The sequence below is a fragment of the Dermacentor andersoni genome, chromosome 2, assembly GCF_023375885.2.
Source record: "Dermacentor andersoni chromosome 2, qqDerAnde1_hic_scaffold, whole genome shotgun sequence".
Lineage (NCBI taxonomy): Eukaryota > Metazoa > Arthropoda > Arachnida > Ixodida > Ixodidae > Dermacentor > Dermacentor andersoni.
This window is the reverse complement of record NC_092815.1, coordinates 90,269,065-90,320,447: the sequence shown is the minus strand read 5'-3', so window position 1 is coordinate 90,320,447 and position 51,383 is coordinate 90,269,065. Positions and strand designations below refer to the sequence as shown.

The 51,383-nt window shown below is 41.8% G+C and overlaps 3 long non-coding RNA genes across 4 annotated transcripts; 2 read left to right on the top strand and 1 right to left on the bottom strand.

Moving 5' to 3' along the window:
• Positions 1 to 3,691: 3,691 nt before the first annotated feature.
• LOC129387613 (uncharacterized) lies at positions 3,692 to 42,395 on the bottom strand. The gene is made up of 2 exons (XR_008614789.2): positions 42,306 to 42,395; positions 3,692 to 10,537 (listed from the first exon to the last, which is right to left on the bottom strand). It is a non-coding gene; the product is annotated as an uncharacterized lncRNA (long non-coding RNA).
• Positions 11,378 to 14,776, top strand: LOC126541647 (uncharacterized). Its single transcript, XR_007601696.2, has 2 exons — positions 11,378 to 11,548; positions 14,610 to 14,776. It is a non-coding gene; the product is annotated as an uncharacterized lncRNA (long non-coding RNA).
• Positions 42,396 to 42,503: 108 nt separating the features above from the next.
• Positions 42,504 to 51,057, top strand: LOC126541648 (uncharacterized). Of its 2 annotated transcripts, XR_011892795.1 has the most exons (3): positions 42,504 to 42,838; positions 49,438 to 49,549; positions 50,935 to 51,057. It is a non-coding gene; the product is annotated as an uncharacterized lncRNA (long non-coding RNA). The 2 variants fall into 2 exon arrangements; XR_008614784.2 differs by lacking the exon at positions 50,935 to 51,057 and having other exon boundaries at positions 42,507 to 42,838; positions 49,438 to 49,562.
• Positions 51,058 to 51,383: the final 326 nt, after the last annotated feature.

The following is a 51,383-nucleotide window of genomic DNA, read 5'->3' as shown; positions in this document are numbered from 1 at the left end:
TGGTAGACCTGCTGATGATAATGTAAGCAGAATGCTGCTGAGACCAATGAGAAAGTGTGAAAAAGAAAATAATTATTACATTGTTCCAGCCATCATTCCCTAAGGTGTCCACCCTGCCCCATCGTAAGCAATCACTTCACATCCCAGCATGCATATCTTGTGCATTTATTTCACTCTTTCTCTATTGTGTAGGACTGGCCATATTAGCTTAAAGCACTAGAAATCAATAACAATGACATCAGCATTGCCGCTGAGGAAAGACTGAAGTTAAAGAAAACAGAATAAAATCATACAAGGAAAGTAAGGAACACACACGAGCACCTATTCACAACTGAAAGTTTATTGGTGAAAAAACAGGTACAACCCAAATTGATAAGGGAAAAAAATGTTCACGGAAAAACTGTACATGTGTAACAGAACCTTGTCGGTGCATAAAGAAAAAAAGACTAAATGTTAACCTCATCACCCAAAGGGTCCCTGAAACTATTTTAGTTGTGTGTTACCTACACGTACACAGTATCTCTTCTCGAATGGTTACTCAAAAAAGCTTCATGTCACTATGCTATATAAAGAGCTGCAAGTGGTTAAAAATTACCCTCCTCTAAAGCCTTTCCTCTCCAATGTCACTTTTATTCTATGTGGCCTTGGCTATGTCCTGCCTCATTGGACACGACATTTACAGTGACAGTAGTGTTGGCTACTTGCAGTTTACTTGAACCTAGTGTGTCCCTGTGTCACTTAGAGATGCAGCTTTTTTTTTTGTTATTGTGGTGATGATGGCCTCAAAACGAAGTTTACATAGAGCGCTTATGTTTTGTACAGTGTGCAGTCGCGGTAACTTACTCTCTGCACTCACCTGCAGTACAAGAATATAAGTGCAATAGGTACAGTGCAAGTTTCTGCCACCATATGTACCCCTCTGCTGCTTTGCTTTGGTTGCTGTCGTCACTGTGCTATTGTTAAACATTATTGCATTCTTTTTCGCTCTTTGCCTGCACATCTACAGCCTGGCACATCTATAGCAAAGCCCTGCTTTTTTGGAGAAACTCTCTAATTCATACTTTCCCTACCACACACATACAAATGTACTATCGACCCAAAAAGTTAACGAATGAAGGGATTTCACAAAAAGCTGAATATCTCCGCAGCCTCAAAACGAAGCCTGGTATTCCCATTTCCAGCCTCTACTAGTATATGCGAACATTGTGATGTACGGTTTTACTGGCTACTTTTAAAGGCTGCTCGGATATTTAGCGTTTTCTGAGATCCCGTGGTCCGTAAACTTTTTTAGTCGATAGTATGTGTGTAGACAACAGTGGCAGACAATCTGCTATCTCAGGCAAGTCTACCACTGGACTCAAGAAACATCTACATGTCTTACATTAGTGTGTTTACTTTTACAGGTACATCAATTACTATGCCTTCATATCCTACTAAAAATAAGCTTAACCCATTAAAGACCAGCGTGACCATATGGTCACGTTAGTCTGCACAGTGGATTTCAATTAATTAAGATTAGCAAAACGGCACCAAAATCGCGTTTGACATGCCGTTAGATTAGGGTTCCCTTTATGGATACCAAGTGGCAGCAGGTGCCCGTCGTTTTGTGGGAGCCCCTCGCAAGGGCGGGAATAAGTGTTGCTGTGCGAGTAGCGTCGCCATGCATCACTCCAAGGGATAATGTTTTTTTTTTTTTTCACTACTTGTTTGAGCAATAGTCGGATATCCTTACCTCCATATTGCTCTTTGAATATGTGAGCTACGATGAGCATTTGTGAAAGATTAATGTTTGATTTATCCATGAACGAGCGTGTTATCTTGCGCGTTGCCATATGGTCACGCTGGGCCTTTAGGCTACCTAACTTCCTTTTTTTTTTTAAACTGCATTCTCATCTCTTGCACGGCTGCTGGCATGTTCCCGCAGTAGTTATTTCTTATTTTATTGTCTGAATAGGTTGATGTTGGAATAAATAGCGAAGATACTCAAAGACGACGATGACGACGTGTCAGTGATTTATATCGACCGCGAGACTCTAGCACCTATTTGGATGAAGAGTCGGCCGATGAAGACTCAGGCGGGCTCATTGACAATCTAATCGGGCGGCAGCTATGAGCCGGCGCTGAAACTGTTTTCTCTGAAGGACGCCGCATTGGTGGATCCGACTCGGACGATGACGACCCAGGCGGGCTAGGTGACGGAACATGAGAGGTTTTTTCTGCTGTAGTTGATGCGGCCATTCCCGCGAAATTAGTCACTGCTTCTAAGTGGACGAACGGTGATCTCCAGAAAAGCCTTGGCATATTTCCCTACCCAAACTTTGCTGCTTACAGGGACTTTTCACCTGTTCAGTTGTTCGAAATCATTTTTGACGAAGCCGTTGTGGAGCTGCTAGACGAACAAACAAGAAAGTATGCGTTATTTTTAAATATGCCCGATCCGGAGGTTACCAAAGAAGAATTAGGTTTTCTTGGAGTGCTCGTTTTGTCCGGCTAAAACCGCTTGCCAGGGAAAAAGTGCCACTGGGACAGCGGCTTGGATATGAGCAACACGGTGGCCTACAAAGCTATGCGAAGAAATCGCTTCGTACAGATAATGCGATGGCACTATTGATGGCACTATTGAAAGCAAGGTTTCTGGAGCACTTTCAACCTGTGCGTCACATGAGCTATGACGAAAGTATGATTGAGTATTATGGTCGTCATGGCTGTAAAGAGTTTATACGCGGAAAGCCTACCCGCTTCGGGTATAAAGTATGGTGCCTAAATGCCAAGAACGGATACCTTGTACACTTCAAAGTGTATCAAGGCAAGCAGGGGATCCCGGAACATCTGAAAAATATGAAAAGAACTTCGGAAAAGCAGCGGCGCCACTTCTTCAAGTGGTGGATGAACTCGCAGCAGAGATGCACGACCTTCCTTTCTTTTTCTATTTGGATAATTTATTCACAGGCATGCCACTACTCAGGCATCTCAAGGCACAGGGCTACGAAGGCACCGGGCACAGTGAAGCAGAACCGTGTTCCCAGAGAGTGCCCTACCGCTCGACCACAATTCGTCAAGCGCCAACCTCGCGGGCACGAAGAGCTCGTGCTGAGCGACAATGGGATAATTGCTGTCCGCTGGATGGGTAATTCTGTAGTAACGATCGTAAGCACCATTCATGGCGTAGAACCAATGTCATCTGCAGACAGGTACTCTCGTGTTCACAAGTAATGCACAAAGTATGACGACGCATGTGTATTCCATGATTTAAACCATATCACACTAAATAAGTGCTCGACTATTCGCAACGTATGTTTTTTTGTGATGTTTCATAGCTTGAAATAAATGTTTTTCAATTCGCGTATTTTGCTGTAGCGTAAGGGCCCAGTGTGACCATATGGTTACGGGCTATATTTCAAAATCTAATAAGGCAAGAGTAATAATTTTTGCAAGTGAATTATTAGTACAAAGGTAAGTTAATATATTAGATTTATTTCAACATAGCAAGAAAAAAAAGAAACCGGTCCCTAATGGGTTAATGAGGAGGCTTGCTTTGTGTATTCTTAATGATGTCATGTGGGAAGCCAATCCACTTCATGAAAAAAGATCACTTGTTCGTTCTACTAGAGGTGGCTCAAAACCTCGGGAGTGGTGCCTCTGTGACATCTAGCAATGGTGATGTTTAATACCTAATAATTACACAAATTGATGCAGAATACCTAAATTTTATTTCATCATTCATCATTAGTACAGAAGGAGGTCCCGAAGTTACAAAAACTGTCAGTGGGACCTATTAGTAGTTTAACAATATAGTAATTAATACATTATGGCAACATAGCAGTGATACACATCAGAATACACGAAGTTAATGAAGCAAGTAATCAAATACAAGGAAGGTGCTTACAAATACAAGCAAATGAAATAGATGCTGCGTATAAATAAATAAAAATGTAGTAATTAGCACGTTATGGAAACATAGGGATGACACATATCAAAGAACACAAGGTTAATGTACGAGAGAATTAGAAACAAAAATATGCTTACAATATGCAAAGTACAAGTGAAATATATACTGTGCGACAAAAAACTTCAAATTTCTAAAAATAAGGAAGGAAAAAATAAAGACAATGGGATATGGAGAATAAAAGCGATACATTAGGCAAATACAGAAGCACTGGAAGTGGTAAAATAAATTTGTATATATGTTCATAGTAATGAGTCTGTAGCCAGTAGTGTCGATAGTAAATATTTCTTCATATCTCTCTTGAATGTTAATGTTGTGCGGCAGGCTTTAATATGGGGTGGTTTAATTTAGTGTTTAATCGCCATAAAAGAGCAGTAAACATTGACAATTAGTGTTTATTTGAGGAAGGAAAGAATTGTTAGAGGAATATCTCGTATTGTTAGTGTTGGTAAGAGCAGATATATTAAATGCTGAACCCTTGATCATCACCAGTAGGTGCGCTACTGACGGTGCACTTGCACAAAACTCAAAATAATTTCAGAGCCCTGGAAACGAAGCTTTTTTTTGCCTACTCGTCCGGTGTTTCACAATCTGCACTGATGGCGTTCTTCTCGAGTAGGGCTGGAGTACATATTTGTGCTGTGCAAATGTTCAAAATGTCAAATGTAAATCAAATAGTTGTTGACCATTTGACTTGTATTCAATTGGAGAACACGCAATTAGAAGTGATCAAATCTTCCTTTCTGTCAATAATTACACATACTGGAATCTTTAGGGAGAAAGTCAGGTGCATGTGGTGACCATTCTCAAAGGGAACTGCAGTTCCTGAGCGGACATATACAGCAGGTACTTTTTTGCTTTGCTTAGTAATTTCTAGTCGCGCAGTAAGGATGCCTCGCCTTTAGGCAGCCAACGGATTTGTTTTCTCAATTGAGGCTGTAAAAATTATCATTTGGACAATGTGAACATGTTCCTGATGTCATCTTGGTACGGCAGATACTATCACCTTTCAGTCACTCTCATTTACAAACTTATCAGTTGGCCAGAAGCCTGGTTTGACTGGCATTACATGTGTCAGACAATCTAAAAAATATCTCTTCTAAAGCTTTCCGTGGTTTCTTTTCCACCTCTCGAGTTTCAAAACCCGCCATAATGCCTTTGGCATTGTGTGCTGCTAATCCCAAGGGCGCGGAATCAAATTCCGACTGCAGCAGCTGCATTTCCACGGGGAAGAAATGCAAGAACACCTGTTTACCATGCATTGAGTGCACATAGAAGAATTCCAGGTGGTCAAAATTAATCTGGAGTCCCCCACTATGGTGTGTCTCATAATCGTGTCGTGGTTTTGCACATAAGACCCCAGACTTACCTCTTGTGTTCCCTTTGGTTACACGCATATAAGGCCATACTGCTCCACTCAAGGCCCATATGTAGTAGGGGTTTTCATATTCTGATATTTCTGGATAGAATTAAATATGGATATTTGACGAAACTGACCTATTGATTATTGAATAACAAATATGTTCACATTTCAGAGAAGTGTGGAATATTTTTGAAAAAAGAAAAACACTTTACATTGCAAGGGTGGACTTTTAACATTGTTGGTACAACATTTTTTTAGTGCTTAGCGCAGACAAGACAAGACAGACGAGAGAAGAGACACACACAATTGGTACTTTCAACGATTTATTGGAAGTTGGATCACGGGTTTATACATGCAAGCATTTGCTAGCATTCTTGATAAACCTGGCCAGATTGATGTTATATTCCTGTATTGCAGACAGAAAAGCATTTGAGCTTGTTTGACACTCTAAAGTAATTGAGAAACTCGAAATCACAAATCTTCTGCCATACTTAATTGGCTGAATCTCTGCATACTTAACTAAGCACAAACAATTCGTCAGCATAAGCGATTGCCCTTCCCATGAAGTGCCAGTTACTTCCAGTGTTCCTCAAAGCAGCATGCTTGGCCTCTTGTCATTTTTAATATATATTAATGATATAGAAGTAGTCAGTCACCCCTTTTAAATAAAGTTGTTTGCTGATGATTGTTTTTTATTTAATGAAATACATTTCTGTGAGCCCAAACTTCTGTTATTTCAATCTCAAGATTGGCCTTCGTCGGATAATTCGAACCTCACTGGTCAGATTCGCCCAAATACAGCTGTGTTATGCGCTGAAGCATATGCAACTTACTGTGGTGAAGCATACCAAGAATGGAAAAGGGCCACTGTCACAGGACATAGCACGCCTTCCTTGATTATACAGGCATGCAGTCTCCTGTCACAGCAGGAGCACCTAGCCACCTAATAAGCATACTGGCAGCCATTCAGAGCTGCTTCTTACGTTTCAGTGGTGATTTGAGTCCTTTTTTCACCTTCCATGCATGTCTCGTATATGAGACCATTAATGAAGCCTAGTACATGTTCTTTAAGTAAATGTGCCATGCACAGAGAAGTGGAAAACAATCATGTTTTGGGAAAGCTAGCAAAAAGGAAGGCAGTAAGTTGAAAAAACTGCGATAAGCCGAGGAAATGTTAAAAGCCAACAAAAGAGGGTGAATATATCAAACTCTGAAGGCCTGCCCATACACCTATTAGGCGTCTTGGTGCTCATACTGTGACTGGAGACTGCACATGTGCATGTACGTAAATTAGGGAACACGTGCTGTCTTGCAACAATGGCACCTTTCCCTGCTTGGTATGGTTCTATGCATAACATGGCTGTATTGCAGTGAAGCTAACATTAAGAAAAATAGTAAACTGGGCGAGTTGGTAGCTGTTGATCGTTGCAGGTGTAGCGCTAAACTGAAATGCGACCAAAGTTAATTTTAAAGGCAAATACTGCAAAGTGAAGCAATGGCATGTTTCAATGTTTTTTTATGCCTTTTGTTTAATTCGACCAGTCTCAATGGTCCCGTCAGGATCGAATTAACGGGCATGCCTCATAATCAGAACTGGTTTTGGCAAGTAAAACCCCAGAAAGATGATCAAATTAATGGAAGTCAACTGTATATATGGCTCATGAGTAGAGCCACACTGTCTAAAACAGGTACAACAAGAAAACACCAAGAAACCTAAATGATCCATTGCAAATGCAGTCAACTTTCATGGCATGCGCAAATAATCTAACTTTCTCACGGACAATGATAGTGATAGTTTGCTGATACATTGGTCAGCGGCCGAGAGGATTTGCCCAGTTTATACTATTATTGTTACACACTTATGCTTATCCCTGTATATAACAGCGGTGTCATTTAGAAGAGGGCGACATGGACATGTATTGCAATGCAAAGCAAGAAAATCGTCACCTGATACACTATATTTCTGTGCTCTCTTAAGTGCTCATTAATGCATCTTCCGGTTTGGGCTATGTAGCATCTACCGCATGACAGTGGAATATGATAGACCACTCCTACAGCGCATCCGACGAACTCATCTTTGCGATTCTACCACAAACCGGCTTTTTTGTCCTTATTGGGTTAGTGGTTTTACACAAGGTGCTTAGCTTATTTGGAGCTGAAAAAACACCCGCACGTTACCTTGGCTTTCTATCTTTTTCATGCTATGTGATATCTGGTGCATATACGGAATCACAGCGGTTTTCACCTGGTCACAGCTGCTAGCTCTTGCATTTGCACGGAGGCATCGTCTCGAACGTTCCTGTTTCAGCAGCCTTTCTGCCACCGACACCAACACGTGGTTAGGATAACCAGCCTCCTTAAGACTTGCAGCCTGTTGCTGGAAACTGGTTTTCATTAGGACGTTTTTAAAACACGTTAGTTACGAAGGGTGTAAGATTGGGTTTGTTGATAAATTATGCTTCAAAGTCAGGTTAACAGCGCAAAGCCACCAGAAGGGATAGAAGAGAGAACGGAGTGCTGAACTTCCAACTGTTTATTTTCTTTTCAGAAAGCATCGCTATTTATACAGTCACACAATAGCCCACCAACCATACTTAGAACGCCACGACAAAGCCACACAAAATTAAACATGGTGATAGCCCGAGGTGTCTGATCTCCTTGTCAGTGAGAGCAATAGAGGGGTGCTGATGCAACCATCCTTTAAACATAGAATTTCTCCCACTTTGATTATCTCACGTGTAACACGGTCTCCGTGTTTTGCAACGATAAAACATTTTTTGAATTTCGGCCTACATCCACATGCGCAGTAGTGGGCAGAAAGCCATCCCTATTAGTTAGTTCTGCCCCTCTTCACCAAATTCAAATGGGCTGAATGAAATTGGAGAAGGGGTTTCTTAGCTCATGGACTGTAAGCCCAGCAAGTCCTACTATCAGTAAAGATGAACTGAAAGTCAAGAAACTGAAACGTATTGCACTTCAAAAGTCACTTCAAGAGGTCTCAAACACTCGCAAGAAATCTTAGACATCAGGACATTTTTCTAGAAAACTATTACTAGGGAAATCCAGAAACACAAAAAAATTGTTGACAAATCTAAAAGCTCGCTGAAAAACTGATAGTCCCGTGAGGTGGTCATATATGTGCCTATCTAATTGTGCTAAATATAGGTTGCTAAAGACGGGAGCCAGACACAACCCTATGCAAATGCCTTTCTTCTGCAGATTCAGCCTATTGTTCCACTGTGCAAAGGTTGACGACATGTAAAAACACCATAATTCTAAATACCCTTCTACTGAAACAACCTACTTCCTGTGAAAACCTTACAGCGCCATATTTGTCAATACAATCCTCGACACATTGGATAAGGTCATTGAGCAGGATAGAATAATATAATTCTTTGACCTTAGCTGAGAAGGCCTTGAAGCCCTTTTTGCCGTGAAACCTAACGAAATCAAGGATTCGTCAGAACCTTTTACAAGAAACTGGTCATCAATCTCTTTAACATTCAGCTTTGAAACCAGGTACAGGGCAGCTTGCTTCTGCCATTCATTTTCATTTTCATTCATTTATTAATACTGTCAGCCTCATTGAGGGGCTATAACAGGAGTGGAAAAAAAACGGAACTGAACAGCAAAATAAGTAGTACAGAACATATTGAAAACCATAGTTATACATTAGTTAAAGGAAGAAAAGATCATCTCGTGAAATGCACACATAAACAAAAACACATCACTCAGAAATCAGAACAGCAATCTTATACAGCAGCAATCTGATCTCATCGCCCTATGCTAGAGCCATAGATGAAATTTTCTAAGTGGCGCAGGAATTCAGCCAATGATGTCGACCGAACAGCAGAATCTGGTAGAGAGTTCCAGTCTCTACAAGTTCGGGGAAAATAACTAAACTTGAAACAATTATTTTTTATAGTCGGTAATGGGATAAACTTACTATGACGATGCCTTGATGTTTCATTAGTTTTGATCTCAAAGTAATCTGATTTATTTATTTTAAGATGATTATTGATAATGAGGTAAAGAGTTTTTAGTCTTTCATATCTGGTTCTGGTTTCTAGCATAGGTAGTTGGGCTTGTTGGCAGAGTTCTGTTGAAGAATGGTTCCGGCGGTATTTATTAAAGATAAACCTTACAGCGAGTCGCTGAATCCTATGAAGCTTGTGACGATTAGTTGCTGTGTGAGGATGCCATATTACTTTAGCATATTCGATTATCGGTCTGACTAGGGTTTTGTAAGCGAGGCACTTTACATCCGGAGTAGCACTGTGCATAGTGCGTCGCAGGTACCATAGTGTTTTAAAAGCTTTGGAAATGACAATGTCAATGTGGGTATTCCATCGTAGATCTGATGTAAATGTTATGCCTAGGTATTTATACTGATCGACTCTTTCAAGCATATAACCGTTGATTTGATAATTGTAATCAAGAACATTTTTCTTTCTAGTTACTGACATGAACACAGACTTCTTAAAGTTTAACTCCATCTGCCAGTCGTTACACCATTTCACTATTCTTTGCAGGTTTAAATTTAATTTAATCTGATCATCAACTGTATTTACGGTACTGTACATCACACAGTCGTCTGCAAAAAGTCTTAATGGAACATCAATGTTACTTTGTAAATCATTAATAAAGATCAAAAATAGGAGTGGGCCTAAGACGCTACCTTGCGGTACACCAGAAGCAACGGGAAGTATGTTCGACTGACAACCTTTAACAGTTACACACTGTTCACGGGAGGTACCCCTTTCGGAAATTATGACCCGAAAAGGAACATCCTCCTTGTGCACTTACTAAAAATTACATCTCTGAGCTTTTCCTTAGTTTATCGAGATTCAACTTTCTGTAAATTTCACTTGGTTTTGCTGCTACTTTCATAAGTGATACATCCTTGCGCTCATTGAACACTGCAGAAATTGCTTGACTGGCTTTTTCCAAGAAACATTTAAAGGAAAAAACTGCAAAACCACCCTCTTTGTCAACTGGTATGACACACAATGAATTACTCTTCAGGTAAGACTACACATTTTACAGGTAACTTAGAAGGTTGGGGGCTTACATCATAACAGGGCATCTAAACCTTCCGAGTTCATCCTCACACCATCTTCTTGCGGGGCTCTTCTGGACACTTTACTTATGACGGACAGGGAAGTTCCGGTTTAGTCCAGCTGGTACCTTGGGCAAATTTTGGACCGAGGCCAAGAACTTTGCACACACTGTTGGGAAGGATGAAACCTTCAGAAACGTAGACATCACTTGTTGCTTTCTGTCAATCCTTGTTCACGTGAGCCCGTAGTAGTCTTATTTGAGGTTGTCAAAGGAACTTGGTGACCTGATCAGCTAAGTGCAGGTGCATCCACAGAAGATTCCTTGCAACGCACAGCTCATACTGATCAAACATCTGCACGCTGAGATAATCTCTGTGGAGACACGCCTGCTGAAGTCGTTTAGCACATACAATCTTCAAAATTCTTTTTCCGTGACCGACATCCGAATGGTGCGAAACCAGTAAACAACGATTTTATATCTTGTGGAAGCTGCTTGTTATGAATACAGAACCTTAGGACACACGTGCTGCTGGCAGCCGTGGCAATGAGGGCAACAGTATGCCCAGAATCCCGAGGAACATATTGAAAAAAACCTGTTGTACTATAAATGAAATCGACAAGGGTGGCAATATGGGCTTGTTGGTCGGTCATCATGGAATGGTATCTGGGTAGTGCAGCAAAACACGGACACAATAAAAGAAAGCTAGAACTACCTGTGAGCACATATGTATGCACAAGTGCATGGTTGAATAAACTCACAAGTGTTTAATTTGTTTTCTTCTGTTGCTACTTTTTCTTGCATTTTGATTGCTACATATATTGTAATTCCCGCAAAAAGCATCAGCTGGTAGTCACCACTGTATTTTGCTATGCAATTTGTATTTTGTTATGCAATCTTAGCATCTCAGCGCGCGCCTGAAGGCGAAATTGTTGCCTAGGCAAACTATCGCCGAAGTGGAACGTTTCAGAATACGTCCCCAAGCTGGCTGAGAGGGTTTGCTTAGGCCGTGTCTGCTGTGCCCGGGGCACAGCAGACAAAAGGTGCCCGAAATGTCTACGTTCACCCATGACGTCACGTCCGCTATAACCCATGATGTCACATCCGCTCATTTCCATGGCGTCTGTCTTGCGGAGCCGGCTGCGCTGCGAAGCGGTTCGTATTCCGTGCCCACTTAGAGCGTGAGTAATTCATCTTTCCACGCTATATGCGTGTAATAAAGGATTGGGGCTGTGAGCTGTTTGATGCGTTACCATTAGGTACCTTGTGCGCATATTTTGCCTCATGGCCGCGTCAAATTGCAGCCGGCATGTGGAATGGGCCGTGGCATCTTATATGGAGCTGCTCATATGTGAGTGGTATTGCCTCCGTCAGGATCGTCAGTGCGTGCACAGAACCATTCAGTAGTCTTTTTCAGGGGAGGGTGCGCGTAAGAACGAGGACGTGAGAAAACACTGGCATGACGAGCTGTTCCGTCAGATCGCGTTACGTCGTGCTTTTTGTCTAAGCTTCATCTCGCTCGAGCGAGAGGATCTTAGAACAGCATTACTACTGCTTTTTTACAGCTTTGCTGCGGCTCATTTAATCATCACCTGCATTCTTTTAATAATACGAATGGCATCGCTCCGCGGAAGAGCGTCTCTTGAAGTTTCCAAACAAGAGCCAATGCCGCCGTGCCTGCTGCATATACGCTTACCTTTCCTAACGCAGTTAAGACGCGGCACCAGCTCTGCTACTGCGTGATACAGGGTCACTATGATAAGAAAATTAAAAAGAACAAACGAAATTAATGCAGAAAATGTCAAACGTTGCCAAGCGTGCTAAACGGACCTGCCTCGCTAGATAAGTTGAATAAATCGGCGTCCTGAAGTCAGCTTCGCCGCAGTAGACTAGTGTTACGCGGTGAAGCATGTCAGAAGTGAAGAGTGACCGCTTTCACCGACATATATAATATGTGTTCCTTAATGATGTACGCGTGCACCTGCCGTCTCCTGTTACATTACGCGCGCCGAGGCGCCTAATAAGTGTACTGGCTGGCCTTCAGCGCTATTTCGGACGTGGCTGTGATGCTTTGAACCTTTGGTTTGTCGGCCTCGTAAGCAATTGAGTTAATGTTTACACAGCCATTTGTTTCTGAACTGTTGATTTCTTCCATAATAGCTACGTAATTTCGTAGTCTCCTGTCTAACTGCTTTGGTCATATGCGAGTCAAGGTGTTTTCTTTAGCCGAGCGCAGTTTTCGAAAGCGAAACGACGCTTTTGCATCGATCAGCATATAGTGCCGTCGCCCATTTACAACACAGTCAATCAATGTCATTTTGTATGTCACTGGGAAACCGCCGAACGCAGGGAACTCACTCGCATGCGGGGAACTGCATAACTAGCCACTGGATTAGCGTGCCTCTTGGGAAGCTGCTTTGCATCAAAGGCCAGGTACCCTTGCTATGATTCACCGCAAAACATTTATCTCTAACTGCTTAATCCATTTGTATTGCGGTGAAGCTAACCTTACGGAACCGAATTTAGCAACGCTTTTTAGACTCCTGTATCTCTGCCAGCCACTACCAAACGCTTGTCGGTACGTCTCTTGGCAAAGGTCCAGCTAAATCTCCCTGTTGGGAATTGGGGGGACTCACGTATATGAAAACTGCCAAGGAAAGCAGTTGCCCTGATGAAGGCACGCTCCCCTGTCGAAACATTTGCACCAGCCTGTTCGACCACCGTTATCACCGCAACATAGTTGTGTGTTGCGGTGAAGCATGCCAATATTGGGAAAGATTTACGTGAATCTGGAATGTATGGTTTCTGTTGGCGACGAACCTAATGTTCTACTCTCAACAAAGCAGATTTTTGCTGCAGGATGCATGGTGTCTTAAGAACTTTTGTTGGCTAAAGCCATACATGCCAGATTAGCTCTTGTCACAATAATACACTTTACCGCAATACACAAGACGCCTCGCTGCAGGACACGCCCGCCGTAGTTAGCCAAAACCTTACGTGACCGTTCACTGCAAAACACCTCCTGTATTGCGGTGAATCGTAATAAAGCACATTTGTCAGTTTAGAATGTAAAGACCCTTGCCCTTCGCTTTTGTAATATTATGACTCAGTTTAATGAGAACATGTATTCACTGCTAAAAACATCCACATTGAACTAGAGATATGAACACTGATGGCAGCCTGTGTGATGTTTTATCTCTTTACTTCTTTTGTGTACCTGTCACGCTGCCATTATTAAATTTTCCTGTACTTTGTAAGGTGCGGACGTACATAACATTACATCGCAAGGAGCCACTGTGTAATTAGTGTTCAAGGACTAGTGTGATGGTTTTTCTCTAGAAAGGTTTGGGTTATTTTGTTGTGAAGGTTTTTTTTTTTAGAGAGGTAGCTTTCTGAGAAGAAATCAGATGTCAGGAAATAGACCTCAGTGGCACAGTAATCTTGGCTGTCTTTTGCTGAAACGTGCCCTAGACATAATTGAGTGATTTGCACTTGCAACTAGACAGCAGCCTTAGCTTGGGAGACCAGTGATATGGCATATTTTATCAAACTAGGCGGCACATTGCATTACCAGTCCGAACAGAGACCTGTTTAAATGTTTGTCACCTTTAACACCTAGATTTTCGACCATGAATTCAGAAAAATCTGTAGCACATTTAGAACCTAGATTTTAAATGCTGTATAAGTTGGCTTCTTGTTCACTGCAGCTGTGCTCGGCTTCTGTCCAAACGGGAGAGCACTTCTGCACAGCTTATTAGGGAACATCCTTATTTACATACCTTCTTTTTATTTATCTTGCCTACAATGACAATCAAATGTTTATAGCACATGAATGTGCTATGCATGAATCTTAACTTACAATGCCATGTTCAACAGCACAGTGCATGTAGCTTGTGTTGGTTCATTCAAGCTAAGCATTGCTATAGCCTTTAACTGTAGGTATCATGGTATGAGAGCAGAGAAATGGATATGCAAAGACAGTTGGGTACATTGAGACAACATCTTTGTTGTGTGTGAAAAGGTGACAGATACACAATATGGGGAGAACGCATGCACTTTCATATTTTCTCGCGCACAAAAAAAGCCGGAGGAATAAGGTTTCTTCACTGTGCCATAGAAACTATATGTTTGCTCTCAAAGGTAATTCTGATTCATTGGATATGTTCCTGTGCTGTGTTTATTTTCTTGAGTGTGCTTTAGTTTTTGCACGTTAATGTTTCAAACTCGTTTTTGTTTTCACAGACTGAACATCCCACGTCTTGGTTTGACTTCCTGGTACGGGATACTTGCACTTAGCATGGAGTGATGAAGCAGAGCAGTGTACTTTTATTAAATGTGCAGATTTTAGCAGTATAACAGCCGTTCATTAAAAAAACATGTGTGCTGAAAATAAAGTGTTCTTACCCACATCCCTCGTTGTCTATTTATTTATTTATTAATACTGTCAACCCTCATAGAGGGTCATAACAGAGAGGACAATCCAATTACATAAATCAAATATGGACAATGTCAATGTACGTAAAGTTGCTTAACACTTGTCAATTCACAGTGAATAAGATGTTCACTTGAATGCTGTTCAGCACACTTCTGACATTTATCAAAATACGTACAATGAATATCAAGTTGCACATATCACTTGGCACTTGAAAACTAAATCGAAAACTCCCATAAATATGCCTCAGCAGCATTTTCAAAGTCGGTGACATCTTTTAGGCTAACAATAGCATTTGGCAATTGGTTCCACATTTCTATCGCATCCAGGAAAGAATGAGTATCGATATGTATCACTATTGATACGGTCGGCTTTATGACATAGTCGTGGTTAGTTCGCGGGTATCTTTTGCCTAGAGCATGTAGATATTTGAGCTTATCAATCTAAAGTTGATCCTGCATTATTTGATAAAGCACCTTCAGCCTATATTTTTTTCCTACGTACCTCAAGAAGATAGAAGTTGTAACGCTGTAACATAAGCGTGACCGATTCCTTCCTTCGGTATGTCGAACAAATGAAACGTGCCGCCAGACTCTGTATCCTTTCCAACTTCCTCTTAAGCGTCACTTGATGGGGACTCCAAACAACGGCTGAATATTCTAGTATCGTCCTAATGAAGGCGGTGTACGCAATAAGTTTTACATTACGCGATGCACGTTCCAGTTTTTTTTTCTCAGAAAATATGGCTTTTGATAGGCAGTCATGCAGACGTTATCTATATGTTGGTTCCATGTCAATTTTGCTCGTATTCCTGTATTCTCATCAGCAAAACCACTTATATGGGGAACTGATCATGATAAGTGCTCATGAGCATTTTAAAGAACAGCCTTAAACCCTACTCATGCACTCGTAAAATGTATAGATGCAGTGAAATTGAAACAGAAGGCAAAATAGCAAACATGATGCAGTATTTGTCAGACAATTATGTCAGAAATTTTTGCATAGAACAATTTACTTAGAGCATACTAGCACTACAAAGTACCCATATTTCTTGTTAGGCATACATTACCACAAGCTTTTAAATGTGGTCACAAGGCTTTAATGAGGAACTATAGAGGTTAAAGGCAGCCATGAAAATGTATTAAGAAATAATGCAATGCATAGCATTTACTCAGTTCAGAGAGCTTCCCAAGTTGCCGTAAGGCCTTGATAGCTGTGGATGAGGGAACAGTTGTAGTCCAATTGGAGTATGAGGAATGAACATTAAGATCGAAAGAAGTAACAACTTGTATTGCAATTAAAAAATATTGCTATACCTTTAAAAAGACAGTGAAATGAAATTTGTGTGACAATTTCCTTTTCCTTCTACTTCATTTAGGTTCAACATACTTATTTTAGTAACACAAAAAAGCAGAGGCGTGAAGCACATAAGAAAGATGCTAGTCTGTTTTTATATTCTGCCTTCTCTAAATTCAAAGTTCAGTAAAGTTAACTTAGAAAGCTACAGTGAAGCCATTGCGTCTGCCTGTATGGTGCATAACAGCAGCAATCGCCAGCCTAACTGCTTGGGTTTACAGTGCCTTATCTGTATTGTATACCTTTTAAGTGCTGAGCTACTGGAAGATTGATTAAGGTGGCCAACATGCTGAACCAGTAGTTTACTGAGTAAAATACATGGAGAAGGGTGGAAAGATAGGACAGAGCACAGGGGATGTATTCCGTGTCCACCTAGTGGAAATGTCCATTTCATCCGCTGCTGAAGTTCTGATTGGCTGGGCTGGGGTAAGCATGAGAAGGAGACATGCTCCCCCAGCTAATTCAGCAGAAGAGGATATGGACATGTCCACAAGATGAATACTTACAAAGCTATTTAATAGAGTACTTCTGTAACCAACATGCCTGCTGTGCCATCCTTGCTTTCAATGTCTGTCTTAGTAAAAGTGTGAAAGAACCAGGTTTGTGCATGAAAAGTCTTCCTGAGGGTGTGTGCCTTGAAGCCCATAGTGGTAATCACAGGAAACGGGGGTGGATCCAGAGTAGCACCAAAGGGCAAGCCTTCATCGAAACAAATATGGAGGGAAGTGACTGCATGCTCAAGCTTGTCAGCTCACAAGTTTGCCAAGACCAAGTGATGTCAGAAGTTGATGAAGCCTACATGGTTAATGTATAACCGCTTAGGCCAAAATTATTTAGATACTTTTTATGAGAACTTCGTATTTACTGGAAATCTCAAAATAATTATGTTAGTGCAGAATACCTTCCACTAGTTGTGACTTCCTTGAAAGAATGAAAATGTTTGAGTTGTACTTGTGTGGTGCATGAAGTTACTTAAAAAAAAAAAAAAAACTCAGCAATGGAAACAAAATGCAAAGAGTAGTATTTGAAATAAATTGCCACCTCTTTAGGGCTAGATGAATTCAAATAATAATAACAATAAGCAAATGAAGATCGGGCATACAAGATAGATGCTTCGGCTCCCACTTGAAAGCCTTGTTCGCAAAGATTGCGAACAAAGCTCCAGTTGAACCAGTTCTTATTTTTCATTTTTATGGTTAGCACCTAATTTTAAACTACTTACCGTGCCTCTTTTGACCAAACCAGACAGGCTGCCGTCAAACTCTTCACTACTTCAATGCAAATAACTGGAGGTTGGCAAATACATTTTTCTAATAGGAATAGTAGGTAACGAATAGTCAAACACTGATGCATACAGTTACAGCAGGCATATTTATCTTGGAAATAAGCACCATGCTTATATTGTCTAGTAAAAAAAGGACAGCTATCAAGGAAGATTAGGATTATTTTTAAGCAAAAGCAATTATACCTCATATACTTGAAGCAGACGTAGTGCTTCTCAAGAATCACGTCCAAACTGCACACACTAAAACATTAAGCTGGGATACTCAAAAAGACAAGTACATGTTTTGCTCGCCAAGTGGCTTTTAATGTGCTCAATTATGTAAAGTGTGCTATTATATGATTAATGTAATTTGCTAATGTAAAGAAAGAACAAGCCAAGATCTCTTGCTTCATATATATGCGCTGAATCAAGAAAGTAATTAAGGAAGAAGAACACCAGAAATAAACACAAATATTTGTGTGCTTTCTGGCATAAAATAATTCTCATGTAAGCTACATAACATGCTTTCCAAAGCATCCCCTACCTTAACTTACAGCTGCATTACATGAAGGCACTTTCTAAGAACCCACATGCTTCATGATCATTCATTGTGTTAGTGACTCCTACTGAAGTAGACTGAGAACATATCTGGGCATTGCATTCAATAGCTGATGTAAAGTGAAAAGACGGCTGCTTGTAGGTATGAATGAACCAAGTGAATAAGAAATATAAGTTCTCAAACTTCTAGTAGTAAGTGTGGCAGCACTTAAGAAGAACATATTGCAACTAAAAATTGCAACACATGATGAAATAACTGAAATAGCTAGGGAGAGTTTAATAGACCAATAAACAGGAAACTGCAAATTCCCAACATTTCTGAATACTTTTCTTCACATGTACTCACCTCATAAGTATGACTTCCCTTAATGCTCGAACCTCTGCCTCAATTTCATAATTCCCCATTCTCGCTGCTTCGCTCATGCTGATTGACATCTAGCACAAAGGTTGGCAAAAGTAGCTCAGCATGTGCATGTGTTGTGAGGCCAGCTGCCCACATCTGGTAGCCGCATGCCAATTTCTCAGAGTAGATGAAAGGGAAGCCTTGAGGGTAAACCATAGAGAAGACGGATACCTTGGTTCAATGATAACTGAAAACACCAACATGGAAAATTTGGACAGCCCACAGAATCAGCAGAATTGGCATAGTTTGGAAAAACTGAAAAGATGCATTATGATATTTATGTTACACAGGTTCCAGTCAAGTTGAAGATTTTCACTGTCTAATAAACTTACAAGACAATACATGACCAGCAATAATGTATGGAACCTAAACAATTTTAATAAAGTCATCTGATCCCGAAGAAGCACTAAACAAATTCTGCACTTTATTTTTATTGGCCGTTTCGACTAACACACGCACGGTAAATTTGGGAAAAAGTATAAATATCCGCGCAACCCATGGATGACGGAGGGTCTTCTAGAAAGTTTAAGAAAGAAGGAAAACATGTACAAGAAAACTAAATGTCAGCCCTTTAATACTAGACTAGCTAGACGCTATAGTTGATACTGTAAATTACTGAATGTTTTACTTAAACATGTGAAAAAAAAGTACTACAAAAATAAATTTGATCAGAATAAGGATAACCCCAAAAAGCAATGGCAGTTATTGAACTCTTTTCTTAACAAATCGTCTGTTGATGCCTCTATAACCAAAATAAATTACAATGGCCTCACTCTTTCTGAGCCCAACGAAATTGCTAATGCTTTTTTGGACTACTTTTCTTCTGTTTACACTAATAACAACACACATGCGCAGTTGCATAATAGTTTGAGCCGTACGACACAATCGTTCTTCTTGTTACCAGCTACACCAAATGAAGTGTGCTCCACGATTGCTAACCTTAAAAATACAGGGCCTGGCTTAGACAATATTTGTGTCAGGCATTTAAAACTGGTTGCGCATTTAGTTTGCGACACACTCTGTAATATCATCAACCTTATGTTCAAAGAAGGTGCATTCCCTTCATTTTTAAAAAATGCCAAGATTATTCCTGTTTTTAAATAAGGCGACAAACACGTACACAGTGAATAATTACCGACCAATTGCAATTCTTTCCTGCCTTAGTAAACTCATTGAGAAATTATTTGTTAAACGTCTTAATAACTACTTAACAAAGTTTAAATTGCTAAAGAACAATGAATTTCGTTTCCGCCCAGGAAGTTCCACGAATCTAGCTGTCCTATCTCTAACTGACTACATAAAAAAAATGTATTGATTTGGGAAACTTAGTTGGTTCTGTATTTTTAGACTTCAGTAAAGCTTATGACACGGTTAACCATCAAGTCCTGTTTAATAAACTTGACTCTTATGGTATAACCGGTCCTGCGCTAACATTCTTAAAAAATTATTTACTTGACCGGCCATACACAGTACATGCAGCAAATACTTTCTCAGTAACAAAATGTATTAACCAAGGTGTACCACAGGGATCAGTTCTGGGCCCTTTGCTTTTCCTTTTATATATTAATGATCTTCCGGATTCTCTTAACTCCACCAACTACGTTCATTGCATTTTATATGCAGATGACACAACCATATCTTCATCTGACAAATCTGTTACTACTCTTACTTCTAAGTTAAATATTGCATTAAGTAACAATGTAAAATGGTGTAGCAACAATTACTTAGTTCTTAATCCTTTAAAAACTAAATTTATGTTATTCAAAAATGCTCAAAGGGCCTTAACTTCTATTCCTGAAGTAAAGCTTGGAATTAATTCAATTCCCATTAGCACCGATGTCACTTTTCTTGGCATACATCTTGACCCTAACCTTACATTTCGCTCTCACTTCCAACATCTCAAGCACAAGACTGCGTTTGGTATACGTGCATTAATCAAAGCTCGCCCTTTTTTATCTCGTGAGGCTCTGCTAGCGTTGTATTATGCATTCATTCATAGTCACATTAATTACGGCATTGTTTCATGGGGCAACACATACGCTTGTCACTTATCATCAATTCAACATATCCAAAATCAGTCGATACACATTATCACTTCTAGCTCCATGCAATCCAATGCCTCTTTGTTACTTCGCGCGTATAATATCTTGCCTATTAATAATTTGTTCCAGTTTAACATACTCGTCTTACTCCACAAGTTGCTTCATAATAACCTTACGTTTCCGTTCATTGCAACTGACCTTTTGCAGAATAAAAATATGACCAGATTTGCGGCTAACAACAATTTCTTGTTACCCATGGTTCATACCAATTATGGCAAAAAAACATCTTCCTTCGCTGCAATTTCTCTTTGGAATGAATTACCATCAACAATAAAATACTGTACTTCTCTTGCAATTTTTAAAAATCATTTTAAGCATCATTTCCTGCGTTAACTGTGATGTGGCGGTGTACCTTTGACTTTTATCTCACATGTCATTTCTTGTATTTCACCCATGCTTTTTTCCGACTTTCTTTTATAACGTGCTTTTTCGTGTTTGATTGTAAATGACATGTCTAGTGATGTATTTGATCTGTAGATGTTGTTTATAATACGCTAACTTGCTGACTATTGATATCACCATCAATCTTGTTATTATTAACCGAGGGTCCCATTACAGTTCTCTCACTTTGGGACCCTCGTCTGTATATTTGTCATGTAATTACTTCTTTTTTTTTGGAACCAATAAATCTGAATCTGAAATATGAGAAGTCAGGATGGAGAAGTGACTAAATTGAGGATGCTAAAATGGATGAGCTGGAGGCAGATTGTGAAGACAGGTCTTAAAAAATTAACATTCAACACACACTTAAGTTGGCAAAGATTGGACTCAATGTTCAAGAAGAAATTGACTAATATAATTGATTGGTATACATACATGAGAGAGCAGCAACAATACAGCAGAGGTAACTGTCATTCAAGAGGGAAGGACGTCAGTCTAAAAATTAACATTTGATCAGAAGAATGGTTATGCATGGGCTAAGGCTCATGTACAATTCTGTATGGTACGCATGATGTCAGAGCTGCATCGCATAAGGAACTGTGGCCTTACATGCCTCGATTATGAAATGATGTGGGCCAAGAGTGGAACAAGGATAGCACCAAGAGGGGGCCTCCTCCAAAAGTAGAACGGTAGGGAAACAGGGCGAGAGAGATTTTCTACTCAACAGATACAGAGTTATATGAGTCATAGTCATAGAAACCATGACCCAAGGAGCTGAACAACAAGGTATATAAATTCAAATCTCTATACAGTTAAGCCTCAGTATAACGAAATTCTCGATATAACGAAGTATTTAACTTTTCATAACCTCTTCTCCATAGAACACCATGCCTTTAGAGCCTCAATATAAAGAAGTGTGTTTGTGTGCAATTTCAATATAACGAAATTTTGCTTCTGCCGCAGAGGAGTGCCAAGACAATCAATGGTAACTTCCGCGGACGCAGATAGTCAAATGATTGAATTACAAGCGGCTGCTTGCAAACGCACCTCTCAAACGGCGTGCAGCGCGACAAGAACAGCTTGGAGCCGCATCATGTTCCGTATAAATTAAGTCCAAGTGCGATCAGATCCTATCGCGCCCCGCGCACTTGTGCTTTAGGTGCGAGTGAAAGTGTGCGAGGGTGAGACAAGAAAGATGGTGGCTTCATAAGTGCGCCCTTCCCACGCGAGCAATGGCAAAGTGGGGAAGGAAAGCGAGCTGGCGGTAACGCGATCAAGCGCGCGCGAGGGGGCGGAGTGGGGGGGGGGGGGTAAGTTGACGCGCGTCTCGGCCATGACTGCGCGTGGCTGTAAGCGCGGCTGAGCGCATATGCAGCCGCGCACCCTGCTCTAGAGGTAATCTGCTGCTTGTGGAAAGAGCGGGGATGCCAAGACGGCGTGGCATCATGTAAGCTGTTTTCCAGTACGTTTAGTATTGAAGGTTGTGCAATCTCGAGTTTTGATGACCCGTTGGAACGAGAAGCAGACGAAGCATTCGCTCCCAGCTGCCGGCGCTTTTCATGATAGCGTCGTCGCAGTGCGACCGGGCGACGCTTTGGGGGCGGAGTGCACGCGAAAGCATATGGCGTCACTTAATTCGTACCGCTGATGTGAAGATATCAACGTGGCATGAAACCGTATCATTCATCGCCGCTGACTCCTATATTTCTCAAAATAAATTGTTTTCTCATTCAAACGCTTTTTTTTATTGCCCAATAGTTCAGAAAATTGCATGGCCCCTTTCTGTGCAATAAAAATCGATCGGCGACTGTACTCATTTGCATAACAGATCGAATTTCAATGCAACGAAATTTCTATATAACGAAGCGAATTGCCGATTTTACCTACTTTGTTATATCAAAGTTTAAGTGTATAACGAAATTTCCTGTTCTCTACACGGGGGCGGCAATGTGGGCTTGTTCGTTGATCATCATGGAACAGCATGTAGTGTAGCGCAGCAAAAACAAGAACACAAGAAGAAGTGAAACACAGACACAAGCGCCTAATTATGTCTGTGTTTTGCTTTTTCTTGTGTCCTTGTTTTCGTTGCATTACACTACATGACATTCAATACTTTCACTGTCACATTCATGAGCACTGAAAACCTAGAATCAACTAATATCTTGCCTGATTTGCCATAATTAAAAAAAAATGTGGGTATAGTAGGTCTAATTGAGTTCTGGTGATTTTAGTATCACTGACATGTAGCTTTTAAGAATGTTTAATCGTTTCTTCTGTTAAGGCAGAGTACATGCTCAACTGCTACAATAAGTGTGAATGTAGGCAAAAACGACATTTCTGGCTCTTGCATCAATTTTATGGCATGTTGCGTGATCTAATCAAGTGGTTTGAATTTGACGAAGTTCTCGATTTAACAAAATAAAACCTCACATCCCAATAAAATTTATTAACTAGACTTATTGTACTTTATAACCAAAGTACTGTATAACTATAAGCAGCTACAGCCGCCAAGAGTGGCGAGCAGAATTGAAATGAAATTGCTTTAGTCGAAACACGCCGAGCGCTGCTGTTAAAGTACGCGCCACATGCATTGGGCAACTGCGGGAACTGTGGTACCACATGCAGTTATTCAAAGCAGCACATTAAAGTGCCGCGGACTCAAATTGGTTGGTAAATGCATTCGGAACCAGTCTTTCGATTACTCAATTGATACATCAGCCACACACTCGCATAGCACGGCCACGCACGTGGCAAACGCAGCCATGCGGACGCTTCACTATGCACGGATCGGCTGGTTGCAATATTGGGGCACTCTATGGGTGCATGTTTAAAGCACAGCGTTTTTTGCCTATCGCATGATCGTTGCGGGTGCTCCATGGCTGAGTGTATTGCATGGTACAGAATTGGCCCCAGTACCAAAAGTACACAGGTAGGGTGGTCCGTGTAGACGAAGCGTGAACGCGAGCTCAACATAACCACGTCGTCATTATTCTATAGCGATTATTTATGCGAAAGCGTCAAATGGCCCATTGAGCAAAAAAGCCGGCGTCTGTCGTCTCAGCGAAACAGCACCTAAAATCCCATTGGCTGCGACCACGTCACAAGCGCACCTCGACGAAACAGAGTGGGTGAAAGGGTACACCTGCTGTCGCTATAGTGCACCAGGTGTTGCGTGAGGGGAGAGGGCGTCGCCGCGACGCCACGTCATCCTTGCTCTCGCAAGCCGCCGCCCGGTCCGTATCTCCCCTCTCCACTGGGCTTAACTGCTGCGCGTGCCTGCCGGCCTTGGTGGCCACTGCTGTTTCCTGGTCTCTGGTCATGCAGCACGTCGGTGGCATGTGGTGTTGGCACCGCAGGCTGCTGCTGCTTGCTAGCTTGGGCCCAATGTAGCTCTAGGGTGCATCACTTGCAGCATAAAACTCGAAGGACTGCTCAGCCGCATTCAATTGGGCATTAATGCTTTCGCAATCACAACTCAGATAAGACATGCTTAGCTGTCCTCATATGTTTTTCTTTAGTTGCCAAGTGGATGCAGCATTGTTCACCATTCACAGTCTTCAATCTGTCGTCATCATTGCATTGTCATTTCAAATTAGTTGTAATATCACGCCGTCGGATGCTGCCGCCTTCACGCTGTGTAGTAAATACGCAGTCATTGCCATGCATGCACTCATCATCCCAAAGTCGTTATGCCTCAATCGTGATGACTCTAGAATTGTCATCCCATCTTTGATCATGCCATCGTTGTCACCGCATCAGCATCATACTGTTGTCGGCATTCGACAGATGCATTACACAAATTAGCATTACCTTTTCAGCTTCTAGAACAGAATGCACGTGGTGATCTACCGCAGTAATATCATGAGAGACACTTGGGCGGAACAATTGCTGGCCTCAATTGCCAAGCCTCCCTGTGACATCATTTATTTCAATCTCCATAATAATCTTAAATTGTGTCACAAAACTTCTACAACAAATGTCAACATGGTTTCCATAAGACCTTGTCTCTCATGAAAAACACAACTATATTGTCATGTTCACTAACTTGATCTCCTCCATTGAACTTAGTTCTTGCGTTGAATGGATGCTTCTAGCATTTTAAATTCTGCTACTTTGTGCCACTGCCTCCTTCTCCTGAATAAGCTAACTTAATATTGATCCATTCAATTCAATTCAGTCTTTATTTTTCTCTTGAACAGAGAAGGAGACAGGACTAAAAGCTCGTAAGCTTGACAGAGGTCCTGCCCCCTTTATCAACTCGGCAGTACAGTACACAGGCAGCGATTATCGATTGTCCAAATAAACACTGAAACTAAATGACAAGACACTTTGTAAAAGGCAGCGCTATGCATTGCAGCACAAACATAGGCATTAGAAAAACAAATAATTGGTCATGGGGAAACGGAAAAATTAATAACAGGTATAGGTTTAAACTGAGTGCAGTATTACGTAATCTTGTTAAGAAAATATAGCTTAATAACATCACTTGAATGCTGAAAGGGGTCAAATAAGTCTCTGTTCAATTTATTTAATAATACTGGAACAGTATAAGAAAGAGACTGCTCGGTATAATATGCCCTAGGTGTCGGCACTAACCAAATTTCTTTATGTCTAGTCTGCAGGATATGCGTGTTTTTCTGAAGTTTTGCCAGATAATTAATATAATGTTCATCACCTTGTGAAGAGCGTTTATAGATCATTAAAAGTCTATAATTGTGTAAACTATAGATTGGCAGGATTTCATATTTTAAAAACAAATCATGTGTGGGGGAACAATAAGGAGCACAAGCAATGCATCTTACAGCTCTTTTTTGAAGAAGGTGAAGCTTGGATAAATTTGTGACACCCGTAGTGCCCCAAACGGTACAACAATATTGCAAAAGAGAAAGAACTAATGAGTTGTATAGCAATAGCCTTACATTTAGAGGAAGAATACCGCGCAGGCGCAACATGACACCGACAGCTGAAGACACTTTTGATCTGATATAGTCAACATGATCATTCCAAGTCAAATGCTTGGAAAATATAACGCCAAGGATTTTAACAGAATCAACAATTTCAACAGTATCAGAGCTTAAGAACACGTTCAACGGCCTAGAAATTATCTTTCCTTTCGGAAAGTACAATATTATTTTTGTCTTTTTAGAATTAATCTTCAAACAATTTGATTTTGCCCATGTATTTAATGCACTCAGTGTTTTGATTGCTTTCTCTTCAATGTCACTTTCTGATCTCCCGGTTATGAACACCGAAGTGTCATCAGCGTAGGATACAATCTTTCCATCAGTTACACATTGTACAATATCATTTATATAGATTAAAAATAAAAGCGGTCCCAATATGCTTCCTTGGGGGACTCCTGCATAAATATTTTGTATTGAAGACAACGAATTTTTAAAGTCAACATATTGTGTTCTGTTCGACAAATAAGATTTTATAAGATCGTGAGCTTTTCCTCGGACACCATAGTTTGACAGTTTATGTAGTAAAATTCTGTGGTTTATCAAGTCAAAAGCCTTAGTAAAATCTATATATATGCCTGCACCTATTTCCTTATTTTGAAACATATCTATAATGATTTCTTTTTGAGTCAGTAATGCTGTTTCAGTGGATCGATTCTTTCGAAAGCCGTGCTGAAAGTCAAGGAGCAGGTTATGTTTTTCAAAGAAAGATAGTACCCTACCGTGCATTAATTTTTCTATACCCTTCGAGAACACTGGCAGTATAGAAATTGGACGATAGTTAGGAATCAAATTCTTGTTGCCGCTTTTGAAAACCGGTATCACTCGAGCCATTTGCAGTGCCTTTGGAAATACAGCGGTAGATAATATGAGATTGTAAATGTGAGTAACAGCGGGGCATATTAGGTGAAGAACATGTTTAATGGGCACTATTTGGAGACCAGTTGCATCTACTGACTTGCTATTTTTTATATTACTTATGCACGAGAAAACTTCTGTGTAGTTCGTGGGCGCAACGAAAAGGGATGATGAACAGCTGCTTCCCTTCATGAATTCAATGTAATTTTGGCTGCACTCTACCTGACTCTGAGATGCCTGTAAAATAAAGAAATTGTTGAAAGCGTCAGCTAAACAGGTCCCATAAATTCGTTTTCCTTCATGCTGAAAGTTTTCGGAAGTATCACGGGTATTTCGTTGCAATAAGCAATTCAGTTTTCGCCAGATTACATCCGACCGCTGTTCTTCAGGGCTCCAAAATACATTTGTGAAATAGGCGTCTCGAGCCATTCTTAGTTTTGATGTTAGATTATTTCTGTACTTTTTGAATTGCCGAAGCAACTCTTCATCTTTTGATTGTACAAATTGTGCGTACAATCGGTTCTTATGCTTGACCATTTGGAGCAAGTCGGACGTCATCCAGGGTTTCCGTGCTTTTGATGACGTGGCTGTCTTTCTTAGTGGAAAATGTGCATCATATATAGCCTTGAATGTAGTGATGAAGTTAAGGTAAGCGGTATCACTACTATCTTCCTCGAAAACGTGGTTCCAGGTCTGTTGGCTAATCGCAGCAAGAAAGGATTCAAGATTTTTGTTAGTTATAGATTGTGTATAAATTATTTGCCTTTTGTAATTAACATGTACAGCCTTATCAGCTATCATGACGATTCCAAGATGATCACTATTGTCGGTACAAACTACGTCTGCAGTTACTAAATTACTGTCAACATTTGTAATGAATACATCTAATAAAGATTCACTTTCTAGAGTCACTCGCGTCGGCTTTGTTATTACGCTAAAAAAACCATTAGCAGCAATTAAATACTGGAGTTCTTTTTGGGATTGACTCAATGAAAGCATATTTATGTTAATATCGCCACCTAGGACCATATCTACAGATTGATCAGATGCGTAGCTAAAAATATTTTCAAGAAATTCAAAGAAGTGATTAATGGCGCCAGATGGTGGCCTGTAAATAACGCAGAAAAGTTTGTTAGAACTTCGTAGAGTGAGCACTTCGTAATCAGCAGTTGTGGTCGTGTATTCTACGACTATTTCGCACGACAATGTTTCTCTAAGAAGAAGTGCGACGCCGCCTCCCCTTTTATCTTTGCGGCTTTGATAGAAGCACTGATAGCCGGGACGGTGAAATACAATTGATGCTGGTGTGTACCATGTTTCAGTTAACATGATCGCAGTAAGTGACACTCCGAAAGTATCGAGTAGAACAGTTAATTCATCTTCTTTGTTTGTTAAGGATCTGACGTTTAAATGAAAAACTGACAAAACAGATTTTTTTGGTTTCACTATATGCTTAATTTCGTGTGGCTGATAACCCATGTCGAGAAACAAATTTTAGGTGTCTGCAGGTATAACTACACAATTTGACGCAAATCATCAAACTTGGTGATCGCCATGACTGCTGAGGTATCCGTTCTGCGCACAAATATTTTACCATTCCGAGTCCATATATATTTCCACTGGCACTCCTTTTTCTTTGCATTTGCCGCACCGAACAGTTTTTTCATGGAAGGGCTCAAGTGCTCATTAATGAAGATGGGGGTTTTGGGTTCAAGTTCAATGTCCTCTGACGTTATCCTCAGCTTTCGAGCTTTCTCAAGAAAGCAGTCACGGATTGATCTGCGAACAAACTGCACCACTATATTTGGCGCTTCTGTATTCCCCGTAGTTCGGACGCGGTGACAGACCTCGATGTCTCCACTTTCAAGGGGCATCTTAATAGCCTTCGCTATATTTTTTGTGATATCCATGACATTCTCGTCTTGCGTCTTCGGAACACCTTTCACTTCAACGTTGTGACACCGCATGTACTGTTCATTTTGTAGAAGTTTCACTTCATGCTCTTGAACTTGAGCATGCAAAGCGTCTCGTTCCTTTTCTAGTTTTACTACGGATGTTCTTAGCTGTCCATTTTCCAATTCAACGCGGTTCACGGACGTTTTCATTTCTTCATAACTCTCGTTTATGAATCCTAGGCTGTTCTTTATGTCGCGGATGTCCTTTCTTATGTCCCTTTCGAGACTTTCCCGTAGTTCACGGAACTCTTGTTTAAGTTCTCGTTTCAATTCCTCAAAAAGTTTAACAAGTTCCTTTGACATTGCCACTGGGCAAAGGGGAAAATAAGCTTGCAGTTCGGATGACGCAATGACAACAACAGTACACAAGAGCAAGTACAAGCGACAGTTGGTATGATAGTTGGTATGACACAATGACAACAACAGTACACAAGAGCAAGTACAAGCGATAGTTGGTATGCAACAGCAGCAGCAGCAGTCACGGCAAACGAAAAAGCTCCCAGGCTAGTAGGGCAAAATTTCACCAACCTGAGAATGTACAGCAAAGCGCTTAGAAAAGCGTGCGATCGCCGTGACTGCTGCTGCCAAGTAAGGCGTCGATGCGTTCTTCACCGGCTTTTCTGCTCTCCGCCAGGAATCCACGCAGGCGCAGTACACTAGGCCAGGAAATGCCCTTAAAGTACGTGGTCCGATGATGGTCGTCGTGTCCAGCGATAGCCGAAGTCAAACCGCTTGCAGATATAGCTTGGCCGGCACCTGAGAATGTACAGCAAAGCGCTTAGAAAAGCGTGCGATCGCCGTGACTGCTGCTGCCAAGTAAGGCGTCGATGCGTTCTTCACCGGCTTTTCTGCTCTCCGCCAGGAATCCACGCAGGCGCAGTACACTAGGCCAGGAAATGCCCTTAAAGTACGTGGTCCGATGATGGTCGTCGTGTCCAGCGATAGCCGAAGTCAAACCGCTCGCAGATATAGCTTGGCCGGCACCTGAGAATGTACAGCAAAGCGCTTAGAAAAGCGTGCGATCGCCGTGACTGCTGCTGCCAAGTAAGGCGTCGATGCGTTCTTCACCGGCTTTTCTGCTCTCCGCCAGGAATCCACGCAGGCGCAGTACACTAGGCCAGCAATTACTAAAATTCACTGAGTGCTTTCTTCATGACTAAACACAATTTGTATGTTAACAACTCCAATTCATAAATCTGTCTTTTGTCACTTCTGGCATGCCACAATGCTGAGTGTTTAGGCCCTTGATTTTTCTCATTTTAGATCTCGCAATGGACTTAACGTAGAAAACTAAACTTTCTGTTGATGACTGTGTCTTTTGTCGTGAAACAACCGAACTCTGGCAGGTCCGTTTCTGTTCAAACAGACTAAACAAATGGCCCAATCAGTAAAAAAGGCAGCGTCAGTCGTCTCAGCGAAATGGAACCTCAAATCCCATTGGTTGTGACCTCTACGGAGCAGAGCGGGTGAAAGGGTACATCTGCCGTCGCTCTAGCGCGCCAGGTGTTGTGTGAGGGGAGAGGGCACCGCCGCAATGCCACGTCATCCTTACTCTCGCAAGCCGGCGCCCAGTCCATATCACCCCCCCCCCCCCCCCCCCCCACTGGGCTTAGCTGCTGCACAAGTCCAGTGGGGCAATGTCTACACTAATGTCTCTCCGGGGTGCCATCACTAGTTAAAAACCTAACATATGTACCCTAGCAAAAAAAACTGATAGAAATTTCTATAGTCTCTTAGGAATATGTATAGGTTGTACGGGTCCTTCTAAGAGTGATATACACTCCTACCTGACCCATAGAACTCTTTACCAGACTGGCAGGCAGCAGATAGATCTCACTGTGCTGCCTACAAGACCAAATAGCATGATGTACGTATCAGTCTTTTAAACCCAGATAGAGATCATCATATGACATACAGAAATCTGATTGAGGCACTGATAAAGCATGTTAGAAATAGCACACATGCCGGTGCCCACATGCCTGAAGAGACGTTTTTAAAATGAACTGAATATACAACCCTGAATGCATTGCCTGCCACGTGAACAGATTAACAAACACAGTTGGGATATTGGAGTATCAAATAAAAATGAAGTGTGTAAACTGTGCAATTATCAAAACTTTTTACAGCTTGTATGCAGATATATTATTCTAAACATGTTTCAACATAAATTAAAGCACACGTTTTCAAAGCACAGCAGCGTTACTTAGCCTGTGAAACTACATTGGGGAAGTTGCATGAGAAAACTATCAGTCCATCTTTGTAGCAGGTGTGCTCCAGCTCTTTTAATACAAAATTACATTTACAAATTTTGCGAGACGGATGTGCAACATTTAATGCATATCCAAAACAGGATTACTGTCATCATCATCATCATCATTATATTTATGTCCACTGCAGGACGAAAGCCTCTCCCTGCAATCTCTAGTTACCCCTGTCCTGCGCCAACCGATTCCAACTAGCACCCGCAAATTTCCTAATTTTGGCGCACCACCTAGTCTTCTGGCATCCTCTACTGCACTTCCCTTCTCTTGGTACCCATTCTGTCACCCTAATGGTCTAACGATTATCTAATCTGCGCATTACATGACCTGCCCAGCGCCATTTCTTTCTCTTAATGTCTATTAGAATATCATCTACACCCGCTTGCTCTCTTGTCCAAACTGCTCTCTTTCTGTCTCTTAAAGTTGTACTTGGCATTCTTCGTTCCATCCCTCTTTGCACGGCCCTTAACTTGTTCTCAAGCTTCTTTGTCAGTCTCCAAGTCTCTGCGCCATATGTCAGCACCCATAAAATGCACTGATTGTATACTTTCCTTTTCAATGATAATGGTAAGCTCCCAGTCAGGAGCTCACAATGCCGGCCGTATGCGATCCAGCCCATTTTTATTCTTCTGTGAATTTCCTTCTCATGGTCAGGGTTTCCTGTGATTAGTTGACCTGGGTAGACATACACCTTCACAGACTCTAGATGCTGACTAGCGATCTTGAACTCTTGTACAATGTGCCCGGTTATTTATCATTATCTTTGTCTTCTGCATATTAATCTTCAGCCCCACTCTCACACTCTCCCTGTTAAGGTCCTCAATCATTTGTTCTAACTCGTCCGCAGTGTTCCTGAATAGAACAATGTCATTGGCAAACCGAATGTTGCTGAGGTGTTCGCCGTCGATCCCTACTCCTAAACCTTCCCAGTTTAATAGCTTGAATACTTCTTCCAAGCACTCAGTGAATAGCACTGCAGAGATTGTGTCTACTTCTCTGATTCCTTTCTTCATAGGTATCTTCCTACTGTTGTAATAAAGTTTATTTACAAAAGCAAAACAAAGCACTTTCAAGACTGTGGATACTAACTGTAGCTCTAACATGTCCGGCTGAGTTTGTGAATGCCATAAATTACATACTACCAACGTGATTTCATTAAAGCTACTTTCTGGGCTAGTTTGTGCATACTTGATTTGAAAATTAGAACAATGCTAATGCATCCATCCACAAAGGAACAAGGACAAGACACAAGCAACATGACTACAAACATGACTAGGGTTTATTTTACACTCCACTATCTAAAGAATAAGCAAGCAACTTTAGCCACATTTAAACAAACACATAACAGGAAGAACACAGACTGAAGTACCAACTTCACCATGCCCATTTGTGCTCACAGATGCTGTATAGAACACCAGGTCTAATTGGCATATGCTTTTATAATATTACAACTTCATATGAAGCTATTTTCTCTAGACTATGCATTTTTGCATTCACCCCAAAAGTGTTGTGATATGTCACAGAACACAAGTGAGCTTGTGCAAAAAGAACAAACTGGCATGGCACACTGACAGGAAGCAAGGAAACAGGACAAGCATTGCTACTGGTACAAGATCTACAGCAATATATCAGAACATGACAATGCAGCAATATTATTTAAGCAAAAGTGAGTACAGATCTGCGAACTTATTCAAGTAAGAACATGGATTTACCATTTTTAAAACCACATAATCATGAACAAAAACAGCTAAACATCAGTGCACATATTGCAAAATCAGAAGACACAATTCTTCACTGGGTGCTAGTTCAACCACCGCACGTTGAAATGTGTAAAAGTAGTTTAACCTGTGTAGCCTTCAGCATGCGAAAGCAAAGAAGACTATCAGAACAGGCTTCATATATAGTGTTTGGAGTCTTTGATTCAAACCATAATACACTGTTAAAATAAAATTTCAGAGTTTGCTTGTTTGATTCAGAAAAAAGATAGTGTCTGAGTCATGCTGCCACAGTTAATGGATAAACTTGCACCAGCTACATTGAGTCAAAGGAGTAAATAAAGTGAGGCAGAAGGATGCATGGTGTGAAAATGATGCTGTTGTATCAAGTAGCATAACTGCTCACTTAACATTCAGCTGCTTTCCATGCCTCTGCATACAGACTGAGAAACTTTACCTCTTCACCATCTGCTAATGAAGCAGTGTTTGTTCACTGTGATCACCCACTCAAGGCAGTCACGTGGTTAAGTAAGGCCCTTCGCTACATGTAAGGACACCGACCCGAAACTGTGCATAAGTCCTGTAAAATATTGTCATTTTTTGGCTACTGCAGCTGTTCATCAGCAGCTGCATCACTACTGCCAACATGCAGACCATGCAATTCCCCAAGCACTTAATCAACAAGAGTACAATAATGAAGAGTGGCAAATTGGGCTAGCTGGTTCATTAGGAAAACAAGAAGCTATCGCAAGAAAAAATAAACACTCTAGAATTTTGACGGCTCTGGCTTGGTTAATATATTCAAACATCAAAAAGCTGATTATTACAGAACGCCATAAAGTGTGGTGCACTGTTACCACCTGTTGTTTTTTAAAGCTATAACCTGTTATTACCAGACATTCATGTACCATGGCTGAAGACATACTGTTCATCGTTGCCATGTCTTGAGCATGGGAATTAGTCTCTTTCATAAAGGTTTCGTATTGTCCATTCAAAAATATTGCTGTCTATTTCTATAAACACATAAAGGCGCATAACTTCGCTGGGTATTAAGTAAACTAGTGGCTCCTCTCTTCTGACGCAGACTGAAAGGAGCTTTGCATGGAGAATTTCAACAGGAAATAGTTCCTTGCATTTCAGAATTATACAAGAATTCGCTCCAGTAAGAATTCTACAAATGAGAGAAAACGCACCTGAGAAGCTGACAAATGCACTGTTTTTAGTCTTTATAGTTCAAGTGTACTGGAGAGAGTGGAATGTTTGTTGGTTGATGACCATTCGCTAATATTCAGTGACACTTGTTGAATCACAGCCATGGTTGTGGACTGCAGCCTGTTTTTCACTTTCATCCAAGTTCAGGCACAGCTTTCCAGTGCCTAACAAAACTGTCTGCTGACCAGCTCTCCTCTCCTGTACACCAAAAAAACTCACTGCTTCTGGTGAAAGATTTAAACTAACTTTAGCTGCCTGTAACTTTCGAGCAACTACATAACATTCCAATATTTGTAAAGGAACATCATTAGCTCCGCTGACCAATTTCACAAGAAGTTCATTTCCGCCTTCAAATACAAATGAAGAATGCGACCAATGAGGTCCTAGTTTAGCTGCACTTTTAGGAAGATGCAGGATTTGGTGTACATTGTATGTCATTGCACCCAATCCAAACAAAGACTGTGCTCTCACAACAAACTCCGAGAGAAGATCAGATGATCTCATTATGGTCATCTGAAGTGACGGTGTCTAGTAGAAGTATATAGACACCTTCCACAAGCAAACTGGAATGTCTGACATACTTATCTGGCAAAAAGCCATGAAGGCATGGTAATGAATAATGAAGAACCCACCACTTCCATTCACTAGCTTTTGAGATTGTGAAGTCTAATAATCTTTGTGGTGTATGTGTGAACCAATTCGGTGGCTTGATTGCCAATAACCTCCTTTTTAAAGAGGCAAACTTTGTTGTGAACCAATCTAAACATCTTTTCTCTTTTAAATGTGATCACATTTTTATTCTTTTTAAGCTGTTGTATGGTGTATATTTGTTCCAACAATCTTTCCTTTCTGAATCCTGGGCTTCATATTTGATTTATATGTATTGTCTTTTGTGATAATATAAATGCATTATTTCTGACGCATTTTTTGGGCAAATGAGGAAGCTTGCTTCTCCTTGCAGCACATTACACCTACACAACACACATAGATACTGATAGACTATAAATCTGGCAAACTAATATCAATACACTATTACACTAATAAAAAGAATACACTAGTAGACTTGTACAAGCAGAATAGCACAGATACGTCCGGAATAGAACTAAAAGTAATTTTATCAGTGTATCAGTTGTATCGTTTCATAATGCAATAGAAAAAAACTGATATAATTTTTATTAGGTTGCTCTATCAGATTTTTTGCTAGTGATCTTTCAGTGTAAATGCATATCAACTTTTTGACTAATGCTATAATAACTGAACACATGTCTTTTTTTGCTGCAAGTTTTCTTGGACTCCTGCTTCCCTTAAACTTATACCGTATAATATGCTTGCAAGATCAAAACTGGAGTATGCTTCATCAATCCGGGATACACCGACAAAAAACACAACTCTCATATTTAGTTGAAGCCATACAAAACCAACCTGTACATTTTATTGTAGCTGCTTATTCCCATACTGCAAGCATATCAACAATTAAAACTTGCCTTGATTGGCCAGGCTTGTCAACAAAAAAACTTACCCATTTATTTCACAAATTCTCAATTGAAACATATGTTATTACCTCCTTGTATCTCATTGAGAGTGAACTACAACCTCAAGGTACAGGTGCCAACTTGCCATACCAATCTTTACTATTCCTGTAAAAGGCAGCCTCAGAACACACACACGCACACACACGCACACACATATATATCAATGAGCTACAAGGAGGTAATAAAAACATGTTTCAATTGAGAATTTGTGAAATAAACAGGTAAGTTTTCTTGTTGCCTAGCCAATCAAGGCAACCTTTAATTGTTGATATGCTTGCGGTGTGGGAATAAGCAGCTACAATAAAATGTACAGGTTGGTTTTGTATGGCTTCAACTAAATATGAGAGTTGTGTTTTTTGTAGGTATACCCCGATTTATGAAGCATACTCCAGTTTTGATCTTACAAGCATATTATTCAGTATAAGTTTAAGGGAAGCAGGAGTCCCAAGAAAACTTGCAGCACAAAAAGCCATGTGTTCAGTTATTAGCATTACTCAAAAAGTTGATACGCATTTGCATTGAAAGATTATTAGTAATATGAATACCTATGTACAAGGTGCTTAATTAGAACAGAGTGTTTAATTTTGTAGGTAAATGTGTTAAAAGGACTAGTCATGATGTGAAAATCTCTTCATTTTACTTTTACCACCCCACCTTACCACCATTTTACCTTTACACACACACACACACACACACACACACACACACACACACACACACACACACACACACACACACACACACACACACACACACACACACACACACACACACACATACATATATATATATATATATATATATATATATATATATATATATATATATATATATATATATATATATATATATATATATATATATATATATATATATATATATACCATGGAACCCATTCCGTAACTCTAATGCTCCATACGATAGAAAATACGATAGAAAATTGGGCAAGTTGTTGAAGCTTCATGGCAGCTACTGCATGACAGATGCCGACAAAAGTAATAGAATGGGACAGGATACAGCACTATCAAATGAAGTTTATTGAAAGAAAACAACCAATATATAACACACATCACGTGACCAACACCCGGCCCCCTAGCATATGCAGATACATACCAAAACAACCTTCACATCACCGAATGCACATGTTTTGACGGCAACACACATGTCACGGCTGATTAATCAATGTAAAAAAACAATTACTAAGGCACAATGCAACTCGGTGGCTTTACTTAAGATCTAACACGGCAACCTCGCTATCTTACAGCGAGATGGATGGCTGGCTAACACATAGTGAGCCTTTCTTTCTAATGTGATAAGCCTCCATTAATTCATGTGAGAGCTTTTCACAGTGTGTGAACAGCAGAATAGTGCTTTCAAAAACTGGAACAATGCTGCAACAATGCACAGAAAGGTGTGGATGTGCAAAAACCCTTAAAAAACTATGGTACTTCCTTAGTCGAATGTTTAAGCACCTTCCAGTCTGACTGATATATATTTTGTAGGCTTCAAGAAAAAGGAATCGAATAAACAACATTTCGTGTGCAAGAGACAAACTGTATGCTATATTTCACTTTGCAGTCCTCCCTGCTCAGACACCCGTTGTGAAGAATGTGCTTGTTTATTGCTTCACATATTCCCTTCAGCTTATCTTTAAATGAAAACCCAATCCTCTCCTGGAACTTAGAAGCCACCTTTTTCTGCCTGTGCGATAATTAATAGAGGGGATAATGGCAACTTTTTTCCGCTCTTGCTCCTTAAGCTTCTTCCACCCTGGTTGCACCTTAAGTTTCTTAATTAACGTGCTTCAAGATAAAAAAACCACTGAAACTGAATAACCTGCCTGATTAAGCCTTGTCTCCAGATTCCTTACACTTTCAAGGATAAGGTGAGGATAGCTCTTGGTTAGGGCATCTCTAATTGCGTGAGTGGCAATATTGTACTTAATAAGTTTTGAATGGCTAGACCTATAATCAAGAAGGAGCTTAGAAGTTCTCGACTGATATCCCCAGCATACGTGATCCCACATAAAAGTAAGCCTGACATAAGAAGTTGCAGCACATTTTTTTTCTGGAACTTCTAAAGTGAAGTTGAAACTTTGCTATTGTTCTTTAAATAGCTTAAGTACTTCGATGACAGCTCTGCGAAAGTTATCATTTGCTCATGAAAAACAAATAATGATCCGCGTATCTGAAAATTTTAAGAGCAAGCCCACTCAGGTTTTGATTATTTTCTGGTCAACATAACTTAAAATATTACTGAGCACTGGTGCAACACCGGAACCTATGCAGATGCCAGCATTCTGGACACATATTTTACTTTCCCACCAAATTGACCTTAAATACAAATCAAGAAGCTCCAGAAAGTTTGCAACAAGAATTTTACACCTTTCAGCAAATTCCAGCTAACCTATTTGCTTGTGTATGCAGTCCTTAACAAACTGCAAGAGACGCACCTGCGGCAAAGAATTGTATAAATCTTCTGCATCTACTAAAGCCTGCCCATTTTCCCAGATTATGCTCCTGCAGGAAGTGTACAACAGTCTGAGAGCTGGCAGCAAGGAATTCGTTGTTGATTCCCAGCCTGTCAAGGTGTGTCTGCAGAAATTCTGAAACATGAAGCCATGATTTACATTCCAACACAATGGTTCTGAAATGGATTCCCTAAGCTTGTGTGTTTTGCACTGAAGAAGGCACATAAAAGAAGATCTTTTTCCACCTTAACATCATTTGAGACTGTTGTCAAACCAAACTGATTCAACTTCGTGACAGCTCAACATTTTATGTCAGCTATATTGGTATAAATTTCATTAAAATTTGTCAGTGGCTGACACACCCTCCTCCGGAAAAGTGCTTTCCAACATGACAACACAATGCCCTTTTTTGTCTCCAAGGAACCTCCAAGTTTCTGCCCCATACGTTAGCTCAGGTAGAAGGCAATGATTCTATGCTTGATTGTACAAAATTATATATATATATATATATATATATATATATATATATATATAACTTTGTATTCACCATCCAGGGCCAGGGAACAAGCGAAGCCAGACACCATTGACCAATTTCTGACTAAAAGAATTAATTTTTGACCTTATACATCTTGTTTTTACTGCACATGTCCCTCACCTCCATCCGGGTTCCCAACATTTATATCTAAAAAGCTTGTCTATCACCACATACAGGGTCTGTCCTGAAAGTAATGTCAGTAAATTTATTGTGATGTGACTGTATGTCAGAGCGGTCTAACTGGTTGAAACTAGTAGTGACGGAATCCAGCTAAGCAGCGGTCCGTCAGTCAGTGTGCTCCGAACATCAGAGAGTGTCGGACGGGCCCGTCCATGAGAGCTGTTTTTTATTCTTGTGCAAGTGAAAATGCAGCGCTCATTAGAACAAAAATTTGCGATCAAGTTTTGTGTGAAACTTGGCAATACCGCTGCGGAAACTGTTACTATGCTCAAGACTGCTTATAAAGAACATGCATGGTCAGATCAGCAAGTGTTTCGGTGGCACAAGGCCTTTTGGAAGGCCGAGAAGAGGGCGACGACAAGGACTGTGCTGGATGGCCATCCAGACCACTACGACTGACAATGTGACACGAGCGAGGGAACTGTTGAACTCAGACCAGCGATTAAGTGTTCGTTTAATGGCCGACATGTTAAACCTTTCGAAAACTCAAGTTCATGAAATTGTTACAAACGATATCGGCATGCGGAAGGCGTGCACGAAAATGGTTCCAAAAGTGCTCACTGACAACGGAAAGTCACACCGCGTTGAAACATGCCAAGAAAATCTCAACATGTGCAAATGTGAGCGAAAATTTTTGGACAACGTCATTACAGAAGACGAGACTTGGGTATTTGAATATGACCTGGAGACCAAAAGGCAATCATCTGAGTGGCACACACACTCGTCCCCTCCCCAGAAGAAAGCCAGGATGAGCAAATCAAAGATCAAGATCATGCTCATTTTTTTTTTTTTGACATCCACAGACTGGTTCATCATGAGTTTGAAGAACCCGGAACCACTGTGAACTCCAAATTTTATGTGGATGTCCTCGAAAGACTGAAACGCAGGGTTCAACATATCCGGCCGGACATTGCACACAACTGGAAGTTGCACCACGATAATGTGCTGGCCCACAGTGCCTTCATCGTCACCGACTACCTGGTTAATGCAGTGGGGCCAACGATCCCCCAGCCCCCGTACAGCCCGGGCTTGGCTCCCCCCCGACTTTTTTCTGTTTCCATGCCTCAAAACACCCCTGAAAGGCAATCATTTTGGGACAGCGGATGTGATTAAAGCAGCTAGCACCACAGCATTAAATGCCATTCCGGAGGAGGACTACCACAACGCATTCGAGAGCTGGAAGTCTCGCTGGAGCCGATGTATTGACGCAAAAGGAGAGTATTTTGAAGATTTTTAAACTTTTTGTAACAACAAAATCAATAAATGATTTTTAATCGCCTTACTGACATTACTCTCAGGACAGACCCTGTACATGCACCTTGAAGGTATGTATGTGGAAAGCATTTCAACCTCTGCTTGCTTTTCTGGCATGGAATAAAATGGCCTTTTGTCTCTAAACCACTTACTTTTAAACTATTCCATTTGGTTCATTTTTCTAACTTCTGCAGAGTTGCATTCACAAGTTTCATAGTTAACCGGCTCCGTTTTCATTCTTGCTTCCTAAAATATGCCCTCCTGTCATGCATAATTTGGAAGGCCTTCTGTTAGCAATGGGTATTGTATTTCAAGACTATCAGTGCAATGTTCCACGAAGGAAACTATTGTTGGAGTAAATTATTGTTCAGCTTGATATCATGATACTACTGCATGGTTGTTATTTATCTCTGCAAGAGAATGGTACTGCCATCCTACCAAGAGGGCATTTCATGGGTATTATTCTCTATCTTTTGACATTAGTTTATGAGGCTCACAGATATGTATCTGTGTCAACAACACCACCTGACATCTAATTTTGTGCAACATACACTACATTTAATCAGATAAAAGTTGCATGTTTGGTCTCTTGGACCAGTCTGCTCAGTGGTAGGAGGTCGAGATCGCAAATGAGAATGGCTGGCCAAGATCTGTGGTGTATGTCCCGTGTTATGCATCTGACAAGATTTCATGGTGGCAAGAAGACATGACAGACATGATGTGATCTTTCTAATTATTGTGCACAGAGTTATCAGCATGATAATATCCTTAATGCTATAAAGAGTACCTCCAGCAAGCAGTCTATATGCTTATGCCTTTTTGTTGCTTATGGCAACAAAATCCAACATCCTTTGAAACATGCTCACTTGCTGTCTGATGCACAAAATGAAGAACGCTGCCTTCTGTAAATTTATTAGCAACAAGAAAGCCACTCTGGAAGCAATTATATACATACACAGCAACACACACTAAAACCTACAAATGGGAGAAAAAACACAAACTAAGCTAACAATAAAAGAAACCAGGCACTTAACAAGTGTTACATGTTACTCATGTAGGCACATTCAACCTGAGTTAGAGAGATAGATGGTCGACTCCCGCACTCCTGTGCATGCATCTGGATATATTAAGCCTCAACTACTCTTTCTGTATCATAACTATCCCCATGTTTGTGAAATCTGGTGTACAACAGCAAGAACAATGATGGCTTGACAGGTGGTTCACCTTTCAATGAGTTCTATAAGGAGGATGCATCAACTCTTCCAGCCAATCTACACATTACCACATGAAAGCAGCAGCTTATAAACAGCACAACACCATACAGCACAAATTATATATTTGCCACGTGTTATTAAACTTACATCATTAAAGTACATCAGAATTGGCGCTAAGGCTGGTGCACAATATATGAATATACTTTAATCAATCATAAATAATGCAGGAGCTTGGAATATGGTTGACTATTCTCGGAACTGCTTTGATAATACAGAAGTCAAGGCTTTGTTTTTGGCATCACCCACTCCAAGCATCACCCACTCCAATTCGTTTTCTTTCTTTTTCCAATTGAAGCGTTGGCAAGGTTTGTGCCATGCGCTTCGACCGTGATTTTTCCTTGTTCGCGCACGGCCATGACCATGATACAAAAAAATCGCCCCAGTAACGCAGTGGTCCCTGCCTACTTTTTCATATACTTTACCGCAATACATTACATGTGCTTCACGGCATAACATGACTGTTTTGCGGCAAAGCTAATTTTATGGAACTGACATTATGTAACGGACCTTTTGTCCTTCTGCTGCTCGCATGAGCATAAGCTCGAAAAAACACAAAATAAAGACTTGGCTTGCTGCTGGTTGATTTCTAGCTAACATTTCGAGACGTCCACGTTGTTTACAAAAAAAATCGGTGAAGTTTCTCGCGCTCGACGCGCTTCAAAAGGCAGCGTGACCACCTATAGTTAAGGCAGTCATAAGCGGCAACGAATTCCACACAAGGTACACCAACTTCCACAAAGCTACTGGGCAACGCCATCAATAACTGGCACACGGGCCACCCAGGAGCTGGCAAACGCTGCGATGACATCCACACAAACCACGTCGCTTTCCACAAAGCTATTGGGCAACACGATCAGTCACAGGCACAGGTGAAGTCCGCAAAACACTACATGGGCAGAACTACTACGGCCATACTCAATCACTTCGCCACAAGCTCTCACATTTAACGACATCAAACAGCTACAATCACTTAATTCTCCACAGCCACGGACACAGGCGAAGACCGCACGGACAGAACGGAAGCACCGATTCAGGGCTCGATCGTCGCGTTCATCGCTTTAGCGCCACCTATTTAAAAATAATATACGGAGCCAAGCCAAACCATTATTCAGCGCCTATTTGGGTGAACCTAACGCTTTCGGGCCCTAAGCGTTCGAACGACCAGGGCACTATAACGCTTACCCCCCCTTTCCACTCCTGCGACCGGGTCGCAGGAACGGCGGCCGTTTGCTTACCTCCAGAGATGGCGCGTATACAGAGACACACACGCATCGATGCAGGACTTTCTAGAGGCTCCACAAATACTCACAACATCTATTCAATGACATTGCGTTATGCATAACGGCACACGAAAGCTTCGAGACTCAGCTGCGTTAGTTACGCCAACTTCGAAAAGTAAACAGAAAGCTGCCATGGCACTTTTTGCAGGAAGCAGGTGGCGCTTCGTGCATCAGAAACCGAAACAGAAACTAGCAAAGCCAATCTTTTTTTTTTTTTTTTTGTAAGCGTTAATCTCGTTCTCAGCGCTCGGAAGTTATTCTATTAGTTTGTTGCAGGGCATCCGTGTCATTGAAAGATTCAGTCCCAGTTTAAATGGTTTAAATTCTTCAAACAGTTTGTATTTTTTGCACCGCCAGTACACAGAAGCGTTTTATAACGATCTTTATTGATAAATCGATATGTGGCCATTGTTTATTGCGTTTTGAAGAGCACTCGCTTCGTCTTTCCAACAAGACGCGTAGGTTCGGCGCTCCGATTTGCATTTAAGGTGAGCTTTTGATAGCCTTGCTTTATACATTTACGCGCTGTAGATGCGTTGTGACGCCTTTCAGTAGTTTGCGACGACGCAGAGTATAACAGCGGAGTCCGGCTGTTTACCTTTAACATGATAAATGAAGCAAAACCTCGGTAGTGCATCGTAAATTTTTTCTAAACGCAATGCAGGCCCCACTCGTACCGTTAAAGCATGACTGTTAAGAAGCATTTGTAGCAGCTCATTTGTCACTACGTTGGAGCGACAATATTGCTCATCTGCCGCTTTACCTTTCTTTACTGCTCCGTATTTTTGTGTATCCGGATATTTTAATTTTATGCAAACCACCCCTTCCGTGTGAAAAAGAAAGGAATTTAAGGAAAGGAAGATGCAACAGTTGCAAGTAAGGTGCAACAGTTGTGTGAAATAAATAGTGCTTTACCAACATCTGTAGTGACCTGGTGATCGTGCGCCTTGGGCGAATTCATTTTGTGTAAAAATGTGTTCCGGCTACTTAAAAAGTAAGCGTGACGTTGTGGCATCAACTGCTATCTCTCTTGTTGAATGAATTTTTGACGATACGTCATTGTCATGGTGCCGAGGCAAAACACAACTGAAAGTCACCTTGCAACCAAAACGTTGCCTTTCAACATACGACAGGAACACATAAACAAAACATTAGTGTATGCTTCAGTATACCTTATTTTTACAGCTATTTTGAGCTATAAAGCATAGGTAGTTGTGAAAATGAGAGGGAGCTGTGATGGATATAGAAGAACATAGTATGCTTGCAATACCTAGAAATTTTTTAAGGATGAAATTTCAGTACTTGAAAACAGTGCATAAAAGTAGAGCACTGCATGGACACTTTTCCCTGGCCTGACCCGAGCCATGCACTGGTCCACCCCTGTCTAGCTCGGCTAGGTTTGTCCAGTTAGCCCTTGAGCCTCAGTGTAGCATGATCCACCTCTCTATTGTTATGAAGACGCCAACTGCACACGTATTTGCTAGATACAAATCTTGCTAAGCAGTTTTCCACTTGCGTTGCTGCCGACAAGTGGCAAAAAAAAAAATTTGATTTTTGGCACCAGTGAATCATTTGCCGCCTTGTATTACTTTAGCTGTGGTCATAGTAATGCAAGCACAAAAAAAAATTAGAAAATTCCTCAGAGCAATGAAATTAACTGACATGGAAGGAAATAAATTATGGATATACATTCACCAATTATGTTGCACGTTAAGGTGTAGTCCAACCGACTAATGGTTTCCATTTAATTTCTTTATTCATTGTTCAAGCAAGTTGAATGAAGTTCGGTAATTCATTGCATAATTACATCAGCATGAATGAATTCTTGATTGAAAGCTTTCTTCAATAAATACTTGAGGGGGGCTGCTGCGAAATTTCTCATTGGTAAAGGGGATTTGGAAAACAGAAAAAAATGTAATGTCTCACCACAATGTCGATGGGATCGGTGGATGAACAGGCGACCAGAGTGCGGTGGCTCCGGTTTGAAGAGGGAAGGCAGGCGGCGGAAGATGGTGGTGGCGTTCTGGCCAGGCAGCTGGGCGTAGAACTTGGGCCCATAGCCCGCCTGCTCTCGTTCTGCCCACGGGCGCAGAAACTCGCCGGTTTCGAGCAGCAGTTCACGATCGGGTAGAGTGGCAAAGCCCAGGAACGGGTTGGCAGGAGGTCCCGGTTGGGTAAGTCCTGGTGCCTCGGGTCCGCAACCTGCCAACCTGTCCGCAAACTCCCGGTCCGGTGGCCGACCTTCTCTTGGCGTCGCTTCTTGAAACTCTCCCTTCTTCTGCCAGCACACCTCGCTTTTCTGTCGCTCTGGTCGATTTGTTTTTTCCTGATTGGCCCCTGGAAGCTCCGTGTTTTCTTCTGATTGGATGCCTTTTCCTTTTATTTTTTTCTTCTTGTGCTGCGTGCTCACGTGCTGGATGCTCTTCAACGTTGTCTTCCATCCAGTACAGAATTCGCCTCTGCGCGCACATTCTTTCTCGTCTGCTTCTTGTCTCTCTCCATCTGCCACACCGTGTCACGCACTACACACCACACTATATAGTACAGACATTCATATTATTACAATCTCATCGAGAGATGCTCAAAAGGCAAGCCGCCGCGAGGAAGAGATGAAGCGTGTCCGGGCTTATGGCGTGAGCGAGTGTCGGACTGGCTTTCTGGCTCCAGTGTAAATAGCCTCTTTCATCTGTGTATTTCGTCTGTGTCTGTGCAACATTCTAGTGGAGGTTAGCGATCCCCGTCCTCGTCATGGCACTCCGAAGTGGTCGGTACATCGAGCTTGTCACCATACCTCCCGGTGACGAGACCGCATCTGCAATGGCTTCAGCTTGTCCGACTGCTCTTATCGTCATGGTTGCCCAACATCGTGACCCTGGTCTCTTCTGTGGCCTGGAGGGACAGGACGTTGATGAATGGCTCAAGCTCTAGGAATGCGCCAGCGCTAATAACAGGTGGAATCCAACAATTATGCTTGCTAATGTAATCTTTTATCTCGGCGGCACCCCACGCGTGTGACTCCAAACGCATCACGAGATAACGAGCTGGGACAGTTTCAAAGTAAAGCTACGAGAGCTGTTCAGCGACCCCTTTGGGCGCAAGGTTGCCGCGAGAAAGGCTTTTGCGCCTCGTGTCCAGACATCTACAGAGCCATACGTTTGATACATCCTAGACGTCTTGCCTCTTTGCCACAAAGCCCACGATACTATGTCTGAAGCAGATAAGGTGGCTAAAAGGCATCGCCGACGACGCTTTCAATTTTCTTGTTTTTGGCAACGTCTTTCCTATCGGCGCCATGATAAATAAATGCCGTCGCCTTGAACAAGCTAAGAGCCGCCGTATCACACACCACATCACGCAGCTACCCAACACTGCTGCTACGTCGACATGTGAGGGTCGAGCACATCAGACGACCACCTGTGATGACCTAACCCGTATTGTTTGCCGCCAGCTTGAGGCCACCTGTTGGCCAGCCTTCTCCGCGACACCTTCCAACCCGCCAGCAACCACAATTGCCAGGATTCAGGCCCTCGTCAGACAGGAATTTGAGAACATGGGTCTGAACTCTGTGTTCAACGACTCAACCCAGCGTTCCCCCGTTCTCTAGCGGCCCTCCTCGTCCCCGGCACTCCTTTTCTGCCAGATATCGCAACCCGTCCAAATGGCGTACCCCTGATGACAAGCCGATCTGCTTCCACATCGCTCGTCACTGCCGCAACCAATGGCCACCACCTCCTCGGCCATACACCTCCGCTTATTCCTGCACCTTTGGACCTACTGTTCCCTATGCCACCCGCCTAGAACCCACTGCCGCTGTTGCCCCACCTCCGAACCTTCGCTACAGCCACTCGCCCTCACCTCAACGCCATCAGTCTTGTTCGCGCCAGGCCCGTCGCTTCTCCTCGCCGCCTATCGCCTCCTGGATGCAGCCAAAAAACTAGGCACTACAGCTTCTGGAGGTGAAGCTGTGTTGTCGACCCTGCCCTCAAATTCTCTGCTCATGTTACCTATGAACCAAAACTTTCTTGACGTTGACAGGTATCCTGTGTTAGGTTCGACCAGCGGGGGCTGGCGATCTTCGAGGAAGGGACCGACGGAAAGGCGCCACCAGGTCTGCTGTGACGACTCGCTTTGAAAGGGCAACCAGACATCAGTCCCCAGCCCATCGGCGCCACCACGGCTGTGGCGGCGACTGGTTTTGTTAGGAGGACAATGCGCCCCGTCCCCAATGGAAGGGCGCCGAGATGGCTAGACACAGTGGGCGGAGCAAGTATTGTTAGCGTGTACACCGTCAAGGTCTGCTTGGAGCAGGGGAGCTCCTGGAAGATATTTTGCGGTGCCGTCTCATGCAGCTTAAAACCCGTCTCACGCGTCAGTCAATAGACAGATGCGGCGGCCACTGACTGCAGGGTCAACTCTGGGATAAAGAGGCGCCTGCTCGGGTCAAGCATAGTGTCTGCGAAAACCCTCTCGCCTTGGTGTGGTCAGTGCAACCTGTGCAGAAGTGAGTGCGTAAACCCTCCCCCTCAAAGGCGGGTTGGTTACGATGACTTTGGACGCTCCGAATTGGTCGGCGAACTGCCGTTTTCCCTCACCTAGGGATTTCGGGAGGACAGTGTATTTAAGGAGCCATTGGCGGCTCCTCAGGGTGCATTCCTTTTTCAGTCATGTTAGACTGATGAACTGTAACATTCTCATGCAGATACTGTAAATAAATCCCAGATTCCTCGTTCTTGATGAGAACAAGTCTCTCCCTTCAACAACGTCCTCAGTGTGGATAAGTTCGATGACCGCATGGGCCAGCTACCATCTATTTCATGCCCAACTCCAACCATTACACCTGTCACTGCACTCATCGATGCAGGAGCACATCTTTCTATTATGAGTGCTGCCTTCCGACGACGACTGAAAAAGCACTTCACCCCAGCGTCGGCACGCGTTGGTCGCGTTGCGGATGGCGGTACTGTGCCTATCATCAGCATATGTACGGCATGTGTGAGCATCGCCGGCTGCCACACTCCTGTCCTCTTCACCGTGATTGCTCATTGCCCCATGACCTAATTCTCGGACTCGATTTTCTCTCTGCGCATTCTGCTCTTATTGACTGCTCTGCCAGTACCCTTTGCCTTGAGTTGCCTATTCTCGTAGAACCTTCTAACGCACCCCAGTGCCGCTTACGCCCCACCTGCTTTATTTGCCTGCCACCGAAGTCAATAGCCTATATTGAACTGTCGTGTTGCCCACCTGTTCCTGATGGCGAGTACCTCATCACTCCGCTGCCCAACATTCCACTACAGTATGACATCACCGTGCCTCACAGCATTCTGACTGTTACTGCTAACCGTACTCGCATGCCTATCTTTAACTTTGGATTGGGAAAGCAAATCCTACTGCAAGGTATTTGCCTTGTCAACGTTGATTGTCTCGGCGACCATCACGTAGCAGCTTTATCAACCGATGGTTCTTCTGAGCTTAGCAGGCCCCTCGCACCAGCCTCGGGCACCGATGCCAACATAAAGAAAATGGTTGTGGTGGACCTATTCTCTGCGCAGACTGACAACCTTTGCCAAGTATTATCGTCCTACCGAGATATTTTTTACTTCAAACGATCGCCCTTTAGGCCAGACGCTCACGGTCCAGCATCTGATTTCTACTGGCGATGCTACGCCTATTCACCGATGACCGTATCAAGTTTCTGCATTGGAACACCGAGTAATTCTAAGTGAAGTGAACAAAATGCTAGATAAAAACATCATTAAGCTTTCTTCGAGTCCCTGGCCGTCGCCTGTGGTTTTGGTTAAGAAGGACGGCACGTGGAGCTTCTGTGTGGACTACCGTCATCTGAACAAAATTACTAAGAAGGACGTCTACCCGCTCCCAAATATAGACGATGCCCTTCACTGCCTCCACGGTTCCAGCTATTTCTCTTCTGTTGATCTTCGTTCTGGATACTGGCAGATTGCTGTTGGCGATATGGACAGAAAAAATATGCTCATTCAGCTTAGTAAGTTTAAAAAAGTAGGGTACGCTGTTCACTCCATAGAGAAATGTTTTGCGTTCCTGGTTCATTGGCCTTGAGACGAAATTGCCCTCGCTGTACAGAACTATGACATGGTTGAACTTCAAAAGTTCCTCCCATGAGAATGCAAAGAAGCTCTCCAGTAGGACGGGTGCACTTGTCCAATGTGGCTATCACTAATATTACGCACAGTCAAGATTCTATGGCACATATGTTTCTTTGATTAACAAGGCCAACGTAAAAGCAAGATGTGTGTTTTTACACCATAGATCAGCAGCACATAAGCTTCACCTTAAATGTGATTGTTCACCTAAATCTGCCTGCATTTGGAAAGTTAGTGCAAACCTTAAAATTAAATTAGATTGTGGGGTTTTACGTGCCAAAACCACTTTCTGATTATGAGGCATGCCGTAGTGGAGGACTTTCGAAATTTCGACCACCTGGGGTTCTTTAACGTGCACCTAAATCTGAGTACAAGGGTGTTTTCGCATTTCGCCCCCATCGAAATGCGGCCGCCGTGGCCGGGATTCGATCCCACTACCGCGTGCTCAGCAGCTTAACACTATAGCCACTGAGCAACCACGGCGGGTAGTGCGAACCTTCTGTGCTGTTGGCACCCAATTTCAAAGTGTTTGCCCAGCCCTGTGCACTGTAACTTGATGGTTCCAAATTGCTGGTTTTTAGGCCCCCGCCCAACTGGTTTGTTGAAATAGATGTTAAAACGAATGACAGCTACAATTGCCAGGACACTTATGAGATTCCACTGTAATTTCAGTGGTGTTCACGGCAACAACAGATTTGGTGAAGTGAGGGACAGGCAGAGTGTTAAAGAGGACTGTGAAATCCATCAAACAGTTATGTTGAGCTAACAATGTGGACTGATTGTATAAGGCGAGCAAGCTGCCAAGAATTGCTAAGCTTGATGTGCAGACCTCATTTCTTAGGCAAATAAACTGTGCAATGTCTTGTTTTATTATTGATGACTGAGTTGTCATTCTTTTGTATTTATCATAAAGCAGGCACTTTCATGTTTTTGTAGTTGTGTGACACAGAGTCATTTGTTTCTTACAGCTGTCATCTTCTCGGAAGCAGGCGCTCATGCTTGGAGACCTGCAGAGCACGAACTGCAGCATGTATGCCGAAATAAACAGCTATTGCCTATTTAAAATAGAACCAATGTAAGGCAAGGCCCCTTTTTTGCTGTACTGTGCTTGCGAATTGCAAAGCAATGATAAGACACAATGTAGAAAGAAACATTTTCTTTTATTTGGCGGGCATTAGAGTGGCATCAAAAAAAAAAAAATAGACTATTGAGCAGCCCCAAGTCAGTCACTACACTAAGTAGCTCCACTGCAATTCACATGACCTAGGAATCCCAGCCATACAACCAAATGATTATTCGTATAAGTGACGATCAAGATCATTCTTCACTTGAATGCCACGGAGCGCTGTTCAGTAACAGCAGTCAGTTTGTGTCCCTGCAAGCAGGAATATTAATTCGTGTTTTGGTTATTGGTGACATAACAAAATTTATAGTTTTCTGGCCCATCAGATGTTTGAATCAGAAATAACTTCTCCAAAGATGTACACCTTGTCACCGGTACATGCAGGATGATTTGCGGTGACCAAAGACTTTTGAGTGGGACTTCGGTATCAATGGAGGTATAATGTGTGTGCATGCTTCAGTACAAGGGAGATTGGAGGCAGCATCAAGGCAACCTATAGGCACTGTATGAAAAATCTTGAAAGCTATGCTATTTGCTAATGCTCTTCTGCCCTCTGCACTTGATAGAATACTTTCCAGGTTTAATTTCAATCAGAAAAGAAATTTAGTATTTTCTGATGCTACCTTGACATGCAAACAAGTTTTTGTCATGTAGGAGGAGGAGGGGAGGGTTAGGTTAAACTACAACACAATTTATAAGTTTTCAGCGTCCTATTTCATGTGTGGTACACTTTCTTTAATTTGGCTTGCTGACCTGGCAGTCGCATAGTCTTGGGCCAGGGATGACTGGATGGGAGAAGACTGAGGGATACTGTTCATTGTTTAATATGCGCTTGTGTACTATAATATGTAAAAATAAAGAAACAAGTGATATTTTTATGCTTCAAGCATTTTGCAGAAAGAAGTAAAGTTATAACGAATTTTTTTTTTTCTCTCTAAGAGATGAGAGAAGATGGTGTTGCTTGCTCATGATGTTGCTGGGATACCCTAGTACCTAGCTCATAACTCTTTAGTGCAGTGAAGATCACCAGGTAGAAACCACATCAATTTGTAAGAGTTATGAATCTTCAGCATGAAAGTAAATTAGTGCTTTATTTTATTGGATACGTTCCCCTTTTGGAAAGTTCTGTGAACAAAATGAAAATTTGCAAAAGGAACAAATAAGAATTTGGAACAAGCATGCTATCAACACAACTAATGCAGAAGCAGAATTTAGTCACACTACATACCAATAAGGACAGTGTAGGTGTGAGAACGTTGCTGATACTTTCCTTTTCCACCTATGACAAAGGAAAAAGTATACTTCAGTAATTCAGATGAGAACACAATTCTTGTTACACCAGGTGTGGTGAGCCCGGGAGACAGCAAGAGCCACAGGAGTCCTGGACTAAGGGCGCCTCCCACACAAGCAGAAAGACACCCGCTTTTCCTTTATTTTTTTTAATAAATGTTTTTCCTTCTCCTTCTCCTCCTTATAATGTTCTTTAATACAATGGTTTACCTGACTTGGAGGCAGTTTTATCTCTGGAACTCATATCTGAATACATGGGAAAAGAGAAATAGTTTTTCTCTGAAGCCAGCAACGGAATCGATGAGGTTGGTTACATGTAAAAAAAAAAAAAGCTGAAATGTAGAGACTGTTCTAGGGGGCAATTTTTTGTGGCAGGAAATCTTGAAAATTGTGAAATTAAAAAGACTTCCGTATGAAGTTTACAACTTCATACAAAAGCTATGAAATTGTAAACTTCGTGCTTATATTTTTTAAGCTTACTGACTCAGCAATTTTTCCTAA